The sequence below is a fragment of the Quercus suber genome, unplaced genomic scaffold, assembly GCF_002906115.3.
Source record: "Quercus suber isolate HL8 unplaced genomic scaffold, Cork oak 2.0 scaffold_198, whole genome shotgun sequence".
Taxonomy (NCBI): Eukaryota; Viridiplantae; Streptophyta; class Magnoliopsida; order Fagales; family Fagaceae; genus Quercus; species Quercus suber.
The window spans coordinates 318-72,406 of record NW_027069656.1 but is presented as its reverse complement, the minus strand read 5'-3'; the positions used below and the strand labels follow the sequence as shown (position 1 = coordinate 72,406).

At 33.4% G+C, this 72,089-nt stretch overlaps 5 protein-coding genes and 1 long non-coding RNA gene across 7 annotated transcripts; 3 read left to right on the top strand and 3 right to left on the bottom strand.

Moving 5' to 3' along the window:
* The first annotated feature begins 82 nt into the window (after nucleotides 1-82).
* LOC112001042 (ras-related protein RABC2a) lies at nucleotides 83-6,047 on the top strand. The gene is made up of 6 exons (XM_024033206.2): nucleotides 83-342; nucleotides 1,016-1,084; nucleotides 1,846-1,911; nucleotides 3,799-3,920; nucleotides 5,078-5,206; nucleotides 5,782-6,047. The coding sequence occupies exons 1-6, from the start codon at nucleotides 204-206 to the stop codon at nucleotides 5,890-5,892; spliced, it is 636 nt and encodes a 211-aa protein (XP_023888974.2). The 5' UTR covers nucleotides 83-203; the 3' UTR covers nucleotides 5,893-6,047.
* Nucleotides 6,048-14,661: 8,614 nt separating this feature from the next.
* Nucleotides 14,662-20,970, top strand: LOC112001034 (uncharacterized). Of its 2 annotated transcripts, none has more exons than XM_065779067.1 (3): nucleotides 14,662-15,219; nucleotides 16,296-18,129; nucleotides 20,538-20,970. In XM_065779067.1, exons 2-3 carry the CDS (start codon nucleotides 16,396-16,398, stop codon nucleotides 20,667-20,669), a joined length of 1,866 nt encoding a protein of 621 aa, XP_065635139.1. In that variant the 5' UTR covers nucleotides 14,662-15,219; nucleotides 16,296-16,395; the 3' UTR covers nucleotides 20,670-20,970. The 2 variants fall into 2 exon arrangements, with proteins under 2 accessions (XP_065635139.1, XP_065635140.1); XM_065779068.1 differs by having other exon boundaries at nucleotides 16,296-18,161; nucleotides 20,538-20,625.
* Nucleotides 20,971-24,872: 3,902 nt separating this feature from the next.
* On the top strand, nucleotides 24,873-26,958 carry LOC136069932 (uncharacterized). The gene is made up of 2 exons (XM_065779063.1): nucleotides 24,873-24,972; nucleotides 25,978-26,958. The coding sequence occupies exon 2, from the start codon at nucleotides 25,988-25,990 to the stop codon at nucleotides 26,933-26,935; it is 948 nt and encodes a 315-aa protein (XP_065635135.1). The 5' UTR covers nucleotides 24,873-24,972; nucleotides 25,978-25,987; the 3' UTR covers nucleotides 26,936-26,958.
* Nucleotides 26,959-32,653: 5,695 nt separating this feature from the next.
* On the bottom strand, nucleotides 32,654-36,968 carry LOC112001037 (uncharacterized). Its single transcript, XR_010631133.1, has 3 exons — nucleotides 36,778-36,968; nucleotides 36,355-36,457; nucleotides 32,654-32,950 (listed from the first exon to the last, which is right to left on the bottom strand). It is a non-coding gene; the product is annotated as an uncharacterized LOC112001037 (long non-coding RNA).
* Nucleotides 36,969-46,587: 9,619 nt separating this feature from the next.
* On the bottom strand, nucleotides 46,588-47,190 carry LOC112001046 (uncharacterized). Its single transcript, XM_024033209.1, has one exon. The coding sequence runs from the start codon at nucleotides 47,188-47,190 to the stop codon at nucleotides 46,588-46,590; it is 603 nt and encodes a 200-aa protein (XP_023888977.1).
* A 1,298-nt stretch (nucleotides 47,191-48,488) lies between these two features.
* Nucleotides 48,489-53,056, bottom strand: LOC112001035 (phosphatidylinositol 4-phosphate 5-kinase 9). The gene is made up of 5 exons (XM_065779066.1): nucleotides 51,328-53,056; nucleotides 50,925-51,094; nucleotides 50,316-50,470; nucleotides 49,403-49,568; nucleotides 48,489-49,023 (listed from the first exon to the last, which is right to left on the bottom strand). The coding sequence occupies exons 1-5, from the start codon at nucleotides 51,418-51,420 to the stop codon at nucleotides 48,804-48,806; spliced, it is 804 nt and encodes a 267-aa protein (XP_065635138.1). The 5' UTR covers nucleotides 51,421-53,056; the 3' UTR covers nucleotides 48,489-48,803.
* Nucleotides 53,057-72,089: the final 19,033 nt, after the last annotated feature.

The following is a 72,089-nucleotide window of genomic DNA, read 5'->3' as shown; positions in this document are numbered from 1 at the left end:
CCAAAGATGCCCCATCCATCATCATACTCATACATTACATTACCACTTACACACACACCTTTCCTCTTTCCTCTCTCTCTCTCTCCCCCACCTTATATACATTTCTTTCCCTGTACTTTTTTAGAGAGAGAGAGAGAGAAAGAAATACACACAGAAAAGCACTAATCATCAGACAGATAGAGAAAGAGAGAGAGATAGAATCGATGGGATCGTCTTCAGGTCAGAGCAGTAACTACGATCTCTCATTCAAGATCTTATTGATCGGAGATTCTGCCGTTGGCAAAAGTAGTCTTCTTGTCAGCTTCATCTCCAACTCTGTCGATGATCTTTCTCCCACCATTGGTACTTTCTTCTTTTTCAGCCAACTTTAATTCAGTTTCGTAGCTCACTGAATTGTAAATAAAAAGTAAAAGTTCATCTTCATGTTGAACTTTAAGTTTTTTCCCAGTATAGTTCTCGACTTTTGTCCGGTCTTCAATGATTGGAAATATCAAATTTTTCGGAAAGCTAACGTCTTTTTTTTTTTTTTACTTACGGTTTCTGAGGAACTAAACAGAGTCCAACACTGTTGGATCTATGACTAGATTCTTAAGTTTGAGTAATGGAAAAAAAAATATATCATTGGGAGTTCCAGTATATGCATATGCAATATGGGTCACTAGAGTATCTACCTTAGTCGCCCCACATTTGAATATTTTGAGACTCAACTGGCACCGAGTTCATAAAATTTCTTGAATTTGTGGATTTCAATTTTGGAATCCTTTAAAAAAAAGTTTGTATGTGTTTCTATAACACGATTATGGGGGTGGGGGATTTGACTCCTGGATATCTTGTGCCAATCAGTTGAGATAAAAATAAGTTATAACAAGATACTGTCTACATAATAAATACTATAAATCACTTATCATTCACGGTTCTTACCTTTAATTTTGATCAATCAATGCAAGTATTTCAATCACTTCGATGTGTTAAGTAGCTCATGTTATACATATATAAAACTTCTAATCATGTGTAGGTGTGGATTTTAAAATCAAGCTGCTCACAGTCGGTGGGAAGAAATTGAAGCTCACAATTTGGGACACTGGTAAGCTGTGGCAATGGTCCATTCTTTCACTTTTCAATGCTTCCAACTTGAAATATAGATCCTATCTGTCTATATGTAAAGAACCCTGAAAGCTTAACTACACCATCAAAAGATTTTCAACTTTCCTTAGTTTTTTTTCCCTTACTGTTTTGTACATTTGCTACTACATCACCATGTTTTTGGGGATCTTAAGTTGCAGGAGAAGAATTCATCAAATAAGAAACCAAAATCAAGAAAATTTCTTCGTTGAACTAAGTTCACCAAGGACTGGTTCTCTCCATTTGATATGACTCCTTTATTGGAGAAGTGTATCATTCATTCTAAATCTGGAGTGTTATTATCTGTACTTTTGATACAAAAGTCTTCTATTCCCCATTTTTCCATGTTAAAATTTAAAACATGTCGTTGATGCATTTAGTGGAATTGGTAACCTTGTACCGTTTCATTAAATATTTTCTAGCAGCAGTTTTTTGAGTTCTGAAGCTCATTAACAAAGATCAATATACAGTAACAAGTTGAGTAACCTTTATTTTCAGTTTGCTCTTCACGCTTCTCTGTGCAATGTTCATTTGTATTATATCATTAAAAGGCGAATGTATGAATTGTGCACTGATTCTAGGTTTCTTGGATAAAATATATCATATGCTCTTTTGTCATTTCATCTTGTGCCTGTAACTTATATTACAAACTATCTGCTGAGAAATTGTTTCACTATGTAAATGAATTATGATTGACTTTGCAAAATGTAATGTCTTTTGCAGCTGGACAGGAGAGGTTCAGAACATTAACTAGCTCTTATTACAGAGGTGCCCAAGGGATTATTCTAGGTACATGCTACCAACAATATATATTTATGTCATTCTTCAAAGCATGTATAGAAATATCTAGTTTCTTAATTATGTAAGATGTTGTTTTGGTTTCAACTTGTAATTAGTCACTGTTTTGGTACCCTTGCTACGTTTTCCTCTCTTCTTCTTCTTCTTCTTCTTATATTTTTTAATGATGGAGAAATCTCTTCAAGGTAAAGTCCCTTTGGACCTACCCCTGTTGAGTAAACCTTGGATGCATGGTCCTGGCCACAAAAACCGTGCATTGGCTAATCCTGGACTTGATCCCAGGACTTTGACGGAGCACACCCCAAGCCCTACCAATCAAGCTAACTCTGTGCAAGCACTTACTACCTATTCCTCTTATTTGTGCTGTTATGGTTTATATTAAAATAAAAATAAAAGGGATCATGTCAGATTGACTATGAAGATGAAGGATGCCTGCTAGTATGGTATACATTAATCTTGTCTGTAAGTACACAGTACACCTCACTTATCATTGCACTATCTAGGGTTAACTTGCTAGTGGAGTTTATTTTTTTCCCTGGGAAAAGCAGGGCATACATTTTATAGAAAAGTGATTGACATTTCTTTAATAATATTGGTTTTCAAATCTATATTTTATAGCTGTCATTCTCCAATCTGTTTGATTCATTAAACTACTGTCTTACAACTCCACAGATATCATTGATCTTTTTCACATCTATTATCTAAGTTTGACTGATGCCAAAGATCCATATAACAACTAAAAGAATCACCAAAACAACATAATTTGCAACTTTTTTTCAAAATCCTATTTTCTATTGCACCAGTCAGGGAACAAAAGCTTTGTTTGTCTTTTCGTAGTTGTAAAAAGTATCTTTAGGTAGGTGACTGGAAGAATTGGAAGATGGGATTTTTAAGAGTGATGCTAGATACTACAAATTTTACTTCATAACCCTTACAAAATGACATGTCATTAATCACAGAAAAGTGATGCAAATGTTCATTTATTAAATTGTTTAAGTGGCAACAGTCATATTATTGCTACATCATTTTGTGAGCTTTTTGTGGTAGCTATAGCATTTTCCAATTTTTAAGGATTGGCAGGAAATTTAGTACACTATATGTTGTAAGAAAAAGGAGTTTCTAATGAAATGATCTGGCCATGCTCAAACAAAGACAAATGCTGTAGCTTTCAGAATATTAGATCGTAAGTATAAAGGGAAGCAGAATTCTGAAAAGGATAATGTCAGAATCTGTTGGAAGATATACAATTTTCATATTATACTAGAGTTGTGGCTTTTATAAAGTTAATATAGCTGGCAAGAATTTGGTTAGTTCTGTTAGTGACCATTGATGATATTATGCTTGTAAATAGAGAGATGAGAGGCAGGTATATAACATGACATTGTTATAAGCGCTTGTCTGTTCGTAATGGCTTTTTGCTTCTATATGTGCTAGTGAACAACCTTAAACAATGCATTGGCTTTATTATTAGATAAACTATTTTTTTAGTCTTAATCTAAATGGTGTAGGCAAGCTTTGAAAAGATCCCCCTCCTCCTTTCTTGTCTTTTGCACAACTGCCTTGTTTGTGACCTTATCATACTTTTAATATTCTTATTTAAGACAAACTTTTCTAGTATATGCATCATGGAGGCCTTGAGAAACATTTTCTTTAATTTTCTACTCAAAGTTCATCTATGGCACAAATAAATAGACCTTTGCGCATAGGTCACTTGCTTGAAACTAGCATGGCTAATTGGTAATATAAATAGTGGATTCAATTATAACTTTAATAGGCTATTTGCTGTTGAATTGTTGACTTTGTTCATCACCTTTTTTAATGCTATGTTCCCATGGTTTTGGTTAACAGTTATTACCAATTTCTTTTCTTGTGTTTTAGTTTATGATGTTACTCGGAGGGAGACCTTTACAAACTTATCTGATGTATGGGCTAAAGAAGTAGAACTCTACTCGAATAATCAGCACTGTGTCAAGATGCTTGTTGGAAATAAAGTTGATATTGTAAGTTTTATATTCTCCATGTCTTTTAGATTTTGCTATAAGTTGACAAAAACTTAGCTTCATGCTCTTTCTAAATTTCTGTAAGCAAATCTGTGAGAAAATAAATGGAACAAAAAGTCTGACGCATTTGACTGGCATGATCTGCTTTTTTTGAGATAGTCTGTCAAAGAAGATTAAACTCTTGGGACAATCTGTACTTTAACATGGTATTAGAGCAGGTGGTTTTGAGTTTGATCCTTATCTCCTCCACTCTACCTTCCATTTAAAATCCCACTATTAAAATGGAGTTTGAGCCCACACGTGAGGGTGGTTTTTTTTTGGGGGAGTGGGGGGGGAGCGTTACAAGCATGTGGTTAAATGATTAATTTGCCATATCCCAATATCTTAAACTTTTGGGACAATCTATAATTTAACAGTCATATTCTTTCCAAGTTTTCTCCAAATGCTTGGTACTTGTAGGAAAACAAAATTTTGCTAGCAAAGTGTAGAGCTGATTAGTTGCTACATTGTATTGAAAATTTATTTTTATAGTTAATGCTTTCATTTAATACATTCAATATAGCTAAGTCACTAACTGGTATATATATGTTCTCAACCTCTATTGTTGAGATAACATTGTCTATGATGCACCGAGTTATTGCTAATGAGTTGAGACTGCCTTGTAATTCCTAGTTATTCCATGTACAATTAGCATGCCAGAGAGCGAAGCCAATATGATGGTTCACATTGAGTTGAGTGTGTACTTTAATTGCCTAAAAATGAATTGTCATATTAAGATGCTATGATTATCATGTCTAAATCGAAGGCTAGAGTGAGCTTCAGTTCTTAGCGTACTGTAAAAGTATGCGGTAAGTTGCAGGTTTTATCTCTGAGAGAGTGAGTATGCACATCGATTTAGTGCTATTTTTCCTTTCACTCCTTTTTCCTTCTGGCTCCTTTTTCGTTCTGGTAGAAGTGGTAGCTTCATCATTTTCCTATATGACTTGTTTCTTAACAGTCTATTTTTTTTTTTCAAAATAAAATTCCTAATGATTATCAAATATGTTGTTATTCTTATTGAAAAGAACAATTGATGATATGTCATAAACTAAATTTTCTGGTAGAAAGCTCTCAATCTATTACTTCAGTTATAACATTTGATTTATGTGTGATTCCAGGATTCTGAAAGGGTTGTAAGTAGAGAGGAGGGAATTGCACTAGCTAAAGAGCTTGGATGTTTGTTTCTTGAATGTAGTGCTAAAACTAGGGAAAATGTGGAGCAATGCTTTGAAGAACTTGCATTAAAGGTAATACTCATGCCATTAAAAGCAGTCAGTTTATCAATATAATCACTATATTTATTGAATTGTGAAGTGTATGGTGGGTTTTATGTTAGATCTATTTCAAGCTATGATGAGAGAGAGAGAGAGAACAATGGTTGTAATGCTACCAGCCAACAAGCAATAGCCCCAATCCTCTCTATATATTTTTAAAAGAAAAGCTATAGTGGTTTGACTTGGTAGCCTTTAGTTCGAATGGCATATTCCCCCTTACTACGAGGGGAAGGGTCAGGCAGAGAAAGGGGGTTTATCTGATGATAGGAACAAAGAAAGGTTTATCCAAGAAAAACTATGTTTGTTTGTGAAACAGAAAACAAAATATGATTCTCATTATTGCGTAGCATTGGTGTTTTGGATTTGAATTATTTAGTTGACTGGTTAGCAAACATACATTGACCGAAGTATGATTTTCACGCAACTAGAATGAGTGAAAAGCTGTAATTATTTCCCTTTGTAGTTCATTTAGTGTTCTCACTTTTAATGAGTTTGAGATTATATTACCTTATTTTTTTTTTGACTAAACGTTTGAGATTATATTACAGATAATGGAGGTTCCTAGTCTCTTGGAAGAAGGATCTAGTCTAGTGAAGAGAAACATTTTAAAACAGAAACCGGAATACCAAGCACCTCCAAATGGTGGTTGTTGCTCTTAAAAAAAAGAGGTTCAGATATCAAGAACAGATCATCATGTACATGTTAATTTCTGTTCTGGTGTATTACACTTGTTCTTGTCATTGAATTGAGTAATTACATGTACCTTTGAGAATGGAATATTGGCACTCAGATAACATATATTACCTTGTGTAAATTGTTTGCCTTTGTTTTTTCCCCCCCTTTTTTTAATTAAAAAAAAATCCCAATGTTATGAAAACAAAATTGCTTGTATTTTGTTGGTTTTAACACAATTTTTCATGCTAGGCAAGCGAATGAGTAGATAATAGAATTTTCTACTTGGAGCATTCTTTTTTCTTTTGCTGAATTCTACTTGGTAGTTAAATTATAGTGAGTTTTACTCTCCAATGTAGCTAACAATGTTGTGAATTATTAGTATTTATTTTCCTTGTTCCTTAGTTGAATAAGTCACTAGCTAGACGCGCCATACACTTGTGTTGCCCAAGATTCATTAATCAATACTAACCTTGACCATCCAACATGCCTGGGAACTTGTGAATAATTTTGATGTTATATGCATATGGAAAACCCAACTCGAATCCTTTAGTAAACACTTGATGTTAAAAAGGATCAAAGACTAGAGGAGGGTTGGGATCCTGGGTTAAAAGGAGTATGGAATTCACGGTAGGTATGAGGCAGGAGAATCAAGGTGTGCTTGTAAGAAAAGGAAATTTAAGACAATGAACAAGAAGAAACTTTTTGGATTTTTACCTATAAGTGACATGCGATTGTTCTTATGTTCAATTGAATTCAACAATTCATTATGGATTTTTATTAAAAGATTTGATTTTGTTTCTTGATGATGATATTATTCAAAAGTAGCCATTTCTAATAATTATACGAAAAAAAATAAGGAATGAAAAAGAGCTCATCTATTATTATTAGTTTTTTACTTTTATTTATTTATTTATATACAAGATAAAAATTCTAGTATATCTTAATTTAAGGGTATATGTGTGTGAAACTATCTCCTAGAGATTAAACCCTGGCCCTTACCTTTCACACCCCGCAAGCATTTATATTTGTGGAGTAACCATCACACCAAAAGTATGCGGTGGTATTAGTTTATTACTATATATTTGCAGTAATCTAATCCTCATCTATCAATTTCCTCCTCTTAAGTAGTCATAAAATCTAAGAGTTAGATCATTTTGGATATACAATATTGTCAATTTCTACCTTGATGTTATAATAAAATCTGTTATATTATCCCTTGGATTATGTCTTTCTGTTTCACCATTTTTTTACGAATTGGTACTTAAAATTATCAATGTTTTATGAATTGATTGCCTGAAATATTGTTCCTTCCGAAGGCAGTAAAGTAACTTTGCTTGATTGAAAGTATATTAAACTGGGAATGCAGCATACAATAAGACTCAAAAATTTGCTTATGTTCGCTTCATTAGGTTTCCTAGAAGCCAAACTCTAAATTAGGTATATATATATATATATAACACTAGATTACGTATAAAAAGATTACCGTATTAGCATGTTAAAGATCATTAGTTACAAGATTGTTATACAATAATATTGGCATCTTCACAAATAATTCTCTCTTTTTTTCTTTTTTTCTTTTTTTCAATTAAGGTTGAAAAGTTGGTGTTTCTCACATTTTTTTTTTTGAAAAGTTGGAATAAAAAAAAGTTTAAAAAATTAGTGCGGCATGACTTGTTATTATAAGAAATAAAGCTTGCAATAAATATATCAATCATCGGTGTTTGCGAGAATATATCCAGTGAACTTTGAGTTGATTATATAGTTTGCCATGTAATGAGATGATTGGTATAATAACAACATATTGATTGACAAAACTTAGGTACTATTTTTTAAGTTCATTTTTTAAAATTTTATCACGTGGTTTTTTTTTTTAATAGAATAAAAATATTTTTTTTAGTTAAGTAGCCACATGATAGATTCTTAAAAAGAAAACCTAAAGACCATCATCTAAAATACTATACATAAGCTTTGTTCCACATTTTTTTTAGGGGAAGTTTTGACTCACATTGATTGTATCTATGCGTTAAACTCACCCATATAACTCTTTTTTCTCAAGCAAACACTCAAAATGACCTAACTCATAAATGTCTAACATGGATAGAGAAAAGACGAATTTTTAAAGGCTTAAAAATACCATACATACTTAAAAGAGCCTAAATCTTAAGTGTTTAGCTCAAGACTTTATACTCACACATGTCATTTTTTTCCCAACGTATGAACTTTACCCGCTAGCATGTAGAGAAATATTATATAAATTCTCACTCACTCCACTGAACCATACTATTATATTCAAAAAAAGAATTTTAAATTTCCTTACCCAAACTTTATTATTATTATTATTATTATTGAGTTAGAGTAAAAGGTACACTATATTGGATCTAAAACTGTTTGAGAAGAATTGCTACGCTATTTGGTATACATGAGGTAACAATAAATTTATGGTTAATTCTATTGTACAAACTTTCTTTGTATTTTAGTGAATTTGTTTACAAAGTATTAATGCTCATGCAATTGCGGAAGTTTCTCTCTAAACTAGTTTAGAGAAAAATCTTTCAAATTTGTCATATATTTTTTTATTAGATGTGAATTTTTAAACTTTAATCGTTGAATTGCATGTTATATATACTTTTAACATACATGTCAAATTTTATTCAGATCAGATATTATTTACTATCCAACCAATAAACTTATTTTTTATGCATAATTTTAAAAAACAAAAACTCAAATTTAAACATTTGACTATTAGCATGGTTATTAATCTTTGATCTTCTTGAAATTTTGCAAGTATAAAGAATATAATAAGATTATATAATCTAATGGTTAGATTTTCAAAATTCATATCCAATAAAAAGATATAAGAAAGGCTTAAAAGGTTTTTCTCCAAATTAGTTTGGAGACAAATCTTTTTCGCTTTAGAGGGAGTAGTTTGTTTTTTATACTACAGCCTTGGGTTGGTGAGCACTAAGTTGAAACCAATAGGTCCAAATTCCAATATGATCACAGTTGGATTGAAAAAAAACTCTGCTACATGAACTCCTTATATCTATTAATATATAATGCGCCCTCAAACCTTTCTTGAATTGTGATATGTGTGAATGTGTGCGTATACTATAAATATAATATTATTTTATATAATTTAAATTTTAGAAAATAAAGAGAATTTGTTATATGTGTGTGTATTATTGTCATATTATAATAGCCTTTTGTAATTAGTGATTTAAGAAAGTTAGTGATTGTTCAATTTTTTTTTTTTCTTGAGAATGTGATTATTCAAGTATTTGATCGATAAAGTAGACACTTAATTTATTATTTACGCATAGATGGGTGTGACTCTGTGGGTCAATAATTAATATAGTGCTAGTTGAGTTTTGTCATTTAGTTTAATTTTTTTAATTAAAACAATGACAAGTAGATAATGACAATTGTATACAAATAAAAAAAATTTATACAAATTTAATTAAAAAAATAAAATGGTCACATTTACTTATGTTGACAATAGATAATGATAATAATGAACTATAATATAACGATTTCAAAATATGAAAATTTGTAGAAAGAAATTATAAAACTTCATATATTTGCATGTTTTTTTTATATCGATACCTCAATATATTCAAGTTATTTTTTATTATTAAATTTTTTTAAATTTAAGTTTCTTAATTACATCTTAAAAAAATTCCTAGAGCCACCACCGAATACTTTCAATCATATATTTGGAAGATGTACCATTGTCAACTTTTTATACTTTTGTTAAGGACCGTGAGTTGCTGTATTTAGTGGTGTGCGTGGGCATGTTGAGTCGAGTTGTGGGGTTTTTTTTCAATCCAATCCAACATGATGGATTAAAAAAATCCAACCCATTATAAGGTCCAACCCAACTCACGTGGATCCGGTTGGACCCATCAATTTCATAGTTTTTTTAAATTATTATTATTATTAAATTGAGCATTTGTACAACACCACCACAAATAAGAACAAATTTATAACTAAATAATTATAAGCATAAGAAGGAGATTGAAATTAGGAGAACCTAGGGCTTTATTTTATTTAGGAAAAGGAGCAAAAAAAAGTAAATAATAATTTTTTATAATATATTTTTAAGTATATATTAAATATAGGTGGTCAGGTTGGAGTAGTAACCAATACAACTCAACAAATAGAGTTGGATAAAGTCGGTTTTGATGATTTGGCTGTACACCCCAACTATATTAAATAGGAAAATAAGTAAAATTACTCAAACTCAAAAGATGAAACAATAAAATAAAATAAATGTTTAGAATTTAAAATATGAATAGACGATATGCAGTAGAATCAGGTAGCATTGGAGGGAGGGAGTAGAGAGTAGTTCGGTTTTCATATTTTTATATTACAACTTCGGGTCGGAGAAAAACCCCTAATCCAAGTTCCAAAGAAGTTTAGGATTAGAAAAACCCAATCCCAATCCCAATTAGAGATATTTCCTAGACTTTTTATCAAAAAAAGAAATATTTCCTAGGGTCTCTTTGTTACACAATCTCAAACTCACGTTTTTACATTTTAAACAACATTACACACTTTTTCACCCACACAAATTTCAAAAAACTACAAAAATCTCATTTCAAACTACTCTACCAAACACCCCCGACGGTGAAACTCCAAAACATTCGTTTATATATAGACCAAACCAACAAGCGCTCATAGACCAAAAAAATAAACACTAAAGGCATGTCCTCCACAGAGAATCTTAGAAACAATGACCAAGCTCATAACCTAAACGAAAACCTCATCAAGACATCAACAACCAAGCTCCAAAGCACATTGGCGCGACGGCGCCTCCACCTGGACCACCTCAAACTTGAGCAACAGAACACATCGGGCCTCAAACTCGAGTAACAGCGACAGCGACTCGGTGAGATCGGTGATCAGATCAGAGATTGCTTGGCTTGTCCTCATCGCCTTGACCCTCAAGTCCTCGCCTCGACATGCTACCGCGGCGCCACCCCTCAGGCCTCAAGGTATTTCTGTTCTTTACTTCTCTCTCTTTTTCTCTATCAGTCTATCTCATCTTACATCTTTGGCTTTGCTGTTCTCTGATCTAAGAGTGAGAGCGGAGCTCTCTCTCTCTCTCTCTCTCTCTCTCCAAATGTCTAATTACCTTTACTTTATAACTTTATTTGAAATTTTGACTTTAGTGGTTTGTGAGTTTGTCATTTTGTGTGTTGTGAATGTTTTATGTGTTTAATGTTTTCGTGGAATGTTGATTGACTCTTGTGACTCCATTGAGTGGGGGGTGGATGGGGGTATGGGTGGGATATTTGAATTGGGGAAGTGGACAAGTAGAGGAAAGGCTAATTGACCAAAAAAAATTAAATTAAATTATGATAGGCACTAGGTAGTGGGTTGAGCAGTGGATAATGGATAGTGGGGTATGTGCTAGACTGCTATTAGTGAGTAAAGAAAAATAATGAAGCAACTAAACAACAATAGAAAGTTTTTTTGCAATGAAATATATGAAGAATGAACTGCGTAATATAATAGGAGATCAGTGGATGAATGATTGTTTGGTTGTATACATTAAAAGAGATGTAGCTCGTAGCATTAATAATGAGACTATCATGCAACGATTTCAAAATATGAAAACTCATAGAAGGTAATTGTAAACTTTATGTATTTGCATTTTTTTTTTTATTGTTGTTGTCAATATATGAATTTTTCTTTTTATTAGATTGTGTAATTTATGTTTCTTAAGGAACACCCTGAAAAAAAATTCCTAGAACTGCCACTGTGCTTGGTTGCCCTTGTTTACTTGCTTTCTCCTAGATTTTTAATTTTAAAATACTTATTTAGATTCTAATAATCAAGGGATTAATTTGTTAGTAATCGATTTTGTATTATTGTCATGTTATAATAACCTTTTGTAATACAATTAGTGATTTAAGAAAGTTAGTGATTGGTGAAGGTTTTTTTTTTTTTTTTTTTTTCTCCCCCTAAGAATGTGATTATTCAAGTACTCTCTCTCTCTCTCTCTCTCTCTCTCTCTCTCTCTCTCTCTCTCTCTCTCTCTCTCTCTCTCTCTCTCTCTCTCTCTCCAAATGTCTAATTGCCTTTACTTTATAACTTTATTTGAAATTTTGACTTTAGTGGTTTGTGAGTTTGTCATTTTGTGTGTTGTGAATGTTTTATGTGTTTAATGTTTTCGTGGAATGTTGATTGACTCTTGTGACTCCATTGAGTGGGGGGTGGATGGGGGCATGGGTGGGATATTTGAATTGGGGAAGTGGACAGGTAGAGGAAAGGCTAACTGACCAAAAAAAATTAAATTAAATTAAATTATGATAGGCACTAGGTAGTGGGTTGAACAGTGGATAATGGATAGTGGGGTATGTGCTAGACTGCTATTAGTGAGTAAAGAAAAATAATGAAGCAACTAAACAACAATAGAAAGTTTTTTTGCAATGAAATATATGAAGAATGAACTGCGTAATCGAATAGGAGATCAGTGGATGAATGATTGTTTGGTTGTATACATTGAAAGAGATGTAGCTCGTAGCATTAATAATGAGACTATTATGCAACGATTTCAAAATATGAAAACTCGTAGAAGGTAATTGTAAATTTTATGTATTTGCATTTTTTCTTTTTATTGTTGTTGTCAATATATGAATTTTTTTTTTATTAGATTGTGTAATTTATGTTTCTTAAGAAACACCCTGAAAAAAAATTCCTAAAATTGCCACTGTGCTTGGTTTCCCTTGTTTACTTGCTTTCTCCTAGATTTTTAATTTTAAAATACTTATTTAGATTCTAATAATCAAGGGATTAATTTGTTAGTAATCGATTTTGTATTATTGTCATGTTATAATAACCTTTTGTAATACAATTAGTGATTTAAGAAAGTTAGTGATTGGTGAAGGTTTTTTTTTTTTTTTCTCCCCCTAAGAATGTGATTATTCAAGTATTTGATTAATAAAGTAGACACTTAATTTATTATTTACGCATAGATGGGTGTGACTGTGTGGATCAATAATTAATATAATACTAGTTGAGTTTTGTCATTTAGTTTAATTTTTTTATTAAAATAATGACAAGTAGATAATGATAATTGTATACAAATAAAAAAAAATTTATACAAATTTAATTAACAAAATGAAATGGCCACATTTACTAATATTGACAATAGATAATGATAATAATGAATTATCATGTAACGATTTCAAAATATGAAAATTTATAAAAAGAAATTATAAAACTTCATGTAAGGACACAATTTGAGGTCTTTAGCCCAAATGATCAATGAACTTCGGCCTAGAAAGCCCAATACAATTAATTTATGAGTGAGTTGGAAATTTGAGTTTTAATGAATTGGACAACAAGTAAGTGGATTTAGATGACACAAAAAGGAAGGTAGACTGATTTAAACTACAAAAAATCGCTCTTGGCATAGTCCGAGTAGGTCAGTTCTTATATATTGATTCTCAAGTTTGATTACAAATTCAGTTCTTGATTGCTACAATGTTTCTCTCTTTTTCTCTTTCATCCTCCTTTCCTCAAGGGTCTCTTACATTATATATCTGCCTTTGAATGATCTTGGCCCTTCACTTGTCGATTATTTAAGCCACTACTTGAGTGCTTGTCCTATTAGACACCCTTATAGGCCCTCTATGAGTTGGGGCGATCAAAGCTGTATTGTTCAAGGGTCTTCTTTACATAAATGCGACCAGAAAGTTAGTTACAGAGCATTCAATGCGGTAGCAGCAGCTATCATTTGGATATTTTCTAGCTCCCATCTTTCCTATACGTCCATAATACTCATCAATAGAACCTCTTGAAACATCACCTTGGATGATAGGAGGTACATCTTGACATTCGTTGCGTTTAGCTGAGAGGATATTCCTCCTCGGACAACTCTCCTAGCCTCTATAGTCCTAGTTTGCTCATAAAATTTGAAGTATTACGTCTTCTTTGTTATTGATCTATTCTCGGGCCATGGAACCTCCTTAGATAACGCCCAAGGCCTAATATCCATTTGGACCTACGTCCTCACACTTCATATATTTGCATTTTTTTTATGTCGATTCTTCAATATATTGAGGTTATTTTTTTATTATTAAATTTTGTTTAATTTAAGTTTCTTAATTACATCTTAAAAAAATTCCTAGAGCCACCACCAAATACTTTCAATCATATATTTGAAAGATGTACCATTGTCAACATTTTATACTTCTGTTAAAAACCTTGAATTACTGTATTTAGGAGTGTGCATGTGCAGACTAAGTTAAGTTGAGGGGTTTTTTTAATCCAATCCAATTCGATGGGTTATAAAAATCCATCCCAACCCAATTCCCGTTGATCAAGTTAGACCCATGGATTGGATATTTTTTTAATTATTATTATTATTATTATTAATAAATTGAGCATTTGTACAAATTTATAACTAAATAATTATGAGCATAAGAAGGATTGAATTAGGAGAACCTAAGGCTTTATTTTATTTAAGAAGAGGTGAAAAAAAAAAGTAAATAATAATTTTTTAAATATATATTAAATATAGGCGGTCGGGTTGGATTAATAACCAATACAACTCAACAAGAAGAATTGGATTAAGTCGGTTTTGGCAAATTGGCTGCAGAACCCAACTACATTAAATAGGAAAATAAGTAAAATTACTCAAACTCAAAAGATGAAACAATAAAATAAAATAAATGTTGTAGAATTTAAAATATGAATAGACGATATGCGGCTTATTGAGCAACAACAAAAAAATGATTTGACTTAGAGTACCCAAAAAAAAAGTATTTGACTTTGATAATCAGATAGCTTTGGAGGGAGGGAGTAGGGAATAGTTAGTTTTCATATTTTTATATTACAACCTTGGGTCGGAGAAAAACCCCTAATCCAAGTTCCAAAGAAGTTATGATTAGAAAAACCCAATCCCAATTAGAAATATTTCCCAGACTCCAAGTGACGGTGAACCTCCAAAACATTCGTTTATATATTGACCAAACCAACAAGGGCTCATAAACCAAACGGGTTCTCAAAAAAAAAACCAATGCGCGTCCGCCGATTGATCAAAATCATCAAATGGTAAAGGAAAACTGAAATCAGAACTCCTAACCTAAACGAAAAAAACGTCATCAAGACATCAACGACTAAGCTCCAAGCACATCGGCGCGACGGCGCCTCCGCCTGGACCGCCTCAAACTCGAGCAAAAGCGACGGCGACTCGGCGAGATCGGAGATCGGATCAGAGATTGCTTGGCTTGTCCTCGACGCCTTGACCCTCGAGTCCTCGCCTCGACGTGCTGCCGCGGCGCCGCCCCTCAGGCCTCAAGGTAGTTCAGTTCTTTACTTCTCTCTCCTTTTCTCTATCAGTCTATCTCATCTTACCTCTTTGGCTTTGCCGTGCTCTGATCTAAGAGTGAGAACGGAGCTCTCATTCTCTCTCTCTGTCTCTCGAAATGAGATTCTCTTTTTCTCTCCGGCTCTAAATGTCTAATTGCGTTTACTTTATAACTTTATTGATTTGTGAGTTTGTCGTTTAGTGTATTATGAATTTTGTGTATTGTGAATGTTTCGTATGTTTAATGTTTGTGGAATGTTGACTATTTGGGCTTGTCTGTTGACGGGGGGGTGAATGGGGTCGTGGACTGGAATATTTGAGTTGAGGAAGTAGAGGCAGTAAAGGTTGAAGGTAGCATGTAGAGGCAGTAAAGAATATCTGACCAATAACTTTATGTTAGGTACTAGGCAGTGTTTGCTACTGTACAGTGAGGTAGTTAGTAAAAAAAATAATGGAACAACTAAACAATAATAGAAAGAAGTTTTTTTGCAGTAAAATATATAAAGAATGAATTGCTCAATCAAATGGGAGATCAGTGGATGAATGATTACTTGATTATATATATTGAAAGAGATGTAGCTTGTAATATTGATAATAAGACTATCATACAACGATTTTAAAATATGAAAATTCGTATAAGACAATTGTAAATTTTATGTATTTACAAATTTTATGTATTTGCGTGTTTTTTATTATTGTTATCAATATATGAATTTCTTTTTTTAGTAGATTGTGAAAGTTATGCTTCTTAAGGAACATTATGAGAAAAATTCCTAAAAACTATCATTGTGAATGGTTGCGATTGTTTACGTGCTTTCTCCTAGATTTTTAATTTTACAATACTTATTTAGATTCTAATAATCAAGGGATTAATTTGTTAGTAATCGATTTTGATTTTAAGCAAAAACCATTAGTCAAATATTTCTTGACGATCAAACATGTAAATGCACTGGACAGTGGTTATAAATATTATTAACCGGCAAGTTGGCATAGTATTTTGCTTCAAGGAATATGTAGTGTGATATCAAAATGTACTTACTGTAATGTTGCTTGCTTATGTTTTTACAGGATATTGGTATCGATTCTCACCACCACATTGGAAATATTAAAAATTTTTTTTTTTGGCTGATTCAATCTCAAAGTTCTCCATCCACATTAATTTCTCTCAATGGATCTCCTCCAAATCTACAAAGACCGAAATGATGATGAAATAGACGAATTAGAGGATCAATTCCAAAACCCAAATTCCACTGCATCATCCCCTGAGGCCTCCCCACCGCGCCTTCTTCCCGCCAAGTTTGCAGCACCAAAGGTTGATGAAACCATGTTGGCCCTCATGGCGGCTCAAGCCTACCAAGCACAGTCGAGGCCAATAGACCCACTCCAGCATGTTGTTACCTTTAACCCCACCTATGAACAGCTCTGGGCCCCCATTGTTGGCCCAGTCCACCCATACACCAAGGACGGCATTGCCCAGGGCATGCGCAACCACAAGCTCGGCTTTGTTGAGGATGCCTCCATTGAACCTTTCATCTTCGATGAGCAGTACTATACTTTCCACAAGTATGGCTATGCCCCTGACCCCTCTGCCTCCGCTGGCAACAATTGTGTCGGTGATCTTGATGCCTTGCAAAAGAATGATGCCATCTCTGTTTACAACATCCCACAGCACGAGCAAAAGAAGAGGAAGATTGAAAAGAAGGAAACAGAGAAGGAGGAAGGTAATGGCTACGAAGAAAACCTCAATAACGTTGAGCTTCAGAATCCAGCCAGTGACACTTGGTTGATGAAGAATAGGAAGAGTCCGTGGGCAGGCAAGAAGGAAGGGCTACAAACTGAATTGACTGAAGAGCAGAAGAAGTATGCAGAGGAGTATGCTAAGAAGAAGGGTGAGGAGAGAGAGAGAGGCGGTGAAAAGGGAGAGATTGTTCCAGATAAGAGTACATTCCATGGTAAAGAAGAGAGAGATTATCAAGGAAGGTCTTGGATTGCGCCTCCCAAGGATGCCAAGGCCAACAACGATCATTGTTATATACCGAAGAGATTGGTGCACACTTGGAGTGGCCACACGAAGGGCGTGTCTGCAATAAGGTTCTTCCCGAAACAGGGGCATTTGATATTGTCAGCAGGGATGGATACAAAGGTGAAAATTTGGGATGTGTTCAATTCGGGCAAATGTATGAGGACCTACATGGGTCACTCCAAGGCAGTTAGGGATATTTGGTTTTGCAATGACGGGACAAAGTTTTTGACTGCTGGGTTTGATAAGAATATCAAGTACTGGGACACAGAGACTGGGCAAGTGATATCAACTTTTAGTACCGGGAAGATTCCATATGTGGTTAGGCTTAATCCGGACGATGATAAGCAGAACATTTTGTTGGCGGGGATGAGTGATAAGAAGATTGTTCAGTGGGATATGAATACTGGACAGGTTACGCAAGAGTATGATCAACATTTGGGGGCCGTGAATAGCATTACGTTTGTTGATAATAACAGGAGGTTTGTGACTTCGAGCGATGACAAGTCGCTTCGAGTATGGGAATTTGGGATTCCCGTGGTTATAAAGTATATTAGTGAGCCTGATATGCATTCTATGCCATCCATTTCACTTCATCCCAGTACAAATTATCTTGCCGCACAGAGTTTGGACAATCAGATTTTTACGTATAGCACGAGGGACAGGTTTCAGCTCAATAAGGAGAAGAGATTTTTCGGGCACATTGTGGCAGGGTATGCTTGCCAGGTCAATTTCTCGCCAGATGGCCGGTTTATTATGTCAGGAGATGGTGAGGGTAAATGCTGGTTTTGGGATTGGGAGTCGCCCAAAGTTTTCACACCTCTCGAGTGTCATGAGGGAGTGTGCATTGGGTGTGAGTGGCACCCATTGGAACAAAGCAAGGTAGCAACTTGTGGCTGGGACGGATTGATTAAGTACTGCTAAGTTAACCTCTTATTCTCTGACATTACTGTGGACTCATTCATATATGCATCTATTTTGGTACATGCCAACATATCTGCTTGATATTCATCTTTCTAAAACTAGCACAATGTATATTTTAATATTTTATTGCTAATATCTGGTACAAATTAGTATTATTATAGTGACAAATTCTGGGTGTTTTGTGTGATGACACAAATAATAGATCATCCATAAAGTAGATGTCCATGTAGATACGGGGTTTGACTTTGTGACATCATTCTCCTTTCTCAACAATTTGTGTTCATAGATTGATTTAGGGAACCGAATGTTGTTGTCTGCAAACCCTCAGTCCGATGTGTGCTTTTTTAAACAGCTGATTTCTTTCTTTCTTTCATTTGAGGCTATCTTCCTCCTGCTCATGCAATAATATATCTCTCTGATACAAAAATTACTGTTTTTAACCTTTATTCATTTAAGGATGTTCACCTTGAAGCCTTAATGATATGAGGGGGCTGACTGACCTTAGATCCCAAGCAACAAATGCTTCAACATTCTGTTTACTCGGCTGTAAGACATATAGCAGAGTAAATTATTAGTTGCCATTATCTGCCTTGCGAACATGGTGGTCCTCCCTCAGTTATCTTCCACTCACAGCAAAACTTTCATTCCATCAACTATCCTCTCTCCACAAAGCAGGGCAAGAATTCTCCTCTTTTTTCATTCACTGACACCAAGAGCAGAAAATACAATCACTTCACATTCTACCAAACACAACTTAAATGACTTCTTTGTCAGAAAATTTTTTCCCAGGTCATAACAAGCATTTTTTAACATTTAACTTGCAAATAGTTTGGATGACTTTCTTTAAAGCTGCTGATTTAGACACTTATTAACCATGCATATGAAATGCTCTCTCTCTCTCTCCATAACATATATATGTATATGTATATATAAAAGACCTGCACTATGTGTGCTTGCACATTGAATTACTTGTTTCCTATGTGCTCCTAGCCCTCCTAGTCTATTAAGGTGAGAGTTTCATCACAACTGCCCCCTAAGTCATTGATTGGAGTCTATTAATAAAAATGACCAAATAAGTACTCTTAAATCAAGACAAATATCAAATTCTTGCCCAATTGTCCTGCACCTGGTCTCATCATCGTTTTTAATCTACAATGTGGCTGTTTCCTGGGCACATAATTCATTGGTCTTTTCTTCATATTAATTAATTTCTTAATCTGTAAAGTTTCTTCCAACTCTGTGTGTGTGAATGTGTCTGTGGAGGAAATAACCTTCAGAGTGCAAGATGATGCAACTAAAAAAAAATCAGCAATCTAGATTATCAAAACATAAGGCAATAGGACTAATGGCATTACAAGAAGAGATGACTTCCAGATATATTATGCATCTCTTCTCATACCTGTCGAGATTATTGAGTTGCTGCTTCCATCATTTCCATTACATTCACAGTTAACATCCACTTTGCCACTACTGATACGTTTTGGATAAAAGACTCTCTCTCTCTCTCTCTCTCTCTCTCTCAACATTTAAAAGATCCCTTAAATTACAAAATCGGTAGCATTTTTAGCTTTTTGGACTTGAATAAAAACTATGTCACAATATCAGAGGTTATTATTATTATTATTTAAGGAAAAATCATGTTGCCCATGTAAAAAGGCCAGTAGCATGATGAGTTGTCTAATTTTGTTGTTGCAAATATTATTCTAGAGTATCATAAGCATGTGTTTGTTACACATTGAGGGTGTTCAAACCCTGCTATGGTGCAACTTTGTCATGCTCCCCTAGCATGATTTGTTTCCATGCCTTCTAGTCATTTTTACCTAAGTTATAGTGGCTGGCTGAGACTAAAGTAAATTTAAGAGGTGAGATATATGTTTATTGAAAGAATAAGATAAATGAGTAACTCATCAAAAATTGGTAAGATAAATAACTAGGTTGTAGTCAGTTCACTTGAATCATCTTCATTCTATTTGCTGGCTGTAAGGATATGATCTTGCCATAGGCTGTCACTCATTTGCTATTGACTTCCTGCTTCTTTAGCATCTTCCTTTTGGAGAACCAAGTTATGTTACTGGTGATTCATGTGACTTATCTCTCAATTTCGGATAGGATGAAATCATTCTTCTACTACCGTTTACTCTCCTGAATTTATGTGGAGTCTAAGATGTTGTTTCAAATTATCGCATTAAACCTACTTACCAAAAAAAAAAAATCATCACAGTAAACCTGAAGTTGCAATTGCTTTAAACACACCCTCACGGTAAATAATTTTCTTTCACATTTTTTCTCCCTGTATTGACTCACATGATGGAATGGTGAATCTGTTTAGCATTTTGGAAACTAACTTTTTAAATTTTGCCTTGCAGGGACTAGTTGCTTCTCTGCTCTATGTTGCAAGGTGCGGATATATATATTCATGTGATGAACCTGTCTTTGGCCCACGGACTCCCACACATTTATTCTTCAGCCCCGCAGAAGCCCTATCAACCTCCTTTTAGTCCCTGCTTCCCTTGTGGTACTTGTAGTTGTAGGTATCACCCCGCTTTGGAAAATAACCAACTTCAATACTCTATACCTGTAGCTTCGAAAACTGTCCCTTTGGTTAGGCACATTGCAAATTGATTTTTTCCAAGGGTTGATTTTGACCAACTCTCGTGGGAACTCTTGGTCAGCTGGCCTGTTGCAAGGTTTCTTGTAAATTATTATTATTATTATTATTATTTTTTTTTTTCATGATAAATAGATTTAGTCGGCTTCATATGTTACCAATGGACTAGTATTATCAGTAATAACCTGAATGTTTACTTTTTATTTTGATTAATCTCTTCCTTAAAAAATTAAATGGGACATTCTACTGGTATATCTGGAAAAGTTTCCTACAGTGATTGTGATGATTCAAATGTGGTGTGTACTACAGTGAGTGGTGGTTTAATTAGTTGAGATTAAAGCTTTGACAAGTGCAGTTAATTGTCCTATGTTTAAACATGCTTGTTTCTATTGTATTTTTACTAGAGATTTGGCCTTTACAAAGTTGATATAGCTAAGCAGAATTGGTTAAGCTGTGTTGGGGGCCATTGACAATATGCTAGTAACTAGAGAGAATGAAAGGCACGTATGGGGCTAGATAAAAAAATAATAATAATAAAAAATTTATAAAAAAAAAAAAAAAAACCGATGAATTGAATGGACTGCCCAAAACTGCCGTAACCAAGCTGATTTTTTCGGTTTTTTCTTAGTTTAATTCGGTTTCAGTTTTGTTTAAAAAAATAAAAAATAAAAAACTGATTTTCCTCGGCTTGGTCCAGGTTTCAGTCACAAACAATCAGACCAAATCAAAATCGTGAGCTACTCTACATTTTAAAAAGGGTTATGTTAATGAGTGGCTTTAAAAGCCCACCAAATTTGAACTCATTAACAAAAACTATTTTAACTAATTAACTACAACAAACAAGTTTAGACTAAAACTAAAAAACGCTACCGCTCTCTCACCAAAAAACACAACCACCTCTCTCACTTTCCCGATTTCACCCAACTCCACGGCACACACCCGCGCCGACAGCCTCCAAAAAAGCTTAGGAGCTGTTTAATAACGTTGTCCTTTAACGATTCTTTATATGATGTTAGTAAATGACATACAACAATGCACTGACAGCCTCCAAAAAAGCTTTATGATTCTTTATATGATGTTAGTAAATGACATAAAACATTGCACTGGATCTATTATTGGATCAATAGTTCTGTTTTGTTTTGTTTTGTGTGTGTGTGAGTGTGTGTGTGTGTTTTTTTTTAAGCTCTTAATCCAAGCAGTGTAGGAAAGCTGTAAAAACCTCAACCTTTTGTGTCTTTTCTCAAACAAGTGGGTGTTTGAGAAGGCATGTCTCGAGACTGGGGTGCTCTCAAGTAGGCATGCAATAAATGGAAATCGTTAATAAACTAGGATGGGTTGTCCATGATTAATGCCGCAATGTGCCAATGAGCTCTTCTAACTCAAATGACAGTTCCATCCCTTATAAGAATATAGCAGATGGTGCAATTGATGGTTCAATACCCATTAGGTATATGTGTAATTTTGTAATTAAAAATATATTTATTTAACTGAGTGAAATGCGTTCTCCTGATTAATTGCTAAATTGCTCCTACCATTACTCAATATATTCCATCAAATTAAAAAATGGTAGTAAAATTATCATTTTTATAGAAATTGTGCATAATTTCTCCCCGTAAATGACCATATGGATTCTTCTTATGTCCAAATGAATTCAACAATTCATTACGGATTTTTATTACAAAGATTTGATTTGGTTTCGTGATGATCATATTTTTCAAAAGAAAATATGCAATATAACCATTTCTAATAATTATACCCAAAAAAAAAAGGAAAGAAAAAGAACTCGTCAAAAATAATGTTGAAACTTGAAGACAATAGGTTGCATAGTTCACGAATGAACTCATTTACAGTTATAAAAAAAAAAAAAAAAAAAACTAGACAATAGATATAATCAACGCATACAAAAACTATACTAAACTTCAACCTTGTGAAGTACTTTCCATCTAGCTTCATCAGCCTCTACTTCTCACCATTTAAATCCTTCATCCAAATCTATGCAACTGGGTATAATCCAAGTGCAATTAGTTAGTTCTTTTCCGAGAGATGTATTCCTACTTGAATAATCACTAAAACAGGAGTGGTACTTATTAGTTTCGAGAGAGTAGAATAAATTATTGTTATCTATGACATTTGGCAAATAAATCTTGTTACTCATATCTTTTGCCATAGCCAATTCTGAGAAAGAACCCCCGGAACTAACATATAACATCTTATTTTCAATATTTGTCACTTTATGTCATTCCATCCTTGGTCCAAACGAGAGATTCACTGAGTAAATTTGAATGCTTGGCTCAATTTCGTGGAGCTCAAATATTGCAAAAAGCTTCCCATGACTTTCCAATAAATAACTATTTTTAAGTGAATTATCTAAGTGTTTCGGAGGAATAATAGGGGGAAGATATTTCCATCGATATTTGTACTGATTAGGATGGCTCAAGTATTCATGTGGATCAAATATTCCCACTTCAGCTGGGAGATCATACTCTCATACACCCAACCAATAGCAGTGGCCTTTGTATAGTATGGGATTGCTATCATTAAAAGGTCGAAAATAATCTGTAAATTCACACAAAGTCCAAGCCACTTCACCACGCCTAATGATGATGAATTTCACTCCATAAAGTATGATTCCAATAACAAAACAATCAATAGAAGTTGGGGGAGACAAAAAACTCATTGATTCACATCTTTCCCAATCAGAATAACTTGGAAGTTCTATTTTAATTCTATCAAATGGATGGAAGAAAAAGACACTGCCACCTTTTCGAGACAAGAGAAGCCAACCATACTTTGAATAGCGGATCGTTGCACCCCACAATTCTGAAGTATCCATTTGATAAATGACATTATCATGCATTGGATGAAAGAATATGCATTTTTGTTCAACCAAAGACATCAAACATGGAGAACGAGAGTATGGGGGATCTAATAATGGTCGAAATGGACTCATAGGACTACTTAATCGCCATGATTTGCAAATGGCACGAAAAGTATCCAAGTCTCTGGGAATGAGGGGTGCTGAAAATAGACAAAGAAGATGAAATGGAAGCTCAGACCATGGTCTATCTAACACTTCTTCCTTCTCTTTCTCACGAAAAACATCTAATGAAAACTCAGAACATGATCCATCAAGCTCTTCTTCATTTAGACTAAGAAGATGAAATGGAAGCTCAAATGATAATCCGTCTAGCTCTTCTTCCTTCTTCTTCTCTTTCTCTTTCTCTTCCTCTTCCTCTTCCTCTTGCTTGAAAAATTGAACAATATTTTCACTCATATGTTTGGAAGATTTATCGTTGCCACTCCCCTCAATACTTCGATTGAGGACGTTGAGGTGCTGTAATGAATATTTTAGAGAGGAAACAAATAAGAAAAATTATTCAAACTCAAAAGAACAAACGATGAAATAAAGTAATTCGTTAGAACTCTAAAATATGAATAGACCACATGAATAATATATATTTAGACTCAAAAAGAGTTCGACAGTATGACAGAATGAAAACAATAATGCTCCCTCACTTAAAACTGATAAAATTATTATTTATTAGAATTACATTACAAAAAGAATTTTAACTATTTACTGCATGGCGGAATAATTATTGATATATATATATATATATAAAATAGTAAATACCAAAAGTATAAACAACTATGGTTTCTGATTTCTTTGAAAATTAATATCTAAGACAATAAATCAACAACAAAATTTATAATTAAAAAAAGTACCATCTTTGGTTGAGGGTCGTGCTCATAAAACTGCAAAGGACGCAAAGGGTTGAAGAGCATGATGGAGCTGTGTGTGTGAGTGGAGAGAGAGAGAAGGGCCTCTATATATATATAAACGATGGAATCAGCTTAGCTTTGGAGGGAGGAGTAGTTTTTGTTGGGGTTGGGGTTTTTTATATTGCAACGTTGAGTCGGTTAAGTCCCAATTCCAATACGACTTCAATTAGTAAAAGGAAACCTTGATCCCAGTTCTAATAAAGCTAGGATTAGGAAATCCCAATCCTAATTAATCTAGGATTAGGAAATCCCAGCTAGCGGCTCCTAGTAAACATTGTTTTTATATATATAGACCCATTAACTTAACCTAGCTACAAGAGTTCACGAACAAAAACTTACAAATACAAGCGCTCCAATTAGGCTATAGCAATCTGAGCTCCTCAACCAATTTGTCCTCCACAGAGAATCAGAAGGTACACTTAATTTACAATTTTGTTCTATTATTTTCCAAAGACAGTTTAATATTCATTGTTTACCTATAAATCCCAAAAATTGGTTATTTAATTTACTCTAAATTTCGTTTCTTGTTCTTTTCATAATATTTTTTACCATCGATTTGTTGTTTGCTTGGTTGCGCTTGTTTAAGTGCTTTCTCCTAGATTTTTTGTTTTACAATACTTATTTAGATTTTAATAACCATGGGATTATTTTTTTTTTTTTAGAAAGAAGGGATTAATTTGTTGGTAATCGATTTTGTTTTAGAGCCAAAAACTATCAGTCAATATTTAGAGCGTTAAGGGTTATAAATATTATTAATTGCCATAGTATTTATTTTGCTTCTTGGAAACAATGATTCTATTGATCCCTTCAGTTTTATTTTTTATTTTATGAATTCTGTTTTATATGATATTCCTTGGATTGTCTTTCTGTTTTACATTTTTTTACGTATTTGTCTTTAAATTATCAATGTTACGGATTGGTTGCGCTTGATTGAACTTTGAAAGTATTTGAAATTTGCTTATATTCGATTCATTAGGTTTCCTTCCTAGAAGCCGAACTCTAAATTAGGTACTTATAAATAAATTTTTTTTTTAATTTTAAAAACACTAGATTAGGTATAATGAAAAGATTACCGTATTAGCATTTTAAAGATCAATATGACAATATTGTTTAACATGAATATTGTTATTCTCACAAACAATTCGGTTTTATTTTTTTTTATTTTTTTTCAATTAATTAAGTTTGAGAATTTGGAATATAAAAAAAGTTTAAAAGTTTAGTATGGCATGACTTGTAATTCCAAGAAATAAAGCTTCCAATCCTTGAGTATAAATGACTGTTTGCCAAAATATACTTTGATTATTTTTAGTTTACTGTATAGTATGAGAATGATGGGTGATTGCTTATTTATGTTTTCATTGAACTCAAGTTTTTCATATTGTAATTTGCTTAATTTTTTTTCTCTCCCTTATACTCAGAGGCTTGAAAATGGAAGTTACGAATTTTTCTCCTATTATTCCTCAACCATATCCTTGGCTTATAATTTGTGATGGGAAAGATCAAGAAAGACAAACTTTGGTTAACATATCAGACAATCATTTTAAGTCAATGACAATTCCTGAGATGCGTAATAAATCAATATGCACTAGCACAAAGGAATGGTTGGTGTTGAAAGATCTTGACTCAATGGATCTTTGCCTTTTGAATCTTACTTCTAAAGAGGTGGTGCAACTCCCACGTTTGGAATCTACTATTAGAACGGATATTTGTATTCTATCGTCACCAGAAAGTGAATCTATCCATGATTGTCATGTGATGTTCATCGATGGTTTGACATTCTATTTTTGTCAACCTGGAGATAAGAAATTTAGTGAACAAGTGTTTGAATTTGATTTGGAAGGTAGGTTGGTGTGGATACCTACAGCTACAATGTTTAGAGGGAAGGTTTATTTTTTGACAATTATTTCGGAAGGACCTAATGAATTGTTTACCGCTGAATTTGTGAATTCAAGTCTTCATTTTACAAAATTTACAAGCAAAAACGTTCCTATGCCGTTACATCCAGAAATAGTTGATTATCTTGTAGAATCTAGTGGTGAGCTCTTATTTATTGAAAAGATGAGGGGTGGATGGAATTTTAACAAGATTCTTGGTTTTTCCATTTTTCGAATGGATTTTTCAAGTCAAATGTGGGTGCAACAGAACAACATAAGAGGGCAGACTATCTTTCTTTCTCAGCCTTATGGTTTAAAACATAATGCTATATCTTGCTTTGCAAGAGAAGAGGGAATAAGAAAAAACTCAATCTACTTTACAAAGTGTTCTGATAGGTATATTTATATTTTTGACCTCGAAGATCATAGTATTTCGAAGTCATTATCTTGTCCCATTGTAAGCAAACATAATTCAAGACTTGATTGGGTTATGATTCCTTAAAAAAAATCATAAAATTAATGTTAGCAGCTTATGTTCTAGTTCTGCTCAAGTTGGTCATTAATTATGAAGATTTCGAGTATACTCTTATTTGTTGCTGATATTGATTCTTACAAGAAGAATCACCATACTTGGAACAATTATTGCTTCACTCTACATGTCCCCTCATTTTGTATTGAACAATTGGTGCATGTGTGATATTGTTATGTTAATTAGAATCGGTTTTTATTTATTTATTTCTATTTTACAATTGTTGATTGGAATTAGTCTGGTGGTGCAAACCTGTAGCATGCAGCCTTTCAATGTAGTTGTCAACTTCATTTTCTTTGTTTTTGAATATATGTGTGCACATGTTTTTTTGGTCATATTTCTGTATATTTTATAACCAAAAGATGGAAGGAATAGAGGGCATGTATCCCATCCAACTATTTAATAGTTATTATAGCACAACCCTTTCAAAAGAGAATGAGGCATATGGTTCAACGCTCTCTCTTTTTACTGGGTTTACCACAAAGATCATTAATAACTCCAATAACTGTAAATTCGAATAAGAAGAAAGTTTAACTATAAAATTAGTTGTAACTTAAAACTACAATCTTACTCAATATCTTTTTATTGATAGTAAATTTGTCAAAATTTACCATTGGATTATTTTCTTCTTAAATCCTCCATGCTTGCAAAATTTTTAAAACTTAAAGATCAATAGCTATGTCATTAATAAATTGTTTAAATTACAAGTTTTTGTTGTTTAAAATTATGCAAAAAAATATAAAATTTTAGATCATATAGTAAATAATATTCGATTAATACAAAATTTGACATGTTTATTAGGAGCGTAAAGAATATGCAATTCAACAGTTAGATTTTTAAAATATGTAATAATGTTTATTTTTTTGAATAAGATTGTAACTTTAAGCTACAACTAGTTTTATAGTTAAACTTTATCCTTCAAATAATTAATAGATAGTCCACAAGATAATATTCAACCATTAATTTTGATAGTATCTAAATTGTCAAGAACCTAAATTGTAGAAATTATTTCAAAACTAGAACAACAAGCCCTTTTTTTCTCATTCAAAATTTTAGTCAAATAACTAAATTGTAAATTCATATTTGTCCTTGTAGAAATTATTTTTCAAAATTTTAAATTAAAAAATAATATGAAATTTTGGCTTTAAAAAATAAAAAGATAATTTGCTTCGTTCTTGCTACAGATGATTCTAATGGGCCATTCTTTTGGGCTCGCACTCACCAATTTCTACCAGGACAAAAGCAAGAAAAAGAAAAAGAAAATTATTTTATTAAATATCTGCACATGTACCTGAAATTCTACTGGGCCATCATTTTGGGCTTGCACTCACAAATTTTTACAAGGATAAAAGCAAGAAAAAGTAAAAGAAAATTATTTTATTAAATGTCTGCACATCTACCCTAGAATTCTAATGGTCCAAAATTTTGGGCTTCCACTCACCATTTCTACAAGGATAAAAGCAATAAAAGGAAAAAAAGAATTATTTTATTAAATGTCTTCTCTTCTCATATAGATTTAAGTCTTTTAACTTTTAATCTAGAATCGATGTTTGGGTTAGATTAGCTTGATTTAAGTCTTCAAACTCTTAATTTAGCATCGATGTTTAGGTTTAGATTGGCTTGGTGTGACGCATCGAACTTGAGTTTATTTTTTTGGCATCTTGCTCTACTCGATTTTCCAACAATTTCTTGTTTTATAATCATAACTTGTTTGGATTTGAATTTTATTATCTTGTTTCCTTTTTTTATTTAGCAACTATAATTAGTTTTTTTTAGTTCGAAATAGGCCTTGTACAAAATTGAAATTATTTTTTGGACACAGACACCTTGATTTTATACATACAATAGGAATTTCTTTTTCTTTTTTTAGCAACACATACAATAGGAAAATGATGTGACAATCATAGATAATTTGACATCATATATAGATTGAGCAATGTTGGACTTGAAATTGTTCTTCGCCAGCAACTGACAGTGATGAGGTAGAACTCTTATAGCTTGTAGGAAGGCTATTGCCTTTGCCATTGAAGTTGGAGGGATTCAATGTATTGGTTATTGAGGGTGATAACTCCGGTGTTATGAAGGTTATCTTAGTGTCACAATTTTTTAATGGTGGTATTTTCATGATTTGTATTTTTGTGTCTAAACACTATGAAACTTTCCTGATTTATTTGTTTGATAAGATTATTTTTGGTTTTATTTATTTTCTTTATGCACTTTGGGAATCCTTGCCTTCATGCGTTCAGCCCATTAAAAAAAAAAAAAAAAAAAATCTCTATGCTTAAAATTGTATTTTAGTTTTCATGGATTTTTTTGGGGTTATTTTACAGGAATTTGTGATGTTATTTTTTTCAATGTATGACATATATTCGTCATATCACATGGTCATTGTGTTCGTCACATGTCCGTTGCAAAGGTACTAAATCATCTCATGATTGAAATACTCTCACGTTTAATTGCAAATCGCATATAAAAATCAAATGCTTAGGGAATCTGGATTCCCACTCAACCCCTTTTTAAACGAATGTGGGTTTCCTTTTAAAAATATGGATCTCCACATATTTATGCTTGGGAAAAGTTGCATTTTTAATAAACTAACAATTTTATCCATTCCTCTTTACCATTTAATCAATAGAGATAAAATAATAATAATTATTGTTATTATTATAACACAACAATTTAAATAATTATTTTTGTATTATACATGTCATTTAGAAAATGTTGTACTCTAATTTAATTCAATTTTTCATGGATTATAATTTATATTTTGTTTCTTATAATTTATGTAGAGGAGAAAAAAGACTCGGTATGAATCAAATGTTATTGTGGAGAAAATAAATAATTTTTATAAGTTTCCTAATCAAAACAAACATTAAAATAGTTATATTTATTGGTATCCAGATTACCAGGTATCACGTTTCTTAGAATCTGGATATCGAGAGTAATATAAACTCACTCAAACTAAATGCTTATGTAAATTGCCTTGCACTCAACTTAACCTTACTATTATATTATTAAAAAAATATTGAGTTTCCTTATCCAACCTTTGATTATTATTATTGGAATTAGTCGCTAACCCATTCGATGCATGGATTAGTTGAACAAAAATCTTAAATTTTAAATTTGCCTAAAGTTGTGATCATTTGAAAAAATAAATTACAATTTAAGAGGGAAAAAAAATACTAGCACCAAAATGTTAGGCATGCCATGTCTATTACCAACGGCAGCCTTTCTTTAATGAAAATTAAGGTCTCAATCATTTTTTTAATATAATATAATCCCTCCCATTGCTCAATTTGTTTGCAAAATCCTGGATTTTTTCTTGCCATATAAAATGCAACCAAGAATCCCAAAAATAAGAAAATAAAAATTATAGAAATTTTGACATAGAAAAATGTTATTAATTACACTCAGAAATGACATTGACACTCAGGAAGAGAGTAATTAATCTAGAGCAATAGGTTTAGGAAAAGTTTTCTTTTTTTTTTTTTTTTGAGAGAGAGAGAGAGAGAGAGAATTGGAAAAGCTAATTTAGTGTTATATGCAATAGTTATAATATTTTAACACATAGAAGAACAACAACAAAAAGCCATATCGGATGAATAAAGTGAATGAAGACAAATAAATGCATTGAAAAGAATAAATTTCGGAATATATGAATGTAAAAAAAAGAAGAAGAAGTACCAGTTCAAAGGTCATATAGTTTTAATCAAGATAGAAGACGACCAATCTAGGAAGCACTTGGAACACTCCTATTATCTGTATAACCTCGACTGTCACCTTCTTGCCTCTTGTCTACTTATGATTCCAACTTTTATTCTTGGTGAGAGAGCCTTCAGATAATGTAATTGAGAAAAATGCCACAAGAATCAAAAACCTCTTTGTTCTTAAATAATAAAAATTTAAAGGACAAATTTATGAGGTTAACACATAACCTAAGCTTGTTCCTTAAGATTCAAGACCCAGCAACATAAAAAACAATAAAAATAGAGTAAAAATATAAAAAGGGTCATATATGTGAAAAATATTTTTTTTTAAATGAAAATAATTTATAATTCTTAAATCACATTAATTCAAACAATAAGGCAAAATATATGACTACATAATAGAAAATATTTAAGAGAAATATAGGTTACCTCAAAAGAATAATGCATGACTATAGTAATTGAAATTTGTCAAGATAATTTCATATATTGGAAAACATGAACCCAAATATTAAATGTTAAAATTTCTAAAAAACTAAAAGAAAGAGTAAAGAACCTAAAGATTTAGTGCCTATAAATTATTGAAAAAATATATATATGACTGCATAACAGAAAATAAAATATAAGGGAAAGATGGGTTATTATCCATGGCTAGCAGTTGAAAGTAGCAAGATAATTTCAAATATTGCAAAAATTGAACCAAAAAAAGTTGTTAAACTTAAAGTCTTAAAAAATTGAAGAATCAGTGAAGAAAACATATGACTATATAATAGAAAAAATATAAGAGGAAGATAAGTTACCTCAAAAGAATAATTCATGATTATAGCAATTGAAATTTGTCAAGACAATTTCATATATTGCAAAACATAAACCAAAATTTAGATGTTAAAACTGCTAAAAAGCCAAAAGAAAGAGTAATGAACCAAAAGATTCAGTGCCTAAAAATTATTTGAAACGAAAAAAATAATAAAAACATATGACTACACAATATAAAGGATTTACAATTCTTATCAACAAAAACACAGTGAAATTATAATTAAAAAATCTTAATAGTGATGTAGTGACCAAAGAATTAGAGAAGGAAGAGTCCCAAAAAAAAAAAAAAGTATGAAAGAGGAGTTGTTTGCATAAAGAACACAGTAACAATATAATTAAAAAAAGTGATGTAGTGACTGGAGAATTAGAGGAGGGAAGGAAGAATCCAAAACAAAATAAAAAACTATATGGAGAGGACGTGTTTGAGTTTGAATACATCTTAAAATTCCTTGAGTTTTATTTTAAAAATAAAATGAATTGTGGGGCTTTAAAATTAGAACATTAATTGCTCAAAAAAATTTAGGACATTAATTAAAAAATTAAAAAGAAAATAGCAATGATATGTAAAATTGTGGAGCTGAGGTGGCACACTCTCAAGAAGTCAAAAAAAAGTCAAAAGTTTCAATTTTATAAATATGGATAAGAAGTCCAGCATATTCAGCCAAAAAAAAAAGCCGTGAGATTTTTTTTTTTTTTGGTAAACCATACTGTTAAAGCTGAATCGGGCCATTAAACCCAGCCCATTACCGTTATTAGCTCTTAAAGCCACCCAGCCCATTACTGTTGTTAGTGCTGAAAGCCCAAAAATCTAGGCTGAAGTTTTAGAATTGAGCTGGAATTAATTATATGATTTAGGGTTTTGAGAAAAAGAGAGAGAAAGGGGATCTGCTAGTGGGTTTTGAGAAAAAGAGAGAAGGGGATCTGCAAATCTGCAATGGCGAACGACAAGGATGCTATGCGGTTGAAGGGAAGCAAGAGGAACATTGACTCCAAAGATGGTCACGATTGTCCTTGTGGAAAAAAAATCCAAGGCCTTCCTGAGCTCAGAGACCACCAGCGGAAGTGTAAGGCGTACAAGGAGGTACTCTAAAATCATATACTCTGATTAAAGTTTGTAGCTTACTAATGCGGAAGCTAGATAGAGTGGTTTTTTATTAATTTAATGTTGAAGTAGTGTGAAACTTTCTGTTACTGTTTATTTTTTTTATTTTTTATTTTTGGGGTCAAGATGCTGAATTATCTCACAAAGGGCAACATATTGGCTATGAGCCTTAGAGAGTACAGACCGTGAATATTAGAGTTCAAAATTACATCAAGATCAGGGGAAGGGGGAACATTCAAAACAACAAAATCATTAACAACATCATTAACCATGGAACAAGCTTTCTTGGCAAGGCAGTCAGCTCCTCTGTAGGCCTCCCTAAATAAGTGGCTGATCTTGGTCCGCTGAAACTGACTGAGTAGGTACCTGCAATCATTTAAGAGTGAAGTGTATGAGCTGTTAGGGGTTTTCCTTGATAAAACAAGATCTACAATCACTTTGGCATCCAACTCCACAGCCAAGTGTGTGATGATACTAGTAGTTACTCCAATGTATTGCATATAACCCTTTACCCATCTGCCATGAGTCTCGAATAAGCCCTCCCCCACAACACAGTAGTGAAATTCATAACCCTAAATAACTGGTATGACAGAATGCCTTCTGCTAGTCTGGCCTTTTCCCACACAGTAGTGAAATTCAGTGGCAATTTGGTGTGTTCTGATGTCGAAGTTCAGGACCTCATTTTAATATTATTATATTGCTTTTATTAAATAAGACAGGTTATATGTAATTGCATGTAAAAAACAATGATTATTACCATTGCTGTACTCTATAGTTGTAATGAACAAAGACTAGATCATTAAGGCATTGATGTTCCAATCCATTCCCTTTTTTTTGTGTGAATGTGTTCAAAAATACTCCAATTGCGTTCACAGCCTAAAGAGCTGCACATTTGGCTTAAAACACTAATTGCTAGTTCTTTTAGGTTTGGTGCACTAGATCCATAGGATAAAAAACCCCACTCATCTATATACAGTTATACACAAAATGTTAAATAATGACAATCAGTATTTATGCGATATAGACCTGCTATGGATACAGTGGTTATATATACACTTTGTAATTTTTGCAGCATGAACTACAACATCATTACTTCTTCATATATATCCCAGAGCTGAAAAGAGGTTAGGTGAGCTAGAGTTTGGACTTTGGATCCTTGCTCATTCACCAATGTGTTGGGATTTAGTCTGTCTTACTCAATTTTGAGCTGTCTTCCTGCCCTTGGCCCTCTTTTTTTCTCTCTGTCTACTAGCTTTTTTTTTTAATTATATATTTGAAAATTCTTAGTTTACATGTAAGATCTATAAACAAATGTGTATAATATTGTACCGTGCAAAACCTATAATTACCTCTAATCTTGTCACATATTTGCTATAATGCTATTGTAGACTTTGTTACAATCCCTTTGAATGGTGAAATATTTAAGTTAAAATTATAAAATTGTGTTTTTGAATTTCTTGTTTAAAGAAGCATATGGGAATGTGATCATCTATGCAGGGGCAGCGTGGTAGAGCAAGAGCAGGGTGATCGTAGAAGACCTACATGCCGGCAATAAGAACAGAATGAAGACCTACTACAAGAGTTTCCGGCAAAGTTTAGTTACAAACTTAAGTTATAACCAACTACAAGAAGATGATATGTATGTCATTTAAGCAAGGTTAAACAGTCAAACTAATTGTAGTCACCTAAGTGTGATTTAGTGTGCGTTTGGACTGAAATGAAAAATTAAAATATTTCACTATTTAGCTTATTTTTATTATTATTCATAGGCCCCACTACACTTTTTAGCACTATTCATGGACCATACTACACTATTTTAACTAAATTGTACCTTTATCTACAATATTTTCAACAATAATTTTTCAGTTTTAGCAAAATAAACGGTATCCAAACACACCCTAAATGAGTGATATGCATTACATGACAGATACATGTTATCTTCCTCTATTAGTTGTAACCTTAGGCTTTATTCGATTGAGGATGGAAAAGTGAAAAGATGAAAAACTATTATGTTTGGTTTTAGGAAAAAAGTGAGAAGATGGAAAAATAAAGGTAATTTATATAAATTTATTTTCATTCCCTTATTACATAACTAGCATGTTGCCCTGTGCATATGCACAGATACAATTAAAAACAATCACAATTATACGATTCAAATTATACAATTTTTGAAAAAGATGTTCAAATTATAGATGGTATTAGTTTACAATGTTTTTTTAAACATACATTTCTAAAATATATAATGGTTTCTCATTTATATATATATATATATGATTTAAAATTTAATTGGTTTTAGACTCTTCGATTTTTGCACCTAATAATTCACTTGCCATAAAAATTAAAAGCTTAGATGAACATGTGGTAGAAAATTGGACTTCAATTGAAATTCAATTTAGAATCTAATTGAATTTGGACTTTTCAATTTAGAATCTAGTTGCTGGGAGTAGTTGCAAATTATAAAGGATGGTAGAAAAGTGAAAGTCATGAACTGAAGTAACGTCTACAAAAACTGAAAAGATTATAGGTAGAGTTGGGAAAAAAAATCTCAGGCCCCGACAAAATCCCTCACACTTTCTCCTCCTAATTAAACATTTAAAAATATCATTTTCACTCCAGTTTTCTCTCCTCCTTTTTCATCCCCAAACAGGGCCTTAGGTTACAACCAAGCTATTACCAAGTAGGCCCCTATTTTCCCGGAAAACAAACAAACTTTCAAGGAAATAAAAAGTGAGAAAGGGACCAAGCATATCCCAAACTCTACACAAAGCAATCAATTCTAAACCTCCATTACAAATCCATTGCTAGATCTGACTAACTTTCGCCAGCATTGCCCATCCCCCTCCAATAAGGAACCCACCACCTAAAACAGCGTCGTCCATATCCACTTCTAAACAATCATCCTTCAGTTACTTCAGTAGCCGATGTTGAACATAGCACTCAAACTTATATCAACCAGCTCTAGTTACTTTAGTAGTTGATGTTGAACATAGCACTTAAACTTATATTAACCAGCCCTTACAGAATTATATTACGAGAGATAATTATTAACTAATATTAGTAATTAGTAATAAGACATTATGGCTGACAAAGTTTCAAGAAAGGCTATTGCATATAAGTACTCATATCATATCTAGCTAATCTAAATAATAATAATAACTTGACATGCCATTTGTATGGTAAAATTGCATCGGTAGGGCATATATAAATGTTATATGAATTATATGAAATATTTTATTTGAAATTATATAATTATTTGATCATTTAATTGTTGTATACTTGTATTGCCTATGAATAATTATTTTTAAATTTATTAAATTATTTATTAAAAAAAACAAAACAATGTGCTCTTCACTACCTTACACTTTTACCAACACAGAATAGGAGACTCAATAGCATTATTTTTCTTACATTATTAAAGGGCCGATACTTTAATTTTCAAAAACTATATATATTATATATTTTTATTAAGAATAGTATAACTAAATTCTTTAATTATTAAAAAAAAAATTGGGAGAAAATCCAATACTACGTCGTTTAAAGGATTTTAAAGGCCTATATGGACCTAATAAATGACAGAAATCAAACTGAAAGGACTAAAAAGAGAATTGACCAAAGTGTAATTCACGTATAGTAGTGGGATGACAATAGTATTATAATATATTGAGAGTGTAGGTTGCAGGTAGCTGTCGTTTCATACTTGAATTGAAATGAATTGCATGTATAAAAAAAAAAAAAAAAGGTTCATTCTCGATATAGCAAATCAATAATACCTGTCTAGTGCCTAAAATACGGCATTGACGAGGGCTAAGAGGTGCACCTAAGCACGACAGCCAACAATCCCAGGACCATATTCCGCAAAGCACCAAACAAACTCTATAAACAGAAAACATATTTTTTTTAAATCAATGAGAAAACATAGAGACTGATCTGGAAAAAAAAAAAAAAAAGAGGAAACAACACAACAACTATACGGTTCATCGTATCTTAAGCAAGAAATATGTTAGATCTACGAAACATTATTAACAACAATGAATGAATAGGGTTATTACAGTTTTGTATATAATATAGAGTAATAATTCTTCTTTTTCTTTTTCTTTTTTTAACGATAAAATAAACATATATGTACTATAAACCACAGATCGGAATGGTTTATTGCAGAATTGTAAGTAATATAGAGGGATAAAAGATCATACCTTCAGGTCATAGGTCAGGATTGGCGAATAAATCCTCAAAGCTTTCCCTGTTGATTTCGATCTACAGAGATCGACTTTCCCCCACCCCGATCTACACAGAACGGTCAACCGCACCGATGAACAGCCACGATCTGATGACAATTAATTATAACCAAAGGCCTTGTCTTGTTCATGGAGAGAGAGAGAGAGAGAGAAGTATTATAATATATTGAGAGTGTAGGTTGCAGGTAGCTGTCGTTTCATACTTGAATTTAAATGAATTGCATGTATAAAAAAAAATAAAAAAGTTTCATTCTCGATATAGCAAATCAATAATACCTGTCTAGTGCCTAAAATACGGCATTGACGAGGGCTAAGAGGTGCACCTAAGCACGACAGCCAACAATCCCAGGACCATATTCCGCAAAGCACCAAACAAACTCTATAAACAGAAAACATATTTTTTTTAAATCAATGAGAAAACATAGAGACTGATCTGGAAAAAAAAAAAAAAAAGAGGAAACAACACAACAACTATACGGTTCATCGTATCTTAAGCAAGAAATATGTTAGATCTACGAAACATTATTAACAACAATGAATGAATAGGGTTATTACAGTTTTGTATATAATATAGAGTAATAATTCTTCTTTTTCTTTTTCTTTTTTTAACGATAAAATAAACATATATGTACTATAAACCACAGATCGGAATGGTTTATTGCAGAATTGTAAGTAATATAGAGGGATAAAAGATCATACCTTCAGGTCATAGGTCAGGATTGGCGAATAAATCCTCAAAGCTTTCCCTGTTGATTTCGATCTACAGAGATCGACTTTCCCCCACCCCGATCTACACAGAACGGTCAACCGCACCGATGAACAGCCACGATCTGATGACAATTAATTATAACCAAAGGCCTTGTCTTGTTCATGGAGAGAGAGAGAGAGAGAGAGAGAGAGAGGCGGAAGGTCTAAGAGGTTGAAGTTTTGGAGATTTAGAGACAGAGATAGATGCCATAGAGAGAGTGAAGGCGGAGGATGTGTGCTGTTTAGAGAGGCGGAGGCAGTTCTATAGGTTGAAGTAGAAGAAGAAAGAGAGAATGAATGAAAATAAAAGTAGATGAGAGAGACGTACACGGTATACCACGCAATGAAGAGAGAGACAACGAATCTAGGGTTATCTATCTTTTTACTTTGAGAGTTAAACAAAACAAAACAAAATAAGTACTGAGTTTCGAGTTACACAGTCTGATCCCCGTGTGGCCCATGTGGCCACTGTTGAAATTACTATATTAGTGCATACTGTTACTCCAAGCCTATAATTTGGTTTTTTATCAAATCGGTCTATAAATTGTAATTTCAGTACCGTCTGTCGTCACAAATTCTCCTAAAAAAATTTAATAATTATATGATGCTAATTAGCTACCACAAAAGTAAATAAATAAATAACTGTTTTGCTTTAATAAGTAAAATTCATTTCAACCTTCTCAAGAAAAGTTATTTCATCCAAAAAAAATTAAAAAGTACTTGTGAATTTTATAAAATTAGAATCTACTTTTATTGTAAGAAAAAAAATAAAAGGATAAATATGTGGTGCTGCATCTATTCAAAAATAATAAAATTATTTATCAATTTTACTCTAAAGACTTTATAACTTTTATAAAATTTATAATAAAACTTTTAGTAAGTAGAGCATTACTCTTCATAGAATCATTAGCATATGCATCTTAAATTGCAAAATTTTATAATCAAATATGTTTATTTACCAATTTAAATGAACCATTCTTACGAAATTAGGGAAACGTGTTACGAGTTTGTAATGAGTGTTTTGATTTGAAATTAATTTGTTGCTGATTTATAATTATAAATTCATTCAAACTGTGGATTAATTATTCTGCATTTGGAAGTCGAGCGATGTGATACTTCTTCTCTCACATCAAGATGGATTGCAATAATTCTTTATAATCAATATATGTCTATTTACTGGTTTAAATTAACTATTCTTCCAAACTTAGGGAAAGGTATTACAATTTTGAATGAGCATTTTGATTTTAGATTAATTTGCTGATGATCTGTTATTATAAAGACATTCAAATGGTGGATTAAATATTCAATATTTGGTAGTGGAGCAATATGGTACTCCTTCTCTCACATCATGGTGGATTGTAACATTTAAATTCATGATGGAATTTACCATGCCATAATACATTTTAGAAAACTCATTCGGCTAGAACGTACTCCACCCAAAAGTCGTTCCTAACACTACCTTAGTTTATTTTTCATTGAGAAAAAGTTGACCTTCTTCCTTTAAGATATGGTCATATTCTCCCTACTAAGAAATTATGGATAAAAAATTTCTCCCTTTGAGACGAATAATGCATTTTCTTATGAATTTGATGCTTTTATGTCTATCTAGCTAATTCTGATTCGTCATTAGAATATTAATATTTAGAATAAATTATATAATTGATTTTTATTTTTTACACCATATTTTAATTTAGTTTATAACCATTTCAATGCGGTGTTGCTTTGTGACATGGTGAGAGAGGCAGTGGAAGAAGGGAAAGAGGAGTATTGTGTTGATGGGAGGCTCCAGTGTAATTTTTCAGAACAGGAGGCAATTCCAGTGATAAAGCTTGGTTTAATTTGTGCTTCTCAGGTTTCATCAATCAAGAAGAATTAAAGTGAATCTAAGTTCTAAAGATTGAGAAAAGGCAACATATAATGCATTTTTCAGTGAAAATAAATCGGCTCTGTTTGTTTTTTTTTTTTTAGCGATAGAAGAAAAGGAAAAGATTGTTGGAGGTCCTATTCTTACCAATCTTTTTTGCTTGTTGTAATTTTGTTTGTGTTGTTTTATTAATTTTGTTAGGGTTTTTTATTTATAAATTTGACGTGGCTGCACAATTGATAGTTGGTGCGGCAAATATATATATATATATATATTTTGGGCCGTTATCTGCATCAGCATTTTTCATCCAACACTTAGTAATAAGAACAAATTAACATGACATTAAAAAAGTTAGACACCAAATTAACATTTTTTTTTTGAAAACCTAAAGACCAAATTAACATAATTGTAACGTTAGTAACAAATTAACATATGGTATAAAAGATAAGATAAAGATCAACTTTATAGTTTACCCTTCATTTTTACTTACACTTTTTGTAGCTAATATGTTAACAAGGCCATTTCCTCTAAAGCTCCATCCTTAGGTAAAAGTGAGATACATCATCAACGTGGAGATTCAGGAGAAAATTTGGGGCAGGGTTACACTTAGTACTAGGGAATCCCATTTTTTAATAAATAAATAAATTTCTCAACGAATGTGTATTTTACAGATTTTTAAAATGTTTAACACCAAAAATAACAGTTCCCCACCACCGCCCCCCCCCCCCCCCCCAAAAAAAAAAAAGTTGATAACAACAACAAAATGTCCATCTTTTTTACCCCAAAAAAAAAAGTTTCCATCTTTTTACCCCAAAAAAAAAAAAAAAAAATTATTTATACTAGAATTTTGTTTCTCCTCTTTAGTACTTTCCTCTCTTAGTATTGGTGGAGGCAAATAGGTAAAATGTTAAATTTAGCAACTAAATATAAAAAAGTGGAACAAAAGGCTAATGCATCAGTGGAGCAAAAGCCATATATATATATATGTATATATATTGCTGTTGAGCTATAGTGCACAGCCAAAGTGGTTGTGCACTATAGCTTTTTTTTTTTTTTGATAAATAATTACAACATGCTGCTAATCCTGCAGTTTGAACCCTTTCCTCCTAAACCCTAAGTACTTTGTATATGAGAATGTGTCAATTCAGTTACAAGACTTTTGGCTGGTTGTGCACTATAGCTAAGATGTTAAAAAAAAAAAAAAAAAACAATATTTTATTAAAAGACATTAATTTATTGTGGTGGTGGTGTTGTTTTTTTTTTTTTTTTTTTAGAAGATGGTGGTTGTTATTTATTGTAGTAGATATATTATTTTATTGTGTTAAATGCTTAAATAAGGGAATTATGGAACCTGATGTTAATTATACGCAGATAGTTCTTATTCCTAAAATAAAATCACCGGAAAAAATTACTGATTATAGACCCATTAGCCTTTGTAATGTTATTTACAAAATCATTTCAAAGGTCTTGGCAAACAGATTAAAACAAATCCTCCCCCATCTGATTGCTTCCACGCAAAGTGCTTTTGTACCTGGCGGCTTATCACTGATAACTTTCTTGTTGCATATGAGTCTTTACATGCCATGTATTGTCGCAAAAAAGGTAGAAGTGGTTCCCTTGCTTTGAAATTAGACGTTAGTAAAGCATATGATCGGGTTGAGTGGGCTTTTCTGAAGGGTATCATAACTAAACTAGGTTTTCCAGAGGTGTGGATAGAGCGGGTCATGTGTTGTGTATCTACTCCTCGTTTTCTATCCGGATCAATGGAAAATCCTATGGTCACATTATTCCGTCTAGAGGGCTCCGCCAAGGGGACCCGTTATCTCCTTATCTCTTTCTTTTATGTGCAGAGGGCTTCTCATCTCTACTAGCTAGAGCCGAGGCAGAAAACAGGTTGCATGGAGTGTCTATTTGTAGGAGGGCTCCAAGCATATCTCATTTACTCTTTGCTGATGATTCACTTCTCTTTTGCCGAGCCACTCATGACGAGGTTCAAGAAATTGTGGATATATTGCAACTCTATGCAATGGCATCTGGGCAATTAATAATTTTGAGAAATCCTCAATTTTTTTCAGTAGTAACACAGATGGTCGGCAACGAGATTGGATTAAAACTAAGTTGAATGTTAAGGAGGTGGACCGCTTCGAATCCTACCTGGGCTTGCCAACTTTGATTGGTCGCTCAAAATATCAAGCTTTTGCCTTCCTTAAGGATAAAGTGTGGAAGAAGCTAAAAGGGTGGAAGGGGTTAATGTTATCAAAAGCCGGTAAAGAAGTGTTGATAAAGGCCGTGGCTCAATCCCTACCAACGTACACTATGGGGGTGTTTCAACTCCCTGCAAAGTTGTGTGATGAGCTTAATGCCATGTGTGCAAGATTCTAGTGGGGACAGGTGGGAAATGAGAGAAAATACATTGGAAGAGTTGGGAGTCACTGTCTAAACCGAAGAAAGAGGGTGGTTTGGGCTTTAGGATATTCGCTACTTCAATCTCGCAATGCTAGCCAAGCAAGGTTGGAGGCTGCTGCAAAAGAAAGACACGTTGCTTTATAAATGTTTCAAAGCGAAGTATTTTCCACGGTGCAATTTCCTGGAGGCAGAGGATGGTCCAAACGGTTCCTATGTGTGGAAGAGTATTATGGCGGCTCAATCGATTCTGAAGAATGGTTGCTGTTGGAGGGTTGGTGATGGGTTTGAAATCTGGGTACTTAAAGACAAATGGATTCCGAACTATCCTACTAATAAGGTGCTGCACCCACCAGTGGAGGAAGAGTGGGAATGGAGGGTGTCAGAGCTAATTGATTGGTCTGCCAAGCTTTGGAATAGGCAATTACTTGAACTGAAGTTTCACCGCGACGATGCAGAGGCAATCTCTCGGATTCCACTCAGTCGCTTGCAAACACATGATGCTCTGTTTTGGTTGAACTCTACAGAGGGGGTATATTCGGTTAAAACAGGGTACCATCTGGCCAGAGAGTTAAAGAAAGAGAAGGATGTTATGGGAGAGGGCTCTTTGCCATTGGGAAGATGCAGGGTGTGGGGTAAGATATGGACACTCCATATCCCAAACAAGGTCCGCAATTTTGCATGGCGTGCTTGCCATGACATTCTGCTAACTCGAGTGAAGCTTGCTCAACGACGCATTACGGAAGACGACATTTGCCCTCTATGCAAAAGAGAGGTGGAAACTACTATCCATGCCATTTGGGAGTGTAGTGTGGCTCAGGATGTGTGGGCTGGTTGTGTGAGACGGTTGCAAAAATCGGTGGGAGGTCAACTTGATGTGCTGCAACTAGTGGAGGAGTTATTGAGAAAGTTGACTACCGAGGAGCTCGAACTATTTTTCGTCCAGGCCTGGTTGATTTGGAGCCAACGGAACTATATCATCCATGGTGGGAATATGCAAGATCCAACTCGGCTGAATAAGAGAGCAATGGAATGTCTAGAGGAGTTTAGGGAAGCCCAACAACACTTGGCGGTTCAAACGTCCATTGCTAGTGATGCCCATTGGAGCCCACCGCCAGAAAATAGATTTAAGCTAAACTTTGATGCAGCCATTTTGAGGATTTAAATGCGACGGGAATCGGTGTTGTTATTCGCAATGTGAAGGGCGAAGTGTTGGCTGCTTTGGAGGTGAGGGGTCCACCTGTGGCGGATCCTGAGGAGGCGGAAGTGCTGGCTTGCCATAAAGCTTTGGAGTTTGCTGCTGATGCGGGCTTCGCAGAGCTGCTTATTGAGGGTGATAACGTCTCGGTCATGAGGAAAATTTCCAGCTTACAGCCAAATGGTTCACGTCTGGGGAACTTGTATGGGGATATCCACTGCTTATACACAGGTCTACGTGTTGTGTCTGCTGGGTAGGTAAGCCGGTTAGCCAATGGTGTGGCTCATTGTTTAGCCAAGTTTGCTAGAGGGTTGGGTGATGTGATTGTATGGTTGGAGGAGTCCCCTCCCCCCGCTATTGATGCTCTGTTTTTGGACTCAGTTAATGTTTAATGAAGTTTCATTCCATTTTCAAAAAAAAAAACCACTAATGTTAGGTATTTTGTAAAGTATGATGGTAAAATAGATAAATAGTTTTTTGTGGTGCTAAATTGATAAATTTTTGCACCACCATTGTTGATGCTCTAAATTGGTAAACTATGGCAATTGAGTTCAAATGGTGAATTTTTAATAAAAACAATTTCCTTTTGGAGATTTTATTTTTATTTTATTTGAGACCAAGCTTTATTAGTTGTTGTTAAGCTTCAAATTACTCATCTTGATTTAGACTCAAATTAAAAAAAATAAAAAAAATAAAAAAATAACTACACCAAGGAGATTTATTAGGGGGTGATAGTACTCAAAAAGCAATTTTATCTTGGATAGATAGTTTTTTTTTTTTTTTTTTTTTTTTTTTTTTTCAATTTGGGACTGAGTTGTTGTTGTTGTTAAGTTTCTAATCATTCGTCAATGCTTGATTTAAACTCTAAATGCCAAACGAAAGGAAAAATGAAAAAAAGAAAAAAAGAAAAAAAAAACTAAATGGAGGATATTTAAAGTTAGGGAAGCATAATACTCAAAAGAAGAAGAAGAAGAATATATATATATATATATAAAATAATGATGAATTTTTGCTTTGTACATTTTGATTGCAAGGTAAGCAATTTGTGTATACTCATTAAAATTTATAAAAATGATGAGGATTGTGTATACTCATTACCATGTGTGTATCTATGTATGTGTTTTAAAATTTTCTCTACTTTTAATCTAAGGGCATGTAGCAAATCCAACTATTCGCTAAAATCGATCCAATCCAATGAGATTGGTCAGTTTTTAGGGGTTGGTGAGTTGGATTGGGTTGCCTAATCTTCTTCTTTTTCTTCTTCTTCTTCTTCTTCTTTTTTAGTGGGTTAGGTTGGGCGTCTGTCAACAGATTCACAAATTTGTTTAACCCATTCCAACTCATTTATATTTAATATGTATATTAATATAAATTATATGGTTTTTTTACTTATCTTTTCCCCCTATCCCTTAATAAAAAATTAAACCCTAACCTATTTTCCCATTTCTTTTCAATATAAGATTATTTATGTGGGTTTAATGCAATAATCAAATAGTTTGTGTGGGGGTTGGTACTATGCTAAGGTATGTAAGGTTATAAATTTGTCATTTTTCGTGTTGGTCTTGTGTTATGGTCAGGTTTGATTAGTGTATCAAACCAACACAAATAAGGTTATAAATCTATTGTTATTTGTGTTATTATCTTATAAATATGTTGATGATGACATAAAAACACCACCACTGAAAAATTGTTCATATGGCTCGTCTACAGGAAACAGAAGGATGGCACAGCCAAGTTGCCTCGTCCGTCCTTAAGGACGGACGGACAAGGTCTCGTCCACTTCAAAGGATGGACGAGGAAGGCATGGCCATGCTAAGGCACGTCCACCCCTGGATATGGATGGACGAGCCAAGCATTCATGACTTCACCAATAAGTCAAGACCTCCATTACTCGTACTGAGACACCGGTTCAGATGAAGCAACTTCTACGGAAGTTATGGAAGTTACCTCCGATTTTGATGAACTCCTCGACAATAGGAACGGTTATCAGAGAAAATAACCGGTCCATGTGCTATATAAACCCGATTCTACGTAGAGGTAAAGGATTCTGATTTTTTCATTTTGGAGAAGGAAACAAACACTTAGACATATTCCCTCTCTATTCCAGCCTTCTAACTTCATCATCGGAGGGTCTTAGGCCGGTCTCCACTGGTCTTACTCTGATTGAGTTGGTTTTACAGGATTCAATTCTCGAGATTGTCAAAGTCTGAAGAGTTTCAACCCACTGATCTTTGAGGAGTTATCATATGTTGTTTTAATACTTAGTTTTTTTTTTTTTTTTTTTTTTTTTTTTTTTTTTTTTTTTTTTTTCAAATACTATCCTACCCAATGCAGCTTGTTCCATGTGGGTTGGGTTAGGTATTTTTTTTCATCCTAACCATGATGAAAATCCCTTATCTTAACTTGTGCACACACCTAGATGTATCAATATGCAATGTGGTCCCCAAAATTTGACTTCACTCTAGTGAAAGAGATTCATTTTAGGTTAAAATAAATAAGGAGTGCTCCATTATCAACATTTTCATTATACTTTTACAACAAATCTTAAATGATAAGTTGCTACTGTTTCAAATTTGAACCCACCATTAAAATTGCGCATCAATAACAACTAGTAACAACTAACAACCTATTACCCTTTTTTTTTTTTTTTTGTTAAAAATTTTATAAAAATATTGCTAGTGGCCTTGTTAGGAATGCTATAAGCGTATGGATAATAATTATTCCATGGTGATTTAGTTAGTTAGTTATAATTTCAAGCATGTTAATCACATTTAACACATGTTGGAATTATTAATGCACACGGGGAATAATAGGACTATTAGGATAAGGCCATGTGAGCCAATAGAATAGTTTTATGGTTCTGTAAATACCTACTTATAATCATATTTCTATCATTGAGGAATAAACCAACTCATTGCTTAGTGCATTAGTGTATCTCTTTCTTAATCTCTTTCTTTTTCTATGGAGGGTGACTATCTCGAATTAAGTCAATTTTCCTATAATTCTCCTATAATTTCTATCAATCCCTATTAAGAACCACTGATTTCAGGGTTCCTAATAGACCCAACACTAAAACCTTTTTATTTACCGCTTTTCAAAGAAAAAAAAACTTTTATTTATTGGAAACAAAAATTTAAAACCTCACCCCCACAAACAACAACCAAAAAACAAATTATACTGGACTGGAGCCACAAATGTTAGTCGAACTAGGAATCCAATGCGTTGAATGTGAAGTTGTGAATGCATTGTGCAACCCGAGTGTCCATTCTCCATTATTTGGAGGGTAAAAATGTGAACGCATAGAAAAGGAGGAAGCGATGAAAAGTAGAGGGATATAAGATATTTTAATTTTCTCTAATTTTGTTTAGTTAAAGTTGTAAAAAAGTGGAGGAATAGAAAACTCATTTAAAAAAAAAAAATTTAATGGAAAAAGAAACTGATCTATTTTTTTTTTTTTTTTGAGAAGAAAAGGTTCCACTTTATTAATGTGTGGAAAAATTATGATGTTACATCAACATAAACTAGATAAGTAATGTCTGGTGGAATAGATTCCATCTTAATAGTTAAAAGAAAAAGACTTTCTAGCTCTCCTACCTAAAGCATGAGCAACTCCATTGCCCTGCCGCCTAACATGAGAGAAAGAACAAGTTTGGAACAAACTCCTTAAAGACTTATAGTCTTTTATAATATGACCAATACTAGACCGGTCTGGACAATGACCCACTAATGCTTTTACAACAAGCTCCGAGTCTCCTTCAAATACAGTGTGCCTCAAGCCCAATTCTTCCATGAATAACATTGCTCTCCTTGCTACCATTGCCTCAAGCACTTCAACAGTTGTCGGCATATCAATTTTTTCTGCTAGTGAACCCATAACTTGACCCAAATCATTCCGCACCACAACACCAATCCTTGCTTTTTCTTCATCCACGAAATAAGCACCATCATAGTTCACCTTGTACATTCCTTCAACTGGTGGTAACCAACGCTGTGTTTGAACCAGATTTCTCTCGGGTTTGCTGTCATTATTTCCGTGGAAGTCAACAAGCAATGTTGTTGCAGCTTCAAGGATCTTCTCAGGTGGCATATGTTGCTCGTTGAAATGCATTTTGTTACGTCTACTCCATATAAACCATGCAACAACCATGAACAACTCCATATTTTCTTCCTGCTGCCGTACAGAGAACACCAGATCAGCATCAATTACATAGTATATAGAAAATAATTAGATACATTATTAAAGTGACTCAATACAATAATTACTTTATTTTAACTTATTTCTCAATTTATTTTTATATATTTTATATAAAGAATGTGATTAATTAAATTGGTTCAAATAAAATATTAAAAAATGAGGGAAAAAAATCCCAAATATAAAAAATGTCGGTACTGTTTCTCTAAAATTAAAAAAAAAAAAAAAAAAAACATTGGTATATGCTCACGTAAATTTTGGATAAAGATAAAATCTCTCTTTTCTTTCCCATTTAAATAATACAAAAAATCATTTTTTTCCATCCTCCCTCAAATCACTCCAATTAAACGAGCTCTAAAGGAATTTTCTCCTTTTGCCACCTCTTGACTAAGGATGTCTATCAAACCTACCAACCCGACAAAATTAACCCATAAAAATTCAACTTGACCAGTTCAAGCCAACTCAACACCCCGGGTTAGTGGATTTATTTGGATTGTAATTTTATTTTAAGGCTCAAGTTAAGTTGAGTTCGAATTGATCATTTTTCCAACCCATCTGACCCAATCCAAACCACCACATATATTAGTTTCTTTTATTATCCTTACATTAATTTTTTTTTTTTTGGTATTTTTTAGAATTAATTTTGATGAATTTGAATTTTGGAAAATAATTTAGGCATGTCATGTGAGTTATTACGATTTATTGAGAAACAAATGCTTAAATAGTTTATGAAAGTCCAAATTTTTTTATAGTACATGAAAAATGTAACTACAAGTGCACAACTCATCGATCCAACCCTTATAAGTTGGGTTCAGTTGATTTCTATATATGTAATGAGTTTGATTGAGTTGAATTGGGAATTTTTCAACCTAAGAAGGACGGGTTGGGTTGAAAAACACCAACCCAACCAATGCACTCCCCTGTCCACCATCAAGTTAATAATATTGATACCTGATGCGGACACGTTTTCTTCGCTTGGCAAGAAGTCCAAACATAATTGGAATAATTTTTTTTAAAAAGTCCAAACATAGGTTTTGCAATAAGAATATAGCAGAGCGTTCTTATCTAAAATGGTCCTTGACTTCTTATCCTTGGTTCATCTAAAAAAAGATAATAATAATAAAACGCTCTTTGATTTCTCATCCATAAGCTCTTTTTCTTTTTATTTTTCAACAGATCATGAACTCATATATGTGAACACTAGATGCCTGAATGAAAGACTGCCATAATATAAAAGAATTGAAAACTGGATGTGCTCCGAGAGAAAATCAAACAACCATGAGAACATAAAATCAAACTATTCTATCAACAACATTTAGATAGGCTAAAATGAGCTTACTTTACCTATTTAACAATACTTACAAGACAAACTGACACTTCTTCCACCCTCACCCTTGACAAGAATGATCACAAGCACTCCCACAAGTAGCATGTTAAGTACGTTGACCAAAATTTTAACTTAAGGAATTCGGAGTGAACGCCTTTTGAATGAATTCCAAGAAGTGCTGTGAGTAGAATGTAAAATTTTAACTTATGAAATTCGGGGGGAAAACCTTTTGAATGAATTCCAAGAAGCGCTGCTAGTAGAATGTAGGGTCTACGGCAGAGATGGACAAGGAATCAAACTGAAGAGATTTATATGCATGTTCAATCTTCTTACTCATGTTGTAATCTTGCAAAATATCAATGATACCAAGGTACAGAACAACATCATAAGCCTCATGAAACATTTGGGTTTCCTCTTTCTCTGGAATCAGCTCTGCCCTTGCTGGCATGTTCACACCAAGCTGGATTTGGAGCCTGCTTAAAAAGTTGCAAAGAAAATTAGAACTCCAATGCTTCAGACATACAGTAGTAGCCATTGTACAAAAAAGTCTTCTCTCATTCTCCTATGTACTTGAGATGCTTAAATCTTTAAATTAAAGACATTCTAAAATAGATCATCTTTCTTGTGATAGAATGGATCAAGCTTGCAAATATTATACAAAGTCAACCGTCTAGAGCTAGGGCATTCCAAATTTTCTTCAAGGGTTCGTTTTTTATAACTTATATGAGTTCATCTACAATACTGGCCAAACAGCAAAGAAAGATTTGCATGTGACATATTGGTCACTTGCCCAAAAATAAAAGACCCATTAGCTGCGATGACAACATGCTTAGGCATTCCATGAAATCATACCTTGCTGTACCAGGTAAAAGAAGATCGACTTCCTCATCACCAGCAGCTGATGCTCGTAATCGGCTACCCCTGATGTGAGGGCCCAAAACAACACTATAATCATCTGTTCCACGGGGGACCAAAACAAGGCTTTGTGGGTAATTAAAGATCCCATTCTCTAGAGGGTCTGAATTGAAACATAACCACCATATTAGTCTTCAATATTAATGAACAGAGAAGCTATGCAAGTTATAGACAACTGATGATGACCAGGTTAAATCAGAATTAGTGGGTGATACAAGTCTAATGGGTGTGGGTCATGTACCACGTGCAAAATATAAATTTCAAATCCTCACTGGTAAAAGAAGTTAAAGTGAAATAGAAATTAAAACAGAAAAAAACCCTTGTGTCAACACACATAAAAATAAGAAAGAAGGACAAAAACCAATTTGCTGTCAATGTTAAATAAGGAGGGTCCTAAGTTTTCAAATTGGAACTTGGCCTATTTTCTTGGGTGTTATGTAGCCTTCAACAAATAAACTGCCAATCCCAAGAGAAATATGAAAAATGGGACTTCCTAAAATACCGCTATTACTGGATAACATGGGCTAAATTAAGACCATAAAACAATACTCAAATGTGTTGGTTTATTTTCAGTTCAAAATAGGTCAAAGAAAACCTTTCTCATTACTTATTACTTCACTGCATATACATCGCATTACCTACACACTAACCGCAGACACCACTTACCAAAAAGGTTAACTGCTGACACTAGCTTCTGTCATAAATTTCCTACATACTCTCATGTTTTTACACATTTTGTTTCCAATTGATATTCTAACCATAAAAAGACACCAGACAACTGAATCAATATTCTTCCTAAAATTTCTTGAACAGATTATGGTGGAGCACCAATTTTGAACATAAGCCGCACCTTCTTCTGCAAGCATTGCCAATCCATCTGCCGTTATACCTTGGTAGAACATAAGAGAGAGCAGGAGTTGAGGGGCTTGATAATGCACACCTAACAAAAGGCTGTAATCCATAATGTGTTGGGCTTCCAAAAACTTACTGTCAATCTCAATCTGGCTGCATACAAAAAAAAAGTCACATAAATAGGAAAGTGCTGTCAATATCTGTTGTAACAATAAGAAATACAGCCAGCATGAGATGAATGCCACAATTCAAATCCTATCATTTAAAACAACAAAATTAGGGGTAAAATCAGCAGTTGAGGATATGAAATTTTACATTTGAAGCTTGATACTTGTGTGCCAGCTAAAACCAACTTTTACTTGTTATTAGGCAAGAGATTATACAATTTGGAACCTCAAAAATTTTCACACAAATATGGCAGCCACACAAAATATTACAGTCAAATTTTTATGGATAAAAAAATTATTCACTTGGGATCTTCATATATTCATTTACCACATTGGGTAAAGATTACCAATTTACAACCTTGGATATGTTAACCCCCAAGTAGGAAAGGAAATTACATGGCAGCTATGAAAGTACAACTTACTTCAATAAAGCCTCTCACCAAGAGGGTTCCAAATAATATTGATAGTTTAGATCCAAATCGTTGAGTATTGTGTTCTCATCAATTTCAACCTTGTCTGCCGAATGTCCAAGGGACGAACCTTTCAAATCATATCTTCGATGGATCCTCAACTCCGTGCAGAACATATTTCCCATTACTACAAAGCGAAACTGCAAGGTAGGAAATAAACTACAAATATTAGCTTCTTGTGAATAGAAGGCACCTCACATTCTTGCAGAAGGCTTAATGAACCAAAGCATGATCCAAATCATAGCACAGTCAGATCTAAAACACAGTACTATGGGCCTGCGGCTCAGAAAATTTCAATGAAGTTCAAACCTTTATCATAAATATTAAGAAGTAACAAATAATGGCAATGACATTGAAATACATGGAAAAATACCTCTAGAACAGATGAGTGCTTCATTGTGCTGCTTACCTTTTGACCACTAGAAGGCATGATTCTGTGAAGGCCAAAAAATTTTGTAATAAGCATGTTTTCATACGTCCTCACATGATAATGATTTAGAGGTATACGATGAGAAAGAGAACATATATAAAACTTCAATTATAGCAGACGTATCATGGTTCAGATTCTTCAGAACTACATTCCTGGTTGAGTATAGAGTTCTTTTACATGATTCACAGGCACACAAAAATAGGTCCTATAAGCTCCTGAAATTTAAAGTTGTATTAATTACTCAAGCTTTCTTTTAGTATATTGGAACCATGTTAATCATTTTTTTTCTTTTTTTTTGATAATGTATGGAAACTTTCTAAAGAAGAGACCTTTGGACTCACCTCTAGCCCTTCGAAACCATGTCAATCATGCATTGGAAATATCAACACATGCTGATTTTTTCTAAGAACTGTTACAATAAAACACAAAAGAGAAAATATATATCGCAAGGTGACTTATTTATGCATGAATAACAAAGAAATACTAAATATCCCAGAGGTTTCCTTTTCAGACATCTTTGTTATTCACACATAAATAAGTCACCTTGGTCCCCCCCCGCCCTTCTCAATTGATTAGTACGATTGTTGGAAAGCACTAATGGTTGCACAATCCATCTACACAGGAAATACATAAATATATCTATCTACCTATCTATATATAATTATATGTAAAAAATAAAACTAGGAGGCAACTAGGGCTAACTCTTAACACTTCCAAAATAATAAAGAGACACAAGGTCAAACAAAAGAAATGGAGAGACCATCCAAACAGCTAAAGAGACTAAATGTAGAATTTATGAAGTGAATGGGCCATTCAGTCCTCCAAAACTCAATTTTGATTTCATGCAAGCCTATACTCCAGTAGCATCTGCAGCTTCACTGGTTACAATAAACCCACAACAAGGAGGGCTACATAAGTGAACGATGGATGCCATGAAATTTGAGGGTTGCATTGCACTTCCTCCATTGAATATCATCCCTTGGTCCAGCAAAAATAAATGCTGTGATTTGTAAGCTAATATATGAAATTCTGTAAATGAAAAGAATTTTAATGAATCAAAATGACTGTCTTTGTAAAATGGTTAACAAGATCAAGTGACACACGTGAATGTTGAGTATTTCCAGAAAATTGTTAGGTTTATTTTGACTCATTAAAATATGATCATTTTGCAAATTTTCATCTACTGTGGAACATCAGGAGCAACATGTGCAAATGTGTTACCAATATAATTCAAAATTGATGGAGCAATTTCATGAAAGGCATAAAAATTACTTCGATGTTCAAAATTTATTCCTTGTAATCAATAAGCAAACCATTATTGACCACATCCATCAGCAGTTAAGGAAAAATGGCATAAATTGATGTCCTTTGGGCTGATAAATAGAATTAAATTTCCTTAATTCACGCTCCTAAGTTTCACAGATATCCCTAAGCCTATGATATAGGTTTCTGATCAAAGACATTACATAAAAAAAAAAAAAAACCATGCATATTTTTGGTAAAAGAAGGAAACAATAATATGTTGGCAAAGAAAGTTTATGGCTATCAAGATATCAGAAATCATTTACCAAGAAATAAAATTCATATCTTACCAAGGAATATGCATCATAGATAAATAACTATCACGAAATCAAAAATCCAGAAATTGCAAAACAAGAAGTTAATTCCCTTAATGTTTTATCTGAGGAATGGACAAGCCGTTACTTCAGATTTCCTCAAAGTCTTAATCATGAATCGATCATCTTGGGACAGGAAAAAAACACTCCCACTTTTCCCAGGAGAAGAAAGTTCCCTCAGAGCATCATTCCCACAAATGGACATCATTCCCACAAATGAACAATTCCCTTAAATTCCTACATTGAATTTTCAGAAGGACATGTATATCAACATCATTTTTTTTCCTTTTTCTTTTTCCACTGATGAATATCAACAGCGCGAAAAGATAAAAAGAGGCTCCCCTGCTGGGGAGAGGCAGTATAAGATCAACACAGACATCAAAAGGAATTAGCTACCAGCAATTATATTTACAAGGAAGGGGTTTTCCAATTTTGTNTTAAAAGGTCGAAAATAATCTGTAAATTCACACAAAGTCCAAGCTACTTCACCACGCCTAATGATGATGAATTTCTCTCCATACAATATGATTCCAATAACAAAACAATCAATAGAAGTTGGGGGAGACGAAAAACTCATTGATTCACATCTTTTCCAATTAGAATAACTTGGAAGTTCTATTTTAATCCTGTCGAAGGGATGGAAGAAAAAGAAACTATCATCTTTTCGAGACAAGAGAAGCCAACCATACTTTGAACAACAGATTGTTGCACTCCACAATTCTGGAGTATCCATTTGATAAATGACATTATCATGCATTGGATGAAAGAATATGCATTTTTGTTTAACCAAAGACACCAAACATGGAGAACGAGAGTATGGGGGATCCAATAATGGTCGAAGTGGACTCATAGGACTACTTAATCGCCATGATTTGCAAATGGCACGAAAAGTACCCAAGTCTCTGAGAATGAGGGGTGCTGAAAATAGACAAAGAAGATGAAATGGAAGCTCAGACCATGGCCTATCTAACACTTCTTCCTTCTCTTTCTCACGAAAAACATCTAATGAAAACTCAGAACATGATCCATCAAGTTCTTCTTCATTTAGACTAAGAAGATGAAATGGAAGCTCAAATGATAATCCGTCTAGCTCTTCTTCCTTCTTCTTCTCTTTCTCTTTCTCTTCCTCTTCCTCTTCCTCTTCCTTGAAAAATTGAACAATATTTTCACTCATATGTTTGGAAGATATATCGTTGCCACTCCCTTCAATACTTCTATTGAGGACGTTGAGGTGCTGTAATGAATATTTTAGAGAGGAAACAAATAAGAAAAATTATTCAAACTCAAAAGAGCAAACGATGAAATAAAGTAATTCGTTAGAACTCAAAAATATGAATAGACCACATGAATAATACATATTTAGACTCAAAAATAGTTCGGCAGTATGACAGAATGAAAACAATAATCCTCCCTCCACTTAAAACTGATAATATTATTATTTATTAGAATTACATTACAAAAAGAGTTTTAACAATAGTAAATACCAATATATATATATATAAACAATAGTAAATACCAAAAGTATAAACAACTATGGTTTCTGATTTCTTTGAAAATTAATATCTAAGACAATAAATCAACAACAAAATTTATAATTAAAAAAAGTACCATCTTTGGTTGAGGGTCGTGCTCGTGCAACTGCAAAGGACACAAAGGGTTGAAGAGCATGATGGAGCTGTGTGTGTGAGTGGAGAGAGAGAGAAGGGCCTCTATATATATATAAACGATGGAATCAGCTTAGCTTTGGAGGGAGGAGTAGTTTTTGTTGGGGTTGGGGTTTTTTATATTGCAACGTTGAGTCGGTTAAGTCCCAATTCCAATACGACTTCAATTAGTAATAGGAAACCTTAATCCCAGTTCTAATTAAGTTAGGATTAGGAAATCCCAATCCTAATTAATCTAGGATTAGGAAATCCCAGCTAGCGGCTCCAAGTAAACATTGTTTATATATATAGACCCATTAACTTAACCTAGCTACAAGAGTTCACGAACAAAAACAAAAACAAAAACTTACAAATACAAGCGCTCCAATTAGGCTATAGCGATCTGAGCTCCTCAACCATTTTGTCCTCCTCAGAGAATCAGAAGGTACACTTAATAATTTACAATTTTGTTCTATTATTTTCCAAAGACAGTTTAATATTCATTGTTTACCTATAAATCCCAAAAATTGGTTAATTAATTTACTCTAAATTTCGTTTCTTGTTCTTTTCATAATATTTACTATCGATTTGTTGTTTGCTTGGTTGCGCTTGTTTACGTGCTTTCTCCTAGATTTTTTTATTTTACAATACTTATTTAGATTCTAATAACCAAGGGATTAATTTGTTGGTAATCGATTTTGTTTTAGAGCCAAAAACCATTAGTCAATATTTAGAGCGTTAAGGGTTATAAATATTATTAATTGCCATAGTATTTATTTTGCTTCTTGAAACAATGATTCTATTGATCCCTTCAGTCTTATTTTTTATTTTATGAATTCTGTTTTATATGATATTCCTTGGATTGTCTTTCTGTTTTACATTTTTTTTTACTGATTTGTCCTTAAATTATCAATGTTACGGATTGGTTGCGCTTGATTGAACTTTGAAAGCATTTGAAATTTGCTTATATTCGATTCATTAGGTTTCTTAGAAGCCGAACTCCGAACTAGGTACTTATATATAATTTTTTTTTTTAACAATAAACACTAGATTAGGTATAATGAAAAGATTACCGTATTAGCATTTTAAAGATCAATATGATAATATTGTTTTTCTCACAAACAATTCGGTTTTAACTACAAAATTAGTTGTAACCTGAAACTACAATCTTACTCAATATCTTTTTATTGATGATAAATTTTGACAAATTTACCATTGGATTACATTTTCTTCTTAAATCCTTCATGCTTGCAAAATTTCTAAAACTTAAAAATCAATAGCTATGTCATTAATAAATTGTTTAAATTACAAGTTTTTGTTGTTTAAAAGTATGCGAAAAATATAAACTTTTATATCATATGGTAAATAATATCCGATTGATACAAAATTTGACATTTCTATTAGGAGCGTAAAGAATATGCAATTCAACAGTTAGATTTTTAAAATATGTAGTAATATTTATTTTTTTGAGTAAGATTGTTACTTTAAGCTATAACTAGTTTTATAGTTAAACTTTGTCCTTCAAATAATTAATAGGGAGTCCACAATATAATATTCAACCATTAATTTTGATAGTATCTAAATTGTCAAGAACCTAATTTGTAGAAATTATTTCAAAACTAGAACAACAAGCCCTTTTTTCTCATTCAAAATTTTAGTCAAATAACTAAATTGTAAATTCATATTTTTCCTTGTAGAAATTATTTTTCAAAATTTTAAATTAAAAAATAATTTGAAATTTTGGCTTTAAAAAATAAAAAGATAATTTGCTTCGTTCTTGCTACAGATGATTCTAATGGGCCATTCTTTTGGGCTTGCACTCACCAATTTCTACAAGGGCAAAAGCAAGAAAAAGAAAAAAAAAATATTTTATTAAATATCTGCACATGTACCTGAAAATTCTACTGGGCCATCATTTTGGGCTTGCACTCACCAATTTTTACAAGGATAAAAGCAAGAAAAAGTAAAAGAAAATTATTTTATTAAATGTTCGCACATCTACCCTAGAATTCTAATGGTCCAAAATTTTGGGCTCCCACTCACCATTTCTACAAGGATAAAAGCAATAAAAGGAAAAAAGAATTATTTTATTAAATGTCTTCCCTTCCCATATAGATTTAAGTCTTTTAACTTTTAATCTAGTATCGTTGTTTGGGTTAGATTAACTTGATTTAAGTCTTCTAACTCTTAATCTAGCATCGATGTTTAGGTTTAGATTGGCTTGGTGTGACACATTGAACTTGAGTTTTTTTTTTTTTGGCATCTTGCTCTACTCGATTTTCCAACAATTTCTTGTTTTATAATCATAACTTGTTTGGATTTGAATTTTTTATTATCTTGTTTCCTTTTTTTATTTAGCAACTATAATTAGTTTTTTTTAGTTAGAAATAGGCCTTGTACTAATTTGAAATTATTTTTTGGACACAAACTCCTTGATTTTATACATACAATAGGAATTTCTTTTTCTTTTTTTAGCAACACATACAATAGGAAATTGATGTGACAATCATAGATAATTTGACATCATATATAGATTGAGCAATGTTGGACTTGAAATTGTTCTTCGCCAGCAACTGACAGTGAGGAGGTAGAACTCTTATAGCTTGTAGGAAGGCTATTGCCTTTGCCATTGAAGTTGGAGGGATTCAATGTATTGGTTATTGAGGGTGATAACTCCGGTGTTATGAAGGTTATCTTAGTGTCAATTTTTTAATGGTGGTATTTTCATGATTTGTATTTTTGTGTCTAAACACTATGAAACTTTCCTGATTTATTTGTTTGATAAGATTATTTTTGGTTTTATTTATTTTCTTTATGCACTTTGGGAATCCATGCCTTCATGCGTTCAGCCCATTAAAAAAAAAAAAAAAAACTCTATGCTTAAAATTGTATTTTAGTTTTCATGGATTTTTTTTTTTTGGGTTATTTTACAGGAATTTGTGATGTTATTTTTTTCAGTGTATGACATATATTCGTTATATCACATGGTTATTGTGTTCCTCACATGTCCATTGCAAAATTACTAAATCATCTCATGATTGAAATACTCTCACGTTTAATTGCAAATCGCATATAAAAATCAAATGCTTAGGGAATCTAGATTCCCACTCAACCCCTTTTTAAAGGAATGTGGGTTTCCTTTTAAAAATATGAATCTCCACATATTCATGCTTGGAAAAAGTTGCATTTTTTTATAAACTGACAATTTTATCCATTCCTCTTTACCATTTAATCAATAGAGATAAAATAATAATAATAATTATTATTATAACATGAAAATTTAAATAATTATTTATGTATTATACATGTCATTTAGAAAAATGTTGTACTCTAATTTTATTCAATTTTTCATGGATTATAATTTATATTTTGTTTCTATGGGGCCAGAAAATCGAGTAGCCAAGGCCCACTTCAACCCGGGCCTAAATGGCCCACGCCGAGGACGCACGATGGGTCCGAGGATGACCTTGTCCTCGGTCGCCCGAGACCTCGGTACGGAGAAGGGAAAGCTCTGGGCGAACCGTCACCTCGGCATTGAATACGTTCACCTAACCCCTCTAGCCGCATTAATGGGGATGTAACCGCTTGCCAGGGCGACATCGATCAGGGTGAACCACTTGAGCACGGATATGACCTTTGATGGGATAGGCCATCAGGAGGAAGGCCAATAGATGATCAACAAGAGGAGGAAGATGAGCATATATAGGAAATGTGAGCAAAATGTAGGGGAGGTCTTTTTTGGGGGGTTTTCAGAGGGAGAAAAAGAGGAAGAAAGCCTCCTCGGCCATGGGCCGAGGAGCATCCCCCAGTTGTAAAGTGTTTCTAAGTATTTTTTCAATAAAAGAAAAAGGTGTTCATGCTTCGTAAGCGCCGGTCAGTGCCTAAACCTTTAACCCACTCTCTACAAATTCATTGTTCTGGGTTCGTTGGGCCTCCAACCCATATCCTTTGGGCTTGGGTGACAAAAACTGACCCTACAGTTTCTTATAATTTATGTAGAGGAGAAAAAAGACTTGATATGAATCAAATGTTATTGTGGAGAAAATAAATCATTTTTATAAGATTCCTAATAAGAAAAAAACATTAAAATAGTTATATTTATTGGTATCCAGATTACCAGCTATCACGTTTCTTAGAATTTAAATATCAAGGGTAATATAAACTCACTCAAACTAAATGCTTATGTAAATTGCCTTGCACTCAACTTAACCTTACTATTATATTATTAAAAAAAGGTCTTGAGTTTCCTTATCCAACATTTGATTATTATTGTAGGGACCGGATTTGAGCACTTCTACGGGTTGAGAGAGTGGACCCAAGCCCAGCTTGCCCTTCAATGAATTTCTAGAGAGTGAGCTCAAGAACTAGGCCCTAGTAAGGAATGCAATTGCCCTGCATGGTTGCATGAGGGCTTAACAACCTAAACATGAATTGGGGTGCACAATGATGCTCCTTGGACTTCTCTTCCGGAACTTGGAGTTCTTATTATTTCTTTGAAGGTTGATTACAAGGGTTGGGAGAATACAAGTTGCTACGGTACTTCTTAATGCAGATTTTTCTCGTCCTTCTTTCAAGAGAGACTCCTTACCTTATATACACCTCTCTCCACTGATCCTAACCCTACATTCGTTGATCAGCCAGACCACCACTTGAGAGCCTGTCCCATTAGCCGCATCTTCATTTCTCCTGTGGGTTGCAGCACCCAAGACAGCACTGTTCAGGAGTTTTATCCTCATTAATGCGGCTAGGACGTTAGTTGGGGGCAATTAATGTGGAGGTGACAGCTCGCCTTAGACTTGCTCCTTCACCGTGCTCCCGTCGCCGACGCGTGGCGCTTGTCCTTTCCTCCTCGGATATTCAAGAAGACCCCTCTTTGGTGGAATGGTGCTTGTGTACTTCTGAGGTCTCGGATGTCCGAGGACGAGGTCGTCCTCGGATATGTTCCTTGCGGGCTGGACACCGTACTTTCATCCTCAGACCCCACATGCATCCTTGGCATGGACTTTTGGGCCTGGTTTGAGGTGGGCCGAGTCTGCTTGATTTTCTGGCCCCACAATTATTGTTGGAATTAGTCACTAACCCATGTGATGCATGGATTAGTTGAACAAAAATTTTAAATTTTAAATTTGCCTAAAGTTGCAATCACTTGAAAAAATAAATTACAATTTAAGAGGGAAAAAAAATACTAACACCAAAATGTTAGGCATGCCAAGTCTATTACCAACGACAACCTTTCTTTAATGAAAATTAAGGTCTCAATCATTTTTTTAATATAATATAATCCCTCCCATTGTCCAATTTGTTTGCAAAATCCTGGATTTTTTCTTGCCATATAAAATGCAACCAAGAAGCCCAAAACTAAGAAAATAAAAATTATAGAAATTTTGACATAGAAAAATGTTATTAATTACACTCAGAAATGACATTGACACTCAGGAAGAGAGTAATTAATCTAGAGCAATAGGTTTAGGAAAAGCTTTTTTTTTTTTTTTTTTTTTTAGTGAGAGAGAGAGAATTGGAAAAGCTAATTTAGTGTTATAGGCAATAGTTATAATATTTTAACACGTAGAAGAAGAACAACAAAAAGCCATATCGGATGAATAAAGTGAATGAAGACAAATAAATGCACTGGAAAGAATAGATTTCGGAATATATGAATGTAAAAAAAAAAAAAAAAGGAAAAAAAAGAAAGAAGTACCAGTTCAATGGTCATATAGTTTTAATCAAGATAGAAGACGACCAATCTAGGAAGCACTTGGAACACTCCTATTATCTGTATAACCTTGATTGTCACCTTCTTGCCTCTCGTCTACTTATGATTCCAACTTTTATTCTTGGCGAGAGAAAGGGGCTCTTGCCTTCAGATAATGTAATTGAGAAAAATGCCATAAAAATCAAAACCCTCTTTGTTCTTAAATAATAAAAATTCAAAGGACAAATTTAGGAGGTTAACACATAAGCTAAGCTTGTTCCTTAAGATTCAAGACCCAGCAACATAAAAAACAATAAAAATAGAGTAAAAATATAAAAAGGGTCATATATGTGAAAAATATATTTTTTTTAAATGACAATAATTTATAATTCTTAAATCACATTAATTCAAACAGTAAGACAAAATATATGACTACATAATAGAAAATATTTAAGAGAAATATAGGTTACCTCAAAAGAATAATGCATGACTATAGCAATTGAAATTTGTCAAGACAATTTCATATATTGAAAAACATCAACCCAAATATTAAATGTTAAAATTTCTAAAAAACCAAAAGAAAGAGTAAAGAACCTGAAGATTTAGTGCCTATAAATTATTGAATATATATATATATATATATATATATATATGTGACTACATAACAAAAGAAAAAATATAAGGGAAAGATGGGTTATTATCCATGGCTAGTAGTTGAAAGTAGCAAGATAATTTCAAATATTGCAAAAATTGAACCAAAAAAAGTTGTTAAACTTAAGACTTAAAAAATTGAAGAATTAGTGAAAAAAACATATGACTATATAATAGAAAAAATATAAGAGGAAGATAAGTTACCTTAAAAGAATAATTCATGATTATAGCAATTGAAATTTGTCAAGACAATTTCATATATTGCAAAACATGAACCCAAAATTTAGATGTAAAAACTGCTAAAAAGCAAAAGAAAGAGTAATGAACCAAAAGATTCCGTGCCTAAAAATTATTTGAAACAAAAAAAAAATAAGAAAAACATATGACTACACAATATAAAAGATTGACAATTCTTATCAACAAAAACACAGTAAAATTATAATTAAAAAATCTTAATAGTGATGTAGTGACCAAAGAATTAGAGAAGGAAGAGTCCCAAAAAAAAAAAAAAAAGAAAGAAAAGAATGAAAGAGGANAGTTAAAATTATAAAATTGTGTTTTTGAATTTCTTGTTTAAAGAAGCATATGGGAATGTGATCATCTATGCAGGGGCAGCGTGGTAGAGCAAGAGCAGGGTGATCGTAGAAGACCTACATGCCGGCAATAAGAACAGAATGAAGACCTACTACAAGAGTTTCCGGCAAAGTTTAGTTACAAACTTAAGTTATAACCAACTACAAGAAGATGATATGTATGTCATTTAAGCAAGGTTAAACAGTCAAACTAATTGTAGTCACCTAAGTGTGATTTAGTGTGCGTTTGGACTGAAATGAAAAATTAAAATATTTCACTATTTAGCTTATTTTTATTATTATTCATAGGCCCCACTACACTTTTTAGCACTATTCATGGACCATACTACACTATTTTAACTAAATTTTACCTTTATCTACAATATTTTCAACAATAATTTTTCAGTTTTAGCAAAATAAACGGTATCCAAACACACCCTAAATGAGTGATATGCATTACATGACAGATACATGTTATCTTCCTCTATTAGTTGTAACCTTAGGCTTTATTCGATTGAGGATGGAAAAGTGAAAAGATGAAAAACTATTATGTTTGGTTTTAGGAAAAAAGTGAGAAGATGGAAAAATAAAGGTAATTTATATAAATTTATTTTCATTCCCTTATTACATAACTAGCATGTTGCCCTGTGCATATGCACAGATACAATTAAAAACAATCACAATTATACGATTCAAATTATACAATTTTTGAAAAAGATGTTCAAATTATAGATGGTATTAGTTTACAATGTTTTTTTAAACATACATTTCTAAAATATATAATGGTTTCTCATTTATATATATATATATATGATTTAAAATTTAATTGGTTTTAGACTCTTCGATTTTTGCACCTAATAATTCACTTGCCATAAAAATTAAAAGCTTAGATGAACATGTGGTAGAAAATTGGACTTCAATTGAAATTCAATTTAGAATCTAATTGAATTTGGACTTTTCAATTTAGAATCTAGTTGCTGGGAGTAGTTGCAAATTATAAAGGATGGTAGAAAAGTGAAAGTCATGAACTGAAGTAACGTCTACAAAAACTGAAAAGATTATAGGTAGAGTTGGGAAAAAAAATCTCAGGCCCCGACAAAATCCCTCACACTTTCTCCTCCTAATTAAACATTTAAAAATATCATTTTCACTCCAGTTTTCTCTCCTCCTTTTTCATCCCCAAACAGGGCCTTAGGTTACAACCAAGCTATTACCAAGTAGGCCCCTATTTTCCCGGAAAACAAACAAACTTTCAAGGAAATAAAAAGTGAGAAAGGGACCAAGCATATCCCAAACTCTACACAAAGCAATCAATTCTAAACCTCCATTACAAATCCATTGCTAGATCTGACTAACTTTCGCCAGCATTGCCCATCCCCCTCCAATAAGGAACCCACCACCTAAAACAGCGTCGTCCATATCCACTTCTAAACAATCATCCTTCAGTTACTTCAGTAGCCGATGTTGAACATAGCACTCAAACTTATATCAACCAGCTCTAGTTACTTTAGTAGTTGATGTTGAACATAGCACTTAAACTTATATTAACCAGCCCTTACAGAATTATATTACGAGAGATAATTATTAACTAATATTAGTAATTAGTAATAAGACATTATGGCTGACAAAGTTTCAAGAAAGGCTATTGCATATAAGTACTCATATCATATCTAGCTAATCTAAATAATAATAATAACTTGACATGCCATTTGTATGGTAAAATTGCATCGGTAGGGCATATATAAATGTTATATGAATTATATGAAATATTTTATTTGAAATTATATAATTATTTGATCATTTAATTGTTGTATTCTTGTATTGCCTATGAATAATTATTTTTAAATTTATTAAATTATTTATTAAAAAAAAACAAAACAATGTGCTCCTCACTACCTTACACTTTTACCAACACAGAATAGGAGACTCAATAGCATTATTTTTCTTACATTATTAAAGGGCCGATACTTTAATTTTCAAAAACTATATATATTATATATTTTTATTAAGAATAGTATAACTAAATTCTTTAATTATTAAAAAAAAATTGGGAGAAAATCTAATACTACGTCGTTTAAAGGATTTTAAAGGCCTATATGGACCTAATAAATGACAGAAATCAAACTGAAAGGACTAAAAAGAGAATTGACCAAAGTGTAATTCACGTATAGTAGTGGGATGACAATAGTATTATAATATATTGAGAGTGTAGGTTGCAGGTAGCTGTCGTTTCATACTTGAATTGAAATGAATTGCATGTATGTAAAAAAAAAAAAAAGGTTCATTCTCGATATAGCAAAGCAATAATAACTGTGTAGTGCCTAAAATACGGCATTGACGAGAGCTTAGAGGTGCACCTAAGCACGATGGCCAACAATCCCAGGACCATATTCCGCCAAGCATCAAACAAACTCTCTAAACAGAAAATATATATTTTTAAAAAAATCAATGAGAAAAACACAGAGACTGATCTGGAAAAAAAAAAGGAAACAACACAACAACTATACGGTTCATCGTATCTTAAGCAAGAAATATGTTAGATCTACGAAACATTATTAACAACAATGAATGAATAGGGTTATTACAGTTTTGTATATAATATAAAGTAATAATTCTTCTTTTTCTTTTTTTTTTTTAACGATAAAATAAACATATATGTACTATAAACCACAGATCGGAATGGTTTATTGCAGAATTGTAAGTAATATAGAGGGATAAAAGATCATACCTTCAGGTCATAGGTTGATTTCGATCTACAGAGATCGACTTTCCACCACCCCGATCTACACAGAACGGTCAACCGCACCGATGAACAGCCACGATCTGATGACAATTAATTATAACCAAAGGCCTTGTCTTGTTCATGGAGAGAGAGAGAGAGAGGGAGGCGGAAGGTCTAAGAGGTTGAAGTTTTGGAGATTTAGAGACAGAGATAGATGCCATAGAGAGAGTGAAGGCGGAGGATGTGTGCTGTTTAAAGAGGCGGAGGCAGTTCTATAGGTTGAAGAAGAAAGAAGAAAGAAGCAAGAAGAAGAAGAAAAAGAATGAACGAATGAACGAAAAAAAAAAGTAGGTGAGAGAGACGTACACGGTATACCACGCAATGAAGCTAGAGACAGCGAATCTAGGGTTATCTATCTTTTTACTTTAAGAGTTAAACAAAACAAAACAAAACAAGTACTGAGTTTCGAGTTACACAGTCTGATCCCCGTGTGGCCCATATCGCTACTGTTGAAATTACTATATTAGTGCATACTGTTACTCCAAGGTCCAAGCCTATAATTTGGTTTTTTTATCAAATCGGTCTATAAATTGTAATTTCTGTACCGTCTGTCGTCACAAATTCTCCTAAAAAAATTTAATAATTATATGATGCTGATTAGCTACCACAAAAATAAATAAATAAATAACTGTTTTGCTTTAATAAGTAAAATTCATTTCAACCTTCTCAAGAAAAGTTATTTCATCCAAAAAAATTAAAAACTACTTGTAAATTTTATAAAATTAGAATCTACTTTTATTGTAAGAAAAAAAAAAGGATAAATATGCGGTGCTGCCTCTATTCAAAAATGATAAAATTATTTATCAATTTTACTCTAAAAACTTTATAACTTTATAAAATTTATAATAAAACTTTTAGTAAGTAGAGCATTACTCATCATAGAATCATTAGCATGTGCATCATAAATTGAAAAATTTTATAATCAATATATGTTTATTTACCAATTTAAATTAACCATTCTTCCGAAATTAGGGAAATGTGTTACAAGTTTGTGATGAGTGTTTTGATTTGTTGCTGACTTGTAATTATAGATTCATTCAAATTGTGGATTAATTATTCAGCATTTGGAAGTCGAGTGATGTGATGCTTCTTCTCTCACATCAAGATGGATTGCAATAATTCTTTATAATCAATATTTGTCTATTTACCGGTTTAAATTAACTATTCTTCCAAACTTTGGGAAAGACATTACAATTTTGAATGAGTGTTTTGATTTTAGATTAATTTGTTGATGATCTGTTATTATAAAGACATTCAAATGGTGGATTAAATATTCAATATTTGGTAGTGGAGCAATATGGTACTCCTTCTCTCACATCGTGGTGGATTGTAACAATTAAATTCATGATGGAATTTACCATACCACTCATGTGAAAGTGAAGAGTATTATATTACCAAATAGAATATCAAGTTGTACTAGTGATATTTTAGACCAGTGTAATAACAAATATTTAATTTTTTTTTTTTATAATTAATATTTTTTGTGGGGGTGGGGGATGGGGGGGAGAGATACTAGATTAAGATTAATGCAAGTGTAATTTATTAATTATTGAAAATTGCAAAAAAAAAAAAAAAACCAAATTTATTAGTGCAAGTGTATTATATTTGTTTAACATTAATTTAAGCTTAGCATAATACATAGTAAAAAATTGCATTATAACCAAAGGAAATTACACTCAACATGATTACTTTGTACTCTCAAAAAAAAAAAAAAAAACATGATTACTTTGTAGGAACATACCAAATGCATTTTTCTAAAGAAGCTTATTTTGCCATAATACATCAGTGGAGCAAAAGCCTTTTTTTTCTTTTTTTTTTCTTTTTTTTTGCTGTTGAGCTATAGTGCACAGCCAAAGTGGTTGTGCACTATAGCTAAGATGGTAAAAAAAAAAAAATTTATTAAAAGATATATTAATTTATTGTGTTGGTGGTGGTGGTTTATTATTTTTTTAGAAGATGGCGGTTGTTTTCTATTATAGTAGATATATTATTTTATTGTTGTTAAATGCTAAAATAAAACCACTAATGTTAGGTATTTTGTAAAGTAGGATGGTAAAATAGATAAAGTAATTTTTTGTGGTGCTAAATTGCTAAATTCTTTACATCACCATTGTTGATGCTCTAAATTGGTAAACTGTGGCAATTGAGTTCAAATGGTGAATTTTTAATAAAAACAATTTCCCCTTGGAGATTTTATTTTNAAAAAAAAAACTAAATGGAGGATATTTAAAGTTAGGGAAGCATAATACTCAAAAGAAGAAGAAGAAGAATATATATATATATATATATAAAATAATGATGAATTTTTGCTTTGTACATTTTGATTGCAAGGTAAGCAATTTGTGTATACTCATTAAAATTTATAAAAATGATGAGGATTGTGTATACTCATTACCATGTGTGTATCTATGTATGTGTTTTAAAATTTTCTCTACTTTTAATCTAAGGGCATGTAGCAAATCCAACTATTCGCTAAAATCGATCCAATCCAATGAGATTGGTCAGTTTTTAGGGGTTGGTGAGTTGGATTGGGTTGCCTAATCTTCTTCTTTTTCTTCTTCTTCTTCTTCTTCTTTTTTTAGTGGGTTAGGTTGGGCGTCTGTCAACAGATTCACAAATTTGTTTAACCCATTCCAACTCATTTATATTTAATATGTATATTAATATAAATTATATGGTTTTTTTACTTATCTTTTCCCCCTATCCCTTAATAAAAAATTAAACCCTAACCTATTTTCCCATTTCTTTTCAATATAAGATTATTTATGTGGGTTTAATGCAATAATCAAATAGTTTGTGTGGGGGTTGGTACTATGCTAAGGTATGTAAGGTTATAAATTTGTCATTTTTCGTGTTGGTCTTGTGTTATGGTCAGGTTTGATTAGTGTATCAAACCAACACAAATAAGGTTATAAATCTATTGTTATTTGTGTTATTATCTTATAAATATGTTGATGATGACATAAAAACACCACCACTGAAAAATTGTTCATATGGCTCGTCTACAGGAAACAGAAGGATGGCACAGCCAAGTTGCCTCGTCCGTCCTTAAGGACGGACGGACAAGGTCTCGTCCACTTCAAAGGATGGACGAGGAAGGCATGGCCATGCTAAGGCACGTCCACCCCTGGATATGGATGGACGAGCCAAGCATTCATGACTTCACCAATAAGTCAAGACCTCCATTACTCGTACTGAGACACCGGTTCAGATGAAGCAACTTCTACGGAAGTTATGGAAGTTACCTCCGATTTTGATGAACTCCTCGACAATAGGAACAATTAATTTTGTTAATAATCTTTTTTTTTTTTTTAAATACTATCCAACCCAATGCAGCTTGTTCCGTGTGGGCTAGGTTAGGTATTTTTTCAACCTAACCATGGTGAGTTGAATTGAAAAATCTCTTATCTTAACTTGTGCACACTCCTAGATGTATCAATATGCAATGTGGTCCCCTAAACTTTGACTTCACTCTAGTGAAAGAGAGTCATTTTAGGTTAAAATATGGCTAAAATGCAAAACTCTCCCTCTAAGTTTCATAGTTTTTTATTTCAGTCCTCTAAGTTTCATTCATTCCCAATTGAGTTCTCTATTAGTATTTTGTTAGTTAATGTCATCCACTTACCAAAACGATACCGTTTTGGATGTTATTATTATTACTATTATTTTATTTCTTAATTTCAAAAAAACTAAAAAATGTTAATTAAAAGAAAAAAAAAAAGGCTAAATTATCCAAGGGAACAACGTCGTTACCCAGGGGATTAATCGGCTTCCTTATTCTCTATTAGCTAGTCTGTTCGATCTTCCTGAAAGGGGTACCTTAGTATTAAGTTCATAAACCAAACTAGAAGAATCCCACAAAATTGCAGGTTATGGATTCACAGATTTACAAACTTCAAACAAGTTAACAAAACCAGCAAGATTACTATGCACATAAGATAGAGGATTTTCCATAGCATACCTTACTCCAGCTTGAGTTGCCAAATGCAATACATGGGTAAAAGTCACAAGCTCAAAAAGCTTCTTCAAAAGCATCATATCATTGATATCTCCTTCTACAATTAAAACTCCCGAATACTCCAAAAGCGCTTGCCTTGTTCGCTTCAATGTTGGGTCATAGAACTCATTGAAATTGTCTATACCCACCACACCGTCTTCGCGCCACTTAAGTGCAGAGCAGACATAAATTACGACAAACTCGGCAGCTTCGATGAATAAATAATCCCCACCCCGATCGATAGCAGCTTGCTATCTAAGAATAAGGAAGCCGATTGATCCTTGGGTAATGATGTCGTTCTCTTGGGTAATTAAGTTTAAAAAAAAAATTAATTAAAGTTTTTTATTTTTTTGAAATTAATAAATTAAAATACACTAATAATTATAATAACATCCAAAACAGCGTCATTTTTTTTTTATGCAAACTATTCCAATTAATTAAGAAGAAGAAGAGCATAGAACATCACGGGACACTGACTGCTCTAGGAAAGGAGGTATATCTCCAATCCAAGTACAAGAGTCAAATAAGTTCTTCGCATATTGGGCTAACCCATGCGCTACTCTGTTACCATTCCTTGGCACAACAGAAAACTTACAAACATCAAACCGAGCTGCATGAAGTAAGGAACCTGAAATCAAGTTGCTGATACTAGCAGAAGGAAAGATAGAACCTGTAAGGGAGTTAAAGACCACCATGGAATCTCCTTCACAGATTGCAGCATTGACACCATGATCCAATGCAAACGGCAACCCCTCTTCCATAGCTTTGGCTTCCGCTGCTAGAGGCCCCAATAGACCATGAAACTTCCTACTTAAAGCGGCACGAACCACACCAAAATGGTCCCTAACAACCACACCAATTCCCACAGACCCCAGCTTTTCAAAAAACGGCACCATCCTCATTTATTTTAAGACATGGAGGGTGAGGTACAGTCCAGCCAACTTCAGAAACTGGTAACTTCACCTGAATTTTGTGATTCACCACTTGAAACTCCACCAAATAATCCAACGTCCAGTAGGCAATAGCTGAAGCCGACTTGCGAGCTCCACTTGTCCTTATTTCATTCCGATTGGTCCAAATCCCCTAAGCAATAGTACACAAACCAGCCAAAGCTTGGAAAGACCATTGTTTCACATTCCGAACGTACCAAACCAGATCAAGAAACTCACAAACCTCCCCAAGATCAGCCTCAAACTCCACATTAGCAGCAGACAACACTTCCTTAGCCCTCGCACAATGCCAAAAAACATGACCCGAGGACTCCACTGCAATTCCACATTCATCACAAATACTATCTGGAATCACCTTCCGAGAGTGCAAATTGACTTTAGTTGACAAAATGTTCCTGCAAGTTCGCCAAGCAAAAGCCTTAATCTTATTAGGCATAGGAAGCTTCCACAAACACCTCCAAAAAGAAGACATAAGCTGAGAAGATGAACCCTGACCCTGACAAGGATCAGCCATGGCTGTGCGGTAAACCCGATAAGCACTACTAACGGAAAACTGACCTGAAGGAGTATAGGCCCAGATCAGTTTATCTTCAGGCATAGTTGGGCTGAGTGGAATGGAGAGAATAGCATTAGTATCAGAAGGAAGGAAAACTTCATGGATAATGTCACATTTCCAGGTGGCTGTTCCCAGATTAATTAGAGCAGAAACTTTGGCATCAACAGGGAAAAAATGAGGGAAAGTTGCAGATTGGTACGAGGATGGAGTAGGCAACCACTTGTCGCTCCACATTTCAACAGAATCACCATTACCAATCTGCCACCGACACCCTATTTGAACAATCTTTTGAGCCGCCATTATACTACGCCATGAGTAAGACGGATTTCTCCCCAAAGATGCACTTAGAAAATCACCATGGGGAAAATATTTAGCTTTATAAACCCAGTGGAATAATGAATTTGAACAAGTCTGAAGCCGCCAACACTGTTTAGCTAACAAAGCAATATTAAATGCTTTCAGATCCCGGAATCCCATGACCCCTTCTTCCTTTGGAGCACACATTTTGTCCCAACTTAGCCAAGCCAACTTTGAATGGTTTTCTTGCTAACCCCAGCAAAATCGCCTCACCAAGCTAGTAAGATCATCACATAAAGCATCGGGAAGCTTAAAACAACTCATAGTATAGGATGGTATCGCTTAGGCCACTGACTTAATTAATATTTCCTTACCGGCATTTGATAGGAGCTTCTCCTTCTAGCCAGATAATTTATTTCCCAATTTTTCTTTAATATCATTAAAGGAATTACGCTTAGACCGCCCTACCAGGGCAGGCAACCCCAGATACTTTTCATGCTGCCTAATCACTGGAACCCCGAACCGCCGTTGAATTTCCTCCTGAGTTGCACCTGGAGTATTTCTGCTAAAAAACAAAGTGGTCTTATTCCTGTTTAGTTGTTGCCCCAAAACTGCTTCATAAACTGAAAAGATTTGCTGTAAAATTGTACACTCCCCCAAAGTAGCACGGTAGAAAATCAGGTTGTCATCAGCAAAAAATAAGTGGGAGATACGAGGAGCCCCACGACACGCAGCCACTCCTTTAATATTGCCCGAGTCCACCTGTTGTCTAATCAAGCCAGATAAGCCTTCTGCACAAAGTAAAAATAGATAAGGTGAAAGAGGGTCCCCCTAGCGAAGACCCCTAGAAGGAGTAATGCGCTTTGAAGGTTTCCCATTAATCCGTACAGAATAAGTAACAGAACAAATACACCGCATGACAACCTCCACCATCCTCCTATGGATGCCAAGCTTTTCCATTACACCCTTCAAACAGGCCCACTCCACCCTATCATACGTCTTACTCATATCTAATTTCAAAGTCATCTCTCCAATTTTCCCCGTTCTTTTCTAACTAATATGGTGCATAGTCTCATATGCTACAAGGATATTATCAGTTATGAACCTACCCTTAGAAAAGCACTTTGGTTTTCACTGACAATGCCAGATAAAACAATCTTAAGCCTATTAGACACAGTCTTAGAAGCAAGTTTATAAATAATATTACAGAGGCTAATAGGCCTATACTCAGTAATTTTGCAGGGATTTTTAACCTTTGGAATAAGGACAATATGAGTATCATTAAAATCCAGAGGAGTTATGCCATGATTCAAAAAATTTAAAACTGCCTGTGTAACACAATCACTAGAAAGAGACCAAAATTTTTGAAAAAAGAGAGGTGGCATACCATCCGGACTTGGAGCTGTAGTTGGGTGCATTTGTTTTAGTGCTTGTTGCACTTCTATGGCTTGAAAATCTTGGCCTAGCACACAATTCATGGGCTCAGACACCACTGTTTGAACAGTCTCAACAACTTTCTCAATTTCTGTCGGGTTGGAAGTGGTGAAAAGTGAAGAGAAATAGTCTGTAATAATACCTTCAATTGCTTCCGGAGTGACCTGCCACAAACCAAAACTGTCCTCCATCCCTTCAATCAAATTTTTCTGGTTCCTATTGGAGGCTTTGATATGAAAAAAGCGAGTATTTCGGTCACCAGTTATCAAATACAAATTTCTAGAACGTTGCTTCCACATGACCTCCTCAATGTCAAGCCATGAATTTAATTCCTTCCTCACACTTCTAATTTCCTCACTGTGCTGATCGGGATGTAGCTCAAGCCTTTGAAGAGTGGACCGTAGCACAAAAATCCGCCGACCCACATGGCCAAATTCTAACTTATTCCAACATTGCAAAGACTCCCTACATGCCTGGAGACAGTTTTGGATCGAAAAGCCCGATGAAAGTGATAA

Coding starts and splice junctions, on each gene's coding strand:
- LOC112001042 (XM_024033206.2), top strand. CDS start 204: ATGGGATCGTCTTCAGGTCAGAGCAGTAACTACGATCTCTCATTCAAG. Junction 1,912..3,798: donor TGCCCAAGGGATTATTCTAG/GTACATGCTACC, acceptor CTTGTGTTTTAG/TTTATGATGTTACTCGGAGG. Junction 5,207..5,781: donor TTGAAGAACTTGCATTAAAG/GTAATACTCATG, acceptor ATTATATTACAG/ATAATGGAGGTTCCTAGTCT.
- LOC112001034 (XM_065779067.1), top strand. CDS start 16,396: ATGGATCTCCTCCAAATCTACAAAGACCGAAATGATGATGAAATAGAC. Junction 18,130..20,537: donor ACCCATTGGAACAAAGCAAG/GTAGCAACTTGT, acceptor TTTGCCTTGCAG/GGACTAGTTGCTTCTCTGCT.
- LOC136069932 (XM_065779063.1), top strand. CDS start 25,988: ATGGAAGTTACGAATTTTTCTCCTATTATTCCTCAACCATATCCTTGG.
- LOC112001046 (XM_024033209.1), bottom strand. CDS start 47,190: ATGGAGTTGTTCATGGTTGTTGCATGGTTTATATGGAGTAGACGTAAC.
- LOC112001035 (XM_065779066.1), bottom strand. CDS start 51,420: ATGCTTATTACAAAATTTTTTGGCCTTCACAGAATCATGCCTTCTAGT. Junction 51,095..51,327: donor AGCACTCATCTGTTCTAGAG/GTATTTTTCCAT, acceptor CCTACCTTGCAG/TTTCGCTTTGTAGTAATGGG. Junction 49,024..49,402: donor CTTTTACCTGGTACAGCAAG/GTATGATTTCAT, acceptor CTTTTTAAGCAG/GCTCCAAATCCAGCTTGGTG.